Here is a 72,089-nt window from a genome sequence, read left to right as displayed (position 1 = left end):
ATTCTGGGAAATTTTTTTGGAAAGCTCTTGCACTTGCAAGTGTGGAGCAGGGACTTGAAATTCAGCCAGGTGATGGCCTTTGTGTTAGGGATGTGTTTGGCATCTCCATGAAAATCCACCCAAACCTGGGCAAGGTCTGAGCTTTGACATCACAATTTGTGCACGCTCTCTAGAGATTTGCAAGAGCTCAACAGCTAATATCTCAGAAGACTGCATGGGATTCTCCTAGCACCTACTGCTGACCAGACAGCATATGCACCATCCTCACAGAGCAACTGAATGTGCTGCATACCCACGGAGCACGTGAGCATGCCAACCTTCCCTCACAGCTCCTAAGACTGACTGGACTTTGCATTTGCCTGTCCCTCAGAACAACTGAGAACTGCCCTTCCAGCCTCGGCAAAAAGGGCAAAGCCAGACCTCTCCTGTAATGGCTTCTCTTGGGTAGAACTGGAACTGAGAGCAGAGAGCCTCTTTCCAGCACTCTCAGTGACCTCCTGCCGACATGGATATCGGATTCAAATGCAAAAGGGACAAAAGCTGAAACAAGGGTGTTGGGGGAGGCGGTGGCTGGAGGAGCAGACCAGGACACAGAACCTAGTGGGCAGAGTCAGAGGCTGCCAGCTGGCAGGGGAAGAGATGAGGACTGGCTGGGCAAAAAGATGAGGTGTGGGAATGGAGAGAACTGAGAACACAGGAGGATCCTGGGAGACACTGGGAATCATGGGGCTGTGGAGGAAGAAGAGGGGAAGGAAACAGGTCTGACAAGCTGCTGGGGCATGGGGGAGAACTAGTACTGGCTGAGCAAAGAGAGGCCCACAAGGAGCTAGAGGAAGCGAGGGAACTAAATGAGAAGGTCAGGGAGGGAGACTGGGACAGAGTGAGGACAAGGAACATGGTCTGGGGACGGGCAAGTAGAGGCCAAAAGGAGAAAAGGGTCAGGGAATGGGGGCAGGGCTGGGACTGGCTGGGCAAAGCAACTCCAGACAAGGAACAGGGGGTATGAAAGTCCTGGCAGCAGCTGAGCAAGCAGACTGGGAGCAGGAGTGGGGAAGGGGGAAGAGCAGGAGGTTTGCAAACTCAAACATTCAAAAGTTTGGAAATGCCAGCACGATTGTTATTTTTGCAACCTTAATTTAGGCCACTGGCATGTATGGAATACGGAAGAATTCTTCATTACATAATCATACTATTTAATGCTCGATTCACACACACAAAAATCAGACCCCAGGTGTCTCAAATGGGGCCCTCAACATTAGCGGATGTTTTTAGCGCCGTGCTTCAATTTGCAGTGTGTAAAATGAAGCCCATAACCTCTCATCTCACAGTGACGGTGTCCACTTCATTAATGTTTGTGAAACACTCTGACTATAACGATAAGCAACACAGAAAAGCCCAGAAGGAAATGAATAACTTTTTTCAGAGCAGGATTTGAATAGTGTGCAATAAATAAGATGTGGGGGAGGGATGCACTGAACAACAGGGGGACAACAAAACAGAATAACTGCTCATTAAGAGCACAGAGGGAGGGCTCTGTGGAAATACATAAAATGGGACCATGGAAAAGAAAGAGCATTCCTTCAGGTCAGAAATCCCAGCTACAGACTGTAGCATAATATATTCAGGGACGTCCTTGGGATTTATGGGGCCCTATGCAGTACTATTAAACTATTATCCCTAATGACAAACTGGAGTTTAGGGGATGACAATTTTTTAAGAGATGTGATTTTATAATCTTCTGAAAAGCACTGATGAAATAGTTTTAAAGCATATTTTAAATTAAGGTCTTGTAGATTCACACAGTAAATTCAAGTCTCAGACTTTTTTATGGTGTTTCTTAATTTTGGAGTACATGACTTTGCAACCTTAATGATGCTCTTTTAGTGTAGGTTGAAGTGCTGCCTTCCCCTACCCTCCTCTGCATCCTTCCAGCCTCCTGCCCCGAGTCCTGCACCTCCCATCCCTTGCTCTCAAACCTGCACCCTCACCCTTGCCTTAAGCCCCACACCCTGCCCTGAGTCCCCCAAACTTCCCAGCCCCCTGCCCACACTCCTTCACCCTCATGCTCTACTCTGACGCCACCCCACACACTGAACCCTGCACCCTGAAGCCCCCATCCCATGCCCTTAATGCAGCACTCTCCATCCCTGCCCTGGGCTCCCCAACCCTCCCAACTCACGACCTTACTCCTAAAAGCAGGCACATTTTTCATTTGTTTAAAAAAAACCCAAAACCTATTGCTTCACTTAAAGACCTGAGCAACACAGGGTAAACGCACTAGTATTCTAGACTACACACATGCAGACACACGTCGCTCTTAGAGAGGATGTGGTTTAGAGCCTAAAGAGTCTGGCCATGAGCAAATACTATCTTTATTTCTGGCTTGGCAGTCTTGATCACATCACATGAACCAAAAGCAAAATGACTTGTGTTATTAAATTCAGAGGGGGCTGTGAGGATTAGTACGTGTAAAGCACCAAGATGCTTGCACAAAAGGCAGCATATGGGATATGAGTGTACAGTATTATTATGAGAATAGCAGCCATACCCCTATTCCATAAGGCAATTCTGGGCAGTTGACCCCGTGTTTTGAGGGACCTCGTGGTTCACGGGGACCTGAGCAGCATGGGGAATAACAGCAGCGCATCTGGCCCTGCCCCAGTTCAAGGGCACATTGGGCCAAGGCAACTCAGGAGCCAGTGCAGTGTGACTGGCCCCATTCTACTTTGCCTCACCTTGCCAGCTGCTGTTGTTGCACTGGAAAGGAGGGGGCAAGGGTTTGGGGGAGGGGTCAGAATGGAGAAGGATGGGAGCAGGGGAGGGAAATGAATAGGTGGGGTGAGGGGTTGCGGGGGGGGGAATAGTTGTAGTGGTGGTGGGGCCTGAGGCAAAGGAGAGGATGCCCTGCACCCCACAACACCCTAAGGATAGTCCCAGAAGTACTGCACGAAGTAGTCAGGATTTACTGGTGTGGTGTTGACAAGTCTCTGTCAATGATAACCAGTCAGCTGCTGGCATGTGCGCTCAGTCACATGTTCTGTGTGGACTTGTGCAAGTAGTCAACCCAGCAGACCTCCAGAGAGCCTCCAAAGATCACAAATCAGATATGGAGCGAAGGTGCCCAGCCAGGTTTACTGTCAACCGAAGTTCAGTAATAGTTGTTAGTAGACTCTACTGAACCACTTCACGAATGTACCCCCTAACTATGGACACAACACAGTCTGTGGGAGGTGCCACTGCCCCCCTAGACCAGACAAAGGCTGTCCCTCCTAGATAGCACTTTATATTCCGTACAAACATGTTACACGTCATTCCTGATGTGTCAAGTTGGTGTCAGGTTACCACTTTCTCACACTACTTAGATACCACCCATCACCCTGCACCTCGTGGTTCGATTAGAACATCTCTATTCAGTATCTCCGGAGAGTATAGGTACCAAGGTTCTTTTTTAAAAAGCTGATGGTACCATCCTTCTGGAATGTGCTGTCAACTTATGACCAGTATCAATTACTGGTTTACACCTACTACCTTGTACCAATTACTGTTCTACACCTGGGCCTATTACCAATTAGTGCTTTTCACAGTCAGCCCTGTTCATGCCAAGTTCTGTGAGCAGCTTAGTTTTATGTTAGCCAAGTTTTGTTTATTGTTTTCTAGGTCTCAGGCCTCAAACCAGGCCTGTGCTACATGGACTTTTCTTTCAGGCCCTCATCTTACTACACCGCAACCCAGAGTGCATTGAGAAATGCAACCCGGTAAACTATTAACAGGACTATGTAGAACTTTAAAGACTAACAAGATAGTTTATTAGGTGATGAGCTTTCGTGGGCCAGACCCACTTCCTCAGATCAAATAGTGGAAGAAAATTGTCACAACCATATATACCAAAGGATACAATTTAAAAAAAAATGAGCAGATATGAAAAGGACAAATCAAATTTCAGAATAGAAGGGGGATGGGAGTGGGGGGGGGAGAAGGTAAATGTCTGTGAGCTAATGATATTAAAGGTGATAATTGGGGAAGCTATCTTTGTAATGGGTAAGATAATTAATGTCTGTTTAAACTTAGGTGCAAAGTGTCGAATTTAAGCATGACAGTTCAGAGGATTCTCTTTCAAGTGTAGTCTTAAAAGTTCTTTGAAGCAGGATGCAGGTAATCAAGTCGTTGAGACAATGTCCTTTCTGGTTGAAATGGCAAGAAACTTTTTTCTTTGTGATCCTGTCTAATATCTGTTTTGTGGGCATTGATTCTTTGGCGAAGTGTCCGAGACATCTGTCCAATGTACATAGCAGACGGACACTTTCGGCATATGATAGCATAAATTATATTTCTGGATGCGCAGGAATGTGTGTTCTTGATCTTATAACTCCTAGGTTATGTCCAATAATGGTATCAGAAGAGTGAATATGTGGACAAAACTGGCAACGGGGTTTGTTGCAAGGGAAGGTACCAGGGTTGGTATTAGTGTGGTATGTCCTGTGGTTGTTGGTAAGAATCATCTTGAGGTTAGGTGGTTGTCTATAGGAGACTATGGGTCTGTCTCCCAGAGACTCTTCGAGTTTAGTATCTTGTTCCAGTATAGGCTGTAGTTTATTGATAATGTGTTGGACAGGTTTAAATTGGGGGCTGTAGGTGATGACAAGTGGTGTTCTATTGTTGGTTTTCTTGGGTCTGTCTTGAAGTAGATGGTTTCTAGGTATTCGTCTGGCTCTTTCAATTTGCTTTTTTATTTCTCCGGGTGGGTAGTTGAGGTTTATAAATGCTTGGTAGAGATCCTGAAGTTTCTGGTCTCTGTCAGTGGGATTAGAGAAGATGTGATTGTATCGAAGGGCTTGGCTTGGATCGTATGGTGTGTTCTGAATGGGAGCTGGGGGCATGTAGGTAACTGTATGAGTCAGTGGGTTTCCTGTAGAGAGTAGTGTCTAATTTTCCATTGCTGATTTGTACTGTGGTGTCCAGGAAATGGATCTCTCGTGTAGAATGGTCCAGGCTGAGATTGATGGTGGGGTACAGGTTGTTAAAATCTCTGTGGAATGTCTCCAGTGTTTCTTGGCCATGCGTCCAGATCATAAAGATGTCATCGATGTAGCGTAAGTAGAGAAGGGGTAAAAGGGGATGGGAGTTGAGGAAATGTTGTTCTAAGTCAGCCATAAAGATATTAGCGTAATGTGGGGCCATGCGTGTACCCATGGCTGTGCCGCTGATCCGGAGGTATAAGTTGTTCTCAAACTGGAAATAATTGTGGGTGAGAACAAAGTTACATAGGTCTGCTATCAGGTTGGCAGTGGTGTCCTCTGGGATAGTGTTTCTAATTGCTTGTAATCAGTCTTCATGTGGGATGTTGGTGTATAGCGCTTCTACGTCCATGGTGGTAAGGATGGTGTTATCAGGGAGGTTATTGATGTTTTGTAGTTTCCTTAGGAAGTCAGTATCTCGGAAATAGCTGGGGGTGTTGGTTGCATAGGGTTTGAGAAAAGAGTCTACATAGCTGGATAAACCAGTAGTGAACGTGCCGATACCCGAGATGGGACGTCCAGGGTGTCCAGGTTTATGGATTTTGGGAAGCAGGTAGAACAATCCTGGTCAGGGGTCAGAAGGTGTGTCTGTGTGGATTTGTTCCCGAGTGGAAATGGGTCTGGCCCACAAAAGCTCATCACCTAATAAACCATCTTGTTAGTCCTGTTTTTTGTTTCAGCTACACCAGACTAACATGGCTACATTTCTATCACGGTAAACTATTGTTACTTTGTTAGAAAGTCAGTTTTCTGATTCATACAAAACTAAGACAGGTATATGATAACTTTCCTGTCATTATTAACTAGGGCTTTTTTTTTTAAACACCATTGCTTGAAATTAAGACTTCTAAATAAAAACAGCAACAAATAAGCCATCAGGATAATATTCATGTTAAGCATGTGAGGTTCCCTCTGCACAGAGCATCTGTATTGCAGTTTTGTTACCAGCAGGTATGTGTGCCCCTGAACTGGTGCATCACAATCTCAAATAAAAGTAAAAACAAAAACACATCTACTAGGCATCGTGCCTAATTCCATTAAAATGCCTCACAAGTGACTGAATATTGAGATAACTTGGCTCACAAACTTGTGCTCAAATAAAAATCAATAACTGGATCTCCTGTAACCCACAGTCCTAATCCCCTATATTCAGCTTTCCATCTTCAAGAGGCAGGAAATTCTATTCCTAAATTCATGGGCACAAGAACAAACCTTACCTTGCTCTGGGATGAAGTCGTACACATTCGATTGTGGGATTCATTTATTGTGCCCTACTAACTAACCTGAGATTCCAAGAGCTTTCTGCCCATCATCACCAGTCATAAAAGTTTTTCCGGATCAAAATTAGCCCTTCAATGACCTCTGAGGAAGCCCAATGTCCTCATGGGTTTGAACAGTTTTAAGGGACTGGAATTTAGAAAATAATTCTACTGAAGAGAAGAAAAGTAGCATCCAACGCCGCTGGCGCTAGAAAATTCCTTTTTGTCTGTGCAGCACTTGCCATCTTTTAATTTCAATGAATCTTTAGAATGGCTTTTGTTAAGGCAAACTTTATCTGCCTTATGAATTAGAACCTCCGAATGGAGTTTTATTTTGCTTATTTTATGGCCTCTTTATTATGTATCTTTTAAACTACATGGATTCCTGAGTGTCAGCAAGACAGCTATGCTGTAAAGAAAATGATGCCTCACAACTCTGAAACAAAACACTCTGCCTCTAACAACAGAGGCTCCACTTACCTTTTCATCTGAAATCCTTGCTACTAGAAAAGACAATTCACTGAAAACAAGGAAGTGGGACAGATTATTTCAAGATCCTAGATGACTGATCAAACATCTGTCTACCCTCAATATTTGTATAGCTCCAGTCTGTGATTGCAACAATTTTCAACCCATCATTATTACTTAAGTTCTGTAGCATTTGGTGGCCAAGGTTCACTGAAATAATTAGCTTGCTTTCTGATTCATCATGCTTTCCATTCTTTAAAGTCACATAAGTAATTTTCATTACAATTTCATAAACTAATGTCTTAATTACTTCTCAAAAGTAAAAAGGAACATTGCTTGCAAACAAAGTTACATTAGCTTGTAACAGAAGATAAATGCATACTAATAACATCAAATTGATTCAGTGTATAGTCTAGATCCAATCTATGAACGGTTTTTGCTACTTCCAGCAACAACACGTTTACAGTGTTTCATATACAAGTTCTCTGGCAAATCATGCTCAAGTGAGAGTCCCAAGAGATCCTGAGTTAAATTTATCAGAATAATTGCAAAATCCAAATGAGAGACCATCAATAAACACAGTTTTATGCCCTTTTATGTCTTCTCTTACAAAGGGATATATGTTCATACTGTATTTCTCAGGAAATAATCGATCCATCTTCTTCAGCAAAGAAGGTTTATATTCTCTTTACATGTGTTGGGATATGTTTGTCCTCTTTGAAACACTAAAACATAGAATTTCAGTGACACCAGCTAGTGCCTTAAGACTCTTAAGTAAAATAAGTTGTCATGGGATAAGAGGGTAGGTCCTCTCATGGATTGATAACTGGTTAAATAGGAAACAAAGGATGGGAATAAATGGTCAGTTTTCAAAATGGAGAGCGGTAACTAGTGGTGTCCCCCAGGGATCCCTACTGGGACCAATCCTATTCAACATATTGATAAATGATCCTGAGAAAGGGGTAATCACTGAGATGGCAAAAATTGCAGATGATACCAAACTGCTCAAGATAGTTAAGTCCAAAGCAGACTGTGAAGAGATTCAAAGGATCTCACAAAAGTAGATGAGTGGGCAGCAAGAAGGCTGATGAAATTCAGTGTTGATAAATGAAAAGTAATGCACACTAGAAAACAATCCCACTTATACATGTAAAATGATGGGGACTAAATTAGCTGTTACCACTCAAGAGCAAGATCTTGGAGTCATTGTGGATAGTTCTCTGAAAACATCCACTCAGTGAGTAGCGGCAGTCAAAAAAAGCAAACAATGTCGGGAATCATGAAGGGTACGTCTACACTACACCATTATTTTGAAATATCTAGTTTTGAAATAAGGTATTTTGAAATAATGCGTCTACACACAAAATGCATTTCGAAATATCATTTGGCTATTTCAAAATAGCATGTCCACACTTAGTGGATGCTGAATTGCATTTAAGGCCGGCCAGAACCAGGTCCAGCGGGGCATCAGGTCAGGAGTTACTTTGTGTGGCTGCTGCCTGAGGCTATCTGAGGCCTGTGCTTAAAGGGACACCCTCTCTCCCCCCCAAGACAGTCAGTTCTCAGGTTTCCCTGCTTGCTTGCCTTCCTTGATGAGGGACAGCAAAGCATTTTCGTCTCTGCGTGCTCTGGTTGCCCTCACTCAGGACACCACAGCACTCTGCAACATAGAGCCAGAGCTGCCCCTGGGCACTCTGGTGCTTCTCGTGGATACGTTGCTGCGAGCCTGGCTGCACTTTCTGAAGGCTGTCATCCAAGGAGCCCATCGGGGGGCTGTCAGTATCCAGGAGACCCTGCGGGAGAGCTTCCACCCTGAGGAGCACTAAGAGCCTCCCTGGTCTGCCCCACTGGCGGCTTGTGCCTCATTCCTCCCTCAAATCCTTCCACCTAACCCACCCTAACCCCCCTTCCTGATGTAAAATAAGATGCATGTATTTTCATGAACACAACTCAATTTAACAAAACTGGGGGTGGAATGAAACTCTGGTGAGACTGGAGAAAGGAGGTGGGAGGGGAAGGAGACAGGGTGGGAGAGGGGAGGGGGAAACCTGGGAGGAGGGAGCTGGAAGGGGGAAGCAAGGGAAGAAGGGGGAGGGGAAGCTCAGGGTCTCACTAGATCAACTTGATTTTCATGCGAACCTCCTCCTGGGTTCGCATGTAGCCTTTGGTGGCCAGGCTGGCAGCTATCCTGCCATAGACAGTCACATTCCCCCATCTAGTGTGGAGATCATGGACGTGGGGACATCTCCCCAAACCTGAATAAGGTTCGTGGTCTCCACCCTGGACCAGGAAGGTGCGCACCTTCTCCAGGCCCTGGCAGGCTCCTGGGAGCTGGAAGACTGCTCCTGGGGAGGGGTGGAGGGCTGGCTGCCAGTGGCTTGCTGGTTCATGTTTTGGGGCCATTGGGTCGGGGCAGTAACTGCTGCCTCTGGGCTGGCAGGCTTGGAGCTGGCACAGGCACTGTGGCCAGAGTCTACCCCTTTAAGGGCTCCAGGGAGGGGGAGAGGGAGATGAGTGTTCTTGGTTGAAGCCAGAGTGGCCACCAGGGCACCCTGGGAAGGGCTGGAGGCCCCCTATATCTAAATAAGTGTCTACACAGCACTTATTTCAAAATTGGCGTTATTCCTTGTGGAATGAGGTTTACCAATTTCAAAATAAGCCCTCCGCTATTTTGATTTAATTTTGAAATAGTGGTTGTGTTGTGTAGACACTAGGAAAGTTATTTCAAAATAACAGCTGTTACTTCGAATTAACTTTGATGTGTAGACATACCCTAAGAAAGGAATAGAGAAGAACAGAGAGAATATCTTATTGCTTCTATACCAATCTATAGAACACCCACATCTTGAATACTGAATGTAGATGTGGTTGCCTCACCTCAAAAAAAAGGTATCTTGGCATTGTAAAAAATTCAGGAAAGGGCACCAAAAATGATTATGGGGATGAAATGGCCAACGCTTTACCTCAGGGATCATCTATGTTCAGGCCCAGCAGCCAGCCAAAAACTCTCTCTCACTCTCTTGGTCCCTGCCAGCACTGAGCTGTCTCTGGTGCTGCAACTCCCTTCCGCCAGCCAAGAACACCATCTGTAGAGCCCTGCGTGGACACAAAATTTTAATCCGGATCTGCTCTGTGAACCACATAAATAGTCCATGGATATCTGCAGATTTGTAGGGCACTATCTGCACTCCTCTGGCTCCAGTAAAGTATTGACTCTGGTCTGCATTGCTGTTCTTTTGATATTAGCCTGCAACCCTCTGATTGGCTAGTCCCTTGCAGCCTTCCCTGATTGGTTGCTTCCTCTACAGTTTTTTTAGGGCACTTGGGATGACCCCCCTGCTTCTTTCTAGAGATGTGCGTGACAGGATCCTGGAGGCCGCCAGAAGTGGTTTTCATGGACTAGTCCATCCAGTCATAGATGTGTATTAATAATCAGGACCAGAATGAAAAGGAGATGTTGCATTATATATAAAAAATAAAGGGGAAAAGGAAAAAAAAACCAAGGGTGACATCATAGTAACGGTTTACTATACATCAACAAATCAAGGGGAACAAGTCAACAAGCAACAGAAAGGTCCAAAAACACTTAGCAGCAATGAGGAACTTTAACTACCCAGACATCTGCTGGGCAAGTAATATGGCAAAACACAAAATGTGCAATAAGTACATTGGAATGTATTGGCCACAACTACTTGTTTCAGAAAGAAATTGGAGGGCAGTCATTTTAGGCTTAATATCACGAACAGGGATGAATTGGTTACAAAACTGAAGATGGAAGGCAATGTGGCTGAAAGAGACCATGGAAGGATAGATTTCTTGAGTCTAAAAAGAAAGAGAAAGCAGCAGAAAAAGAACACTGGATTTCAAAGAAGCAGACTTTAACACCTGCTAGGTAAGGGCCTATCAGTTAGAACTCCATGTAAGCGTGAAGGCTTGTCTCTTTCACCAAAAGATGACCCAATAAAAGATTACCTCACCCACCTTGTGTCTTATATCCCATGACCAAAATGGCCACAGTGGCAGGATCATCCAGGCTCAGAAAAACGTTGCCTCTTGGCTGAGCCAGCAGGAAGCAGTTCTGTATCTGTGCATCAGGCAACTGCATTCTGTATTGTAATGTGCCACATAGCTATGGATGCATGGCTATTAACTGATGGTCTATTAAAAAATATGCATATATCTCTTTAAACAAAGGAATAAGTTACTAGAGAAACACTTTGCATACCACAAGTTTTTGCAGAATACATCTGCCCTTTTAAAAAAAAGAAAAAAAGAAAAGAAAAAGGGGGGTTAGCTTGCTCTTGGAAATTCTGCCTAAAGGAAAACTGCTCTAATAATTTATTACTTGTTATCTGGAAGGAGGAGGTTACTCACCTTTAGCAGTAACTAACGTTCTTCAAGATGAGCGTCCCTGTGGGTGCTCCACAGCAGGTGTTGATGCATCCTAGCACTGCAGTCCAGAATCTTCAAAGCAGTGCCTTGGGGGGCTGCACATGGGTGGCAGCAGGCCACGCGAGTGCCAGGTGGTGCAACCATGCATGTACAGACACCCTCCCCCTCAGTTCTTCCTCCACATGGAAACCTGGCCGGTGGGGGGAAAAAACCCGTTCCAAAGTATAGGGGAGGAAGGATAGAGGAGAACCCACAGGTTTCTCTTGTTTCATCTTGAAGAATGTCAGTTACTGCTAAAGGTGAGTAACATCCTCTGAGAGAGAGATGTTCCCCCTGTGGGTGCTCCACAGCAAGTGACTGCAAAGCAATATGTCCTAAGGAAGCAGGGACTTTGGATCTGGCAGGTAAGCTGTAGACAGCACCGCCTTGGAGGCCCTCGTTGAAGAGAGAGGTTCATGAGAAAGTGCCTAGTGCTTCACAAACATTTGGTCAGAAGCCCATGTAACTGCAGGACATATGTCCTCAAGAGGGACCTTGTGGATGGAGGTAGGTGTAATGAGAGGATTGTGATGGTAGTATATGGCTATGCAGTCAGAAATCCAGTGAGATAGTCTTGGAGGATATCTGTTGCCCTTCTTTGCATTCTACAATGGATATGAAAAGTCTGGGCAAAGCCCTAAAAGGTCTTGTTCTGTGAATGCAAAATGAGAGAGCCGTGGGACATCTAGTATTTACTTCCTTGCTTTGAAAGTACTGGCATGAGGTTCAGGGGAAAATACAGGTAGGCAAATCTGATTTATGTGGCAGGAAGAGCGTACCTTGAAGAGAAATTTGGGGCGGGTACATAGTGTGACTTTGTCTTTCAAGAAGATGGTGTACGGAGGATCCACCATCGGGGCTGCCATTTCTCCCATCCACCTGGCGGATGTAATTGCAACCAAAAATGTGGTCTTCATAGAGAGATGAAGAAGGGAACAAGTGGCCATTGGCTCAAATAGAGGATTGGTGAGCATGTTGAGAATAAGATGAAGGTTCCATGGCTCCCTTGGTGGAGTTACATCAGGGTATGATGACTGTAAGCCCTTCGTGAAGCATTTTGTCATTGAATGGGCAAAAATTGTACTATCATCTATGTTTGAATGGAACATGGTTATAGCAGGTAGGTGCACCCTAACAGAAGTGATGGAAAGGTTGGACTGCGTTAAGTGCTGGAGGTAGTCAAGTATAACAGGTAATGGAGCAATCTCAGGAGAGAGGATACGTGGGATGGCCCAATAAACCAAGTGTGTCCACATGTCAGAATACGTTTTCCTAGTTGAGGCAACAAGACTGTGTAAGAGTACATTGCATATTTGTTTGGAACATTGTAATTCTATGCCCAAAAGCCATTCAGGTACCAAGCCTTTAGGTGGAGTCTGAGGAAACACTGGTGTTGTGTCTGAATGCCTAGTTGATATAACCGCCTGGGGTTGCGTGGCAGGGAAATTGGCAGAAACAGTGCCATTCAGCTGAGGAAAGGGAACCAGGATTGTCTGGGCCTGCATGGAGCTATTAGAATGACTCTGGCCCTGTCCCTCCTTATCTTGAGTATCCTGCAGAGGAGGGAAATGAGAGGGAAGGTGCAGAACATGCAACTGTTTCATTTAATGATAAGAACATTTAGAGTGAGCTTTTGCTTATGCCCACGCTGGAGCAGTACAGGAGACATTTTCTGTTGGCGCTTGTTGCAAAAAGGTCTACCATAGGGCGACCCCAGTGCATAAAAATCACATCCAGTGTCTGCTGATCTACCTGCCACTCATGCTGTTGAGGTAGCAATCTGCTTAATGCATCAGCTGTGGTATTCAATGTGCCTGGTAGATAATACGCACTGACAGTGATGGCATAGGAAAGGCAGAGTCCCTGGGAACAGGCTCCTCCCTGTCTGTTTATATAAAACATGCTGGCGACATTGTTGGTATATATATATTGACATGCTTGTATGCTATTACCAGAAGGAAGTGTTGGCAGGCTAGTCTCACAGCTCTTAATTCTAATACATTTATGTGGAGAGCCCCTTCCTCTGGTGTCCAGAGACCTTGTGTTGTTAGCTTTCCCATGTGCAGCCCCCAGCCCACGAGGGAGGCATCTGTTGTGATGATAGAGGGCTCTGGTGGTTGAAACAGAATTCCTGTGCATAGGTTCTGTGTCTTTGTGCACCACAGTAGTGTTTTTTTTACTGTAGGCCAGAAAGACTTGGTAAGGGGATGATAGTTTGCTCTGTAAACCAGGCTAAGCCAACCCTGTAGACACCTCGTGAACAGACATGTATTGGAGATCACTGGACTGCATGCTGCCATGTGGCCAAGCAACTGAAGGCAACTATGTGCCATTATCTGCGGCATCATGTGCAGCTTTTGGACCAGGTCCCTGATCTTCTCAAATCTTTCGGTGGGCAAGGAAGCTAGTCGAGTTGATCCTCTAAAGATTGTACGGACTGCACCAGTGTGAGTGTGACTGTTTCGTTTATCATCAGTAGGCCCAAAGAGTGGAAGCAAGTTGTAACTAACTGAGTCTCATGATGGGAGCGTGCCTGTGAGCTGGACTTGATAAGGCGGTGTAACGTTTCGCCCCATCCAAAGGGGAATATGTCACATTTCGCCCTGTCCAACGGGCCCTATCTCTGCACCTTGCTCTGTCTGTCCAAATTGGCTCTCCGGTTACCAACCGGGGCAGAGGGGACCTGGGCCCACCCCCTCTCCAGATCCCAGCCCAGGACCCTAAGGGTAGGCATTCAAAACGCACCGCCCGACCGGGGGTAGGGGGAGGCCTACGCCCGCAACTCACCGGTTCCCGGGGATTTCCGACCCTGTCCTGGGCTGCTTCCTCCAACCCCTTTGGTTCCGACCTGCCTTGCTCAGTTCAGTAGGGTGCCAGGCGAGACTCACCCTCTCTAGTCGAGGGGGTCTTCTGCTGCCAGTCCCGCAGAGTTCCTGGCCGGCTGCACCTGCCGCCGCACCGCTCAGCAAGGTCTCCGCCTCTCCTCCCCGAGCTCACGGCCGCCTGGCTTTTGAACCCAGCGCTCCTGGCCTGGGACGCCAGCGCCTGTGCCCTGGGATGCCGGGTCCTCCCCAGAGTCGGGCGCGGTGGAGGCTCCCGTGCCTGCACCGGCCGCCGCCACCAAGCAGGCTCGGTAGAGCTGCTCGGGCTTCCTGGCGGCTGCGCCCCATGGCACCCAAGTGCAGGGTGTGGGGTTAGGGCATGTGATCCCCACCGCCCCGTCACAGGCGGTCATTGAGATAATGAAAAATAATGACATTGAGTTTCCTTTGGTAGGTGATGACTATTGCAAGTATTTTGGAAAAGATCCTAGGTGCCATGAAGAGTCCAAATGGCAGGATAGCATTGGTAGTGGCATTTACCTAGCACAAAACAGAGAATACACCTATGAGCAGGATGAATGTGCACACAAAAACAGGCATCCTGTAAGTCAAGAGATGAAAACTAGTCATCAGGCTACAGAACAGGACTGATTGTATTGAGCATTACCATCTTGAACTTTTGCCTTTTTACAAATTTGTTAAGGGCTCTAAGGTCTAAAATGGGTCACCATCCACCATTCTTCTTTTGAGGGAGGAAGCAGTGTGAGTAGAATCCAGTCCCCTCGTATCCCTGTGGGACTAGCTCTATAGTGCCAAGTCTAAGAAGATGGTCAACTTCATGTTATGGGATATTGTCATGAGATTGGTCCCAGAAGAGGATGGGGAAGGGGAACAGAGATAAATGGGATGGTATATCCTGAACTGATTGATTGAAGAACTCATTTGTCTGCCATGCTGTGTAAAAAGGGCAGAAAATGATGGTTGAATGGTTTCTTAGAAGTTAGTAGCTCTGAAGCAAGTGAAAGTGTTTTCCGTACCTCAGCTGAGGCCTCAAATTTGTTTATTTTGCTGAGACGGCTGATTTGCAGTGCTAGTCTGATTGTACCTACACTGCTGCCTGCCCCAACCCCGTTGTTGATGAGGCTAGTGTTCCTGTCTCTGCTGGTGGTAAGTATATGAGGGATACCTGGGTCTTGGGAAGGGTTGGTATCTAAATCGTCACCTTCTATTTGCAGATATGTGAATTCCCAAGGAATATACTGTGGCTCGAGTCCTTCATGGAATGGAGGACTTTGTTGAAAAGAGCTTCTTGCCCTCAAAGGGAAGGTCCTGCACTGCAGACTATATATCCCTTAGGAAAGCTGAGGAGTTAAACCAGGAGGCTCAGCTTATAAAAACTGCCCTGGCTGTCGCCCCAGTGGCCATGTCAGCAGCATCTAGGGTAGCTTGTAATGCTGTACGTGAAATTGCATGTCCTTTGGAGATCACCGCTTTAAATTGCTGTTTCTTTGACTCCAGTATATCGTCAATAAAAATATTGAACTTCAACTAGTTGTTGAAATCGTATTTGCTAAGCAACGTGGCATAGTTAGCAACTCACAACTGAAGTGTGGAAGACCTAAAGATCTTTCTCCCAAAGAAGACTAGTCACTTGCTATCCCTGTCAGCTGAGGTGGACCGGGGCTGGTGGTGTTTATTTCTCTGGTGTGAAACCTCGACTACCAGCAAATTAGGCAGCAGAAAATCGGATCCCTTAGGGGGAACCTAATATTTTCTATCAGCCCATTTGCAGGTGGGCAGTATAGTTGTGGGAGTCTGCCAGATCATATTTGCAGGGTCCCTAAACACAGGATTTATAGGGAGTACGACCTTGGCTGTAGGAATGGCCTGTAGAATGTTGGTACGCTTGAGTTGGGTTTCAGAGACCTCCTCCATTGCAACATTGAGATCCGCTGCCATCCTTTTGGAGATCTTATGAAAGGATGTGAAGTCGTCCGCCGCAGTCAGAGGTGATGGCATTACTGCTTTGTCCAGTGAAGGTGATGAATTGCTGTCAGCAGAATTATCTGGCCCTGATTAATGGTTTTGCAGATCTGGTGCATCCTCTGAGGAGATGGAGACTGGAATCAAGGGGAATCATAGAATCCTAGAACTGGAAGGGACCTCGAGAGATCATGAAGTCCAGTACTCTGTCCTCACGAAGGACCAAGCATGGTCTATAACATCCCTGATAGATGTCTGTCTAACCTGCTCTTGAATATTTTCAGGGAAGGCATGGGCTGTTTATCTGTCTTTTTACTATGTTTCCTTTTATACACATATTCCCAAGGGCTCCAGTACAGCCACTGTGCACCATATGGCATGAGTGCTGGCATCCAGGGATGCGGGCCCTGGGCAGGAATTGCTGCCCCCATTCAGTGCCTAAAGGTAGGATGTGAGGAAGGTACCACGGTCCTGTTGTCAGGTGAGAGCTGGGGTGAGAAAGACAATTCCTCTGCATCCGCCTCTTCTCTAGTTGATAGCATAGGGAAAGAGATATGTCTTAGTGCCGCTGTGGCTGATAGTGTATCAGTGCTGAGAAACAGATATTTCAATTAAAATATATATTTTAAATGGGCCTAAATACTTGAACATTGAACAGATCTTGTATATCATGTTTTGCCTTTTTCAGGTGCTGAAAAATAACCACCTACCACCATTCAAAGTTGAAAAATTAACTAAGTTCTAGTCACCACAGTCAAAACATATCTAGTAACAATGAAAAAAAGCACAGAGATTGAACTGATACGGATTGTGCAAAGTTTTTTCACAACTGACAAAGCATGCGGACTACAGTTTAAGCCCACATTAAAGCATCTTGTAGAGCTGATAAATGGAAATTCTCAAAGGACGCTATTGATTGCTTTCATAACACTTTCATTCTATTAAGTTCACATTTTCATATTCTTACATCGTAACAGTGTGAAGTCTTGATGAACTAACAGTTGATGCACAACAAACCTTTTAGGAAATAGTGCTTTAAAAATACTTTAGTGAAATACTGTCCACATATACATATTGAACTTTCCCCAAATCGTTTCATAGTTCAGTAACATTGAATGGAATTAAGATAGCTATTTGTTCAATATAACATGTTGGTCCCCTTATAGTTAAAATGAAAATAAGCTATCTGTAAAAAAAAATTTACATTAGTAATTTTTCAAGTAAACAACTTGATTGATAAAGAAATAGAAAAACATGGACTAAAAACGTATTGCTGTTTAAAAGGTTAGTTTGTTCCAAGTTACAAGGTTAATATTATTGCTGTTTCACAAATGAACACGTGATTTCGGATTATTCACTTTAGGGGATGAGGGTGCTCAGAAAAGATAAGGCTCATAACCACTATCTTCAATGTTATATTTTGTGAAGTGGCATTGTTTTATTCTCTCTCCACGACTATAGCCAATGCAACTATTGCATTCATGCATTTGACCTCTTCATGGCAAGTATGAATACTACATTTCATCCCCACATCCTATATTCTTGATGCAATTTAATCTAATCCTAATTTACATTAGGCATATTTTTAATCTTGCCATAAGATAAAGCAACTAGTAAGAGTTTGTGACCTGAAAGTCAAAGGGACTCCTGTAATTCATGTAACTATTTCATCTATTCACTTCTATCAACTTTCTGATAAGATTTCTTATTCAAATAAAGCATTTTTCATTCACTCTGAATAATGGAGCAGCACTCAAAAGTAATTAGTAGTCCAATAACCACCACTTTGTTCTTTACAAATTTGAATAGTTCAGACTTACTCACAAGTCTGCAGTTCCACTTCCTTTGCATTGCATTGACTCCCAGTCATTAGAAAATACATTTATACAGGAACTTTTAAAAAGCAATCTATACTTAGACATTATACAGTGTTAGTAAAGCACACTAATTCCTTAAAGGCAACTTCTTCTTAAGTTATTTGTGCACACACAGTTGCCTGTGTTAGGTGGTGCGCAAATCAAACAATTTCACTCTTTCCCTCCCGGTTAAGCAAACACCATATTCGCAAGGGCCACTAGCAACTTAAACTGTATTTTAGTCTGAATTTTTATTTTACATACTATTGTTGCAAGTTAATACCTACTGTACTGTGAAGGAGATTAAATAAAATACTTCAGCTTTTATTTTGTCTGTAGTCACTTTCACTGTGATTACTATATAGTGAGCTTCCATTTCGTTTGTGGGTCCTTTCAAACAGCAGCACAGAGTAAAACATTTTTATAAATTAGCAAAAGAGCACGCTCTACTTTTTAACTTCCTCCTTAAAAAGGACTGGAATTCATGTTGATGCTGTTCCTTTAACAGTGATGCTTAAACTTTTTTTTCTGACCTAGCCATATTATAAACCACTGTTCAGGAGGCAGAAAGGGGAAAGAGAAAAGTTTAGTCTTAGATAGATGTAGCCTATAGGAAATGTCTATTTATAATATGGTTAGACTCAAACGTGTCAAGTGGTTAAGCAGCCAGAATTCTTATCCTAAAGCATTTACACTGGTCAATGATTTAAATACCAGGCATGATTAGATGTGGCCTTAATGAATGCACTGTTCAGATCCATTGCCACATCAGTTTTGTTCTTTCCTGCCCTTTGCCCCCCAGCCCTGCCCTAAAGTAGGTATCAGTACAGAAAGGGAGTAGCTTAAGTATCTGTAGACTGTTACACAAGTGAATGATCTTCCACAAACAATTGCGAAGCTGCAAGCAACGAAGCAAAATCAGGTGGAAAAACCCACTTCGTTTTTCTTTGTATATACAAAGAGGAATCACATACTGACAAATGGACCCACAAATGCAACACCTCTTCAGTGGGAAAAATGTTCTTCTCCCTGGATTAGGTAACACACCTAGGACCATGAGTGACCTACACATATAAAACTTTTAAATTTTCAGGTTTCTTCAGACAGCTTAAAACAATACTTTAAATAAATTTTCCAAATTCAAAACTGTATTGTTAATTATCCACAACAGTGTGCAAGGTAAAAACCTGGCCTCAAAATAAATAAAAACAAAACAAAAACAAATACAACTGACTTTAAAAAGCAACAGAAATACAAACAGGGATTCTTCAGTCTTTGTAGGATGAGAGCACTGAAAGGGCCATTGCTGGAAAGGCTGCGGGAACCTCTAATCCAGTCCGTGCTCTCAGTTCCAGTCATTAGCTTGGTTTTTTGCAGAATTCACACTGTATTCCTCCACTGAGGTCTTTCACAACCCCTTCTTCTATCAGTTTTTGTAGGAATTTTGTTTCAGTTGTCACATTATGCATAGTTTGTCCATTCATTTCAGCCATGCAGACACTGTCATAGTAATGCAAAGGTGTGTTGGGTTGACTGAGGTCATATCCAAATCCTGCTAAACTCACTTCATCACATAAATGTGTGGCCAGAACAACAGCAGTGACCCCAATTGTGGGGACATTCTAAAAAGAAAAACAAATATTTACAATATAACATCTCCCTCCTTTATTAGTTTTTACAGAATCTGAAATGTAGGAGTGGAAGAGAGCTCCAGAAGTCACTCTGAGGCAAGACAAAAAACAATTAGACGACCTCTGTCATGTTTGACTAATCTCATCTTAGAAACCACCCATGACAGGGGTACTAAAACCTCCCTTGGAATCCTCTATAAGTATTTACTCATCCTTATAGTTAGGAAAAAAAATCTAAAAGCTAGCATAAATCTCCCTTGCTGCAGTTTAAGTAAATTACTTTGTGTGCACATGGAAAACAACTGATCACTGTCCTCTTTATAACAGCTCTTTATACTGCACTTGAAGACTTCTCTCAGGATGAAGAATGCCCTTAAAAAAACAAAAACAAAAAAAAACACACCCTTCTCCTCAAATCAGATTTTCCAAATATTTTATTGGTTTTCTTGCTCCATTTTTATCTACCTCTTTCTTACAGTACAGTGACAGAAATTGAACATAGCACTTGAGTTCTCACCAGTGCTAAATAGAGTAGAACAATTACCTCCCATGTCCCAACATACTATGATCCTATTAAGATAACCCAGACCAATATAGCCGTTAGCATAGCATCACATTTGTAACAGACTGTTGAGTCATATTCAACTTGTGATGTACCTTATCCTCAGAGCTTTTTTATGCAACACCACCACCTAACCAGTTATTTTCTATTTTGTAGTTGTGCCTGTCTTTTTTTTTTTTTTTCATCCTAGGAATGGTAATTTGCAGTTGTTTATTGACCACTTTGGCATCATCCACGAGTTTTAGAGTATGTTCTCCACTCCATTATCCAAGTCATGAGTGAAAATACTGAAGAGTACTAAACGCAGTATAGACTTCTCGTCATCAATGAAAGCAAACAAAGGCAAACAGAACTGAATAATGAATGAAGCAAGAATGCCCAAGGGGGCTTATAAATAGTATGTGCTGAAAAGCCATGGATGGACTGAAGTCTAAGGTGAATAGTAATAGGTAATAAGCTTGCAGCTGCAGCTTTGTTCATTAGCACACTTGCAGCACATGGTTTCCTTACAATCGATACAGGGATTGGCTCACAAAATTAGTATGCTAATTGTAAAGTATGTGTTTCAATGTAGAATGTAATGCACATGTGTCAGTTAGGGATGTGACAGGTGATATGTTTGCCCTTCTCTAGTTCTGAGACCTCATCCATCCTCAATGACTTCTCAAAGACAATCATTAACAATTCCAAAATTACTGTAGGTAGTGTCTTAGGAAGCATACAGTGAATTGCATTAGACTCTGACAAGTTGTTACCCAACAGCTTAAAACATGACTTTAAATGAATCGCCCAAATTCAAAACTGTATTGATAATTAATGGGGAGCAAGTTTAAAACTAATAAAAGAAAGTTCTTCTTCACACAGCATGTAGTCAACCTGTGGAACTCCTTGCCAGAGGAGGCTGTGAAGGCTAGGACTATAATAGAGTTTAAAGAGAAACTAGATAATTTCATGGAGGTTAGGTCCATAAAAGGCTATTAGCCAGGGGATAAAATGGTGTCCTTGGCCTCTGTCTGTCAGAGGCTGGAGAGAGATGGCAGGAGACAAATCGCTTGATCATTGTCTTCGGTCCACCATCTCTGGGGCACCTAGTGCTGGCCACTGTCGGTAGACAGGATACTGGGTTAGATGGACCTTTGGTCTGACCCAGTACGGCCATTCTTATGTTATGTTCTTACTATCCACAGAAGTGTGCAAGGTAAAAAACTTGCCTCAAAATAAATTTTAAAATATAATGAATATACCTGCCATTAATAAGTAACAAATACAAACAGGAACCATACTGTGTTTTTACTATTCTTCCTATCTTTCATTCCCATCTGGATAGTTTGTTGTTGCAACTTTAAACTGCCAGGTATCTTGAACTATTTTTTCCTTCTATTTTCTTACCATGGGACCTTCCCTAGTTCTCAGAGTTGGTCAAGTCTGATGACATACTTCAAAGAAGCATTCTACCATTCTCACTCCTTCCTTTCCTTAAAAGGAAACTGGCGTTCTTCAAGATGTGTTGTTCACATTCATTCTAGTCAGGTGTACGCATGCATGAGTGTCAGAAACTTTTCCCCTAGCAGCTCTTGTAGGGTCAGCCATGAAGACCTCTAGAGTGGCACCACTATATCAGCACATATATACCACAACTGACCCTATCCTCCCTCAGTTCCTTCTTGCTAACTATTCCAACAGTGGGGAAGGAGGGTGGTCCCATACGTTTATTATGTACCAGGTTCATATCCCAAGCAGGTAGAGGTGGACAACAATATCGATATAACTGTCCAAGCCCTTCCTAAAACAAGTCACCATGAGGCGGCCAAACAAAGAACAGGTGGAACCCAGGTGGAAGACAGAGCACAGATCTGGTTGTCTGAGACGTCCCTTATGCTGCATCAGGAGGTCCGGGTACAAGGGAAGGGTTATCGGGGCCTCCACTGACAACTTGAGCAGGGGCCTCCACTGACAACTTGAGCAGGATGGAGAACCAATATTGGCACAGGATTATATGGGCCTGTCCCTACGGACTTTTAGGACCCAACATACTAGCAGAATCAGGGGAAATGCATACAGGAGAGTCCCTCTCTCCAAGTGGATAGCAAATGAGTCTCCCATGTAACCTGACAGTGATTCTGGAATGAGCTAAAGTCTATACACATTTTGTTCTCTGGAGTGGCCAACAGATCTAGATGGGGAGTCCCCCACCTGTGGAAGATTGACTGTATCACATATTCCCTGACTGACCACTTGCGGACAATAAAGGACCTGCTGAGGACATCTGCCAGTGTATGCTGTAGCCCAGGTAGATAATGGGCTTCCAAGTGGATTTTGTGCTTTATGCAATAATGCCACAGTCTCTGCACCTTGCTGAAGAGTCAAGACGACTGCATGCCCCTCTGCTTGTTTATGTAGAACCGTGGTCACCAACCCGTCGATCACGATCGACTGGTCGATCGCGAGGCCTCGAGCAGTCGATCGCGAGGCGTTTGGGCAACCCTGACCCCCATTTTCCCCCCCACCCCTGAGAAGCCCCACTACCTATCTCTAGTGTAGTGCCGGCTTCCCACGGGGTGGACGGAAGTCCTCTCTGAAGTCCGTGTCACTTCCGGGGGTTCCGGAAGTGTGCGGGCTGCTCCCTCTCCCACAGCTCTGTTGCGTGCTGGAGGACGGGGCGTTGGCCCTAGAGGAGGAGTGCGGAGGCTTCTCTGTGCCGCCAGCGCTGGAGGGGTGAGTTGGGCACAGGGGTTTCCCGTCCCCACTCCCCAAACTCTGTCCCCACTAGCACCCTGTCCCCTGCTGCAGAACCCTGTCCTCTGCCCTCCCAGCACCCTGTTCCCTCTCCCCTGCCCCCAGCCTCAGAACTCTGTCCCCACAAAATGTATAATTATAAATGCTTCATTTTAGATTTAAATAGCATGAATAAAAAAACAGACCATTTATTTCATAACTATAAACACATTATTTTAATTTTATATATCGCATAATTTAAAAATAAAGTGTTTATCAGAGTGTGTAAGGAAGGGCTGGGGATAGCAAGTGATGGACAGGAGGAGAATAGAGAGGGCGGGGCTTCAAGGAAGGGGCGGGGTGGTAGATCTCTGCCTGTTCTGAGATTTAAAAAGTGATCTTTGGTGTAAAAAGGTTGGAGACCACCGATGTAGAACATCGCTGTCATATTGTCCAAACACACATTTGACCCTGCATCTGGGATTGGAATATCCGGCAGGCCAGTCTGATTGCTCTTAGTTCTTTTACACTCATGTGAAGTCTCGTGTCCACGGGCAACCACAGTCCTTCGATTCTCAAGTCAACAGGGTGGGTTCCCCCACCCCAGGTCTGGGGCATCAGTCATCAATGTTAGGGTGGGATCAAGGGGGCAAACTGCACCCCTTATGACAGGTTTAGACGGTCTAACCACCACCTGAGAGATTATCACTTGGTAGGGAATAGACACCACCATGTCCAGACTGTAGATACAGGTACACAGACTGAAGAGAGCCAGCCCCGAAGGGATCTGAGGAGTAGACATGCATATCTGATCATGTGACAACTCGACACCATGTGGCGTAGAAGTCTGAGACATGCCCTTGCCATTGTGACCAGGTACTGGGTGAGGGTGCATATCAGATCCCAAATGGCCTGGGCCTGAGACTATGGCAAAGATGTTTTCCCTTCACACTGAGTCTAGGATTGCCCCAATAAATTCTATTCTCTGCACCCGATTCAGGACTGACTTCTCCCTGTTGAAGAGGATGGCCAGAGTTCTGGAGAGCTCTAACAGGAAGTCTACATGTGTGTGAACCTGGTCTCCGGAGGTCGTTTTCAGCAACCAATCGTCCAGGTATAGGAAAACCTGGACCCCCACCCTTGCACAGGAAGGCCGCTGCCACTGCCGTACATTTAGTAAACACTCATGGGATAGATCAAAGGTCAAACGGTAGCACCACAAACTGGTAGTGCCTCTGCTACTGTAAATCTGAGGTAATGCCTGTGACATAGAAGGATTGACATGTGGAAATATGCATCCTTCATGTCATGGGCTTATTGTGACTAGCATGACCATCCTGAACTTTAGCTTCCGCGTGTAGCAGCTGAGATTCCTTAAGACTAGGACTGGTCTGAGACCACCTTTTGCCTTTGGTATGAGGACGTAACAGGAATGGAAACCCCTACCCCTGACTTCCACGGGGATCTCTTGTATCATACCTGCATCGAGGAGTGATCAGACTTCCTGTTTCAGGAGATGCTCGTGAGAGGCAACTCTCTGAAGAGGGATGGGGGAAGGGGAATGGTGATGCTGCGTGAATGCAAACTGCAGGGAGTACCCCACTCCAATTGTGCTAAACGGGTTGGTCTTTTTGGTCCCCTTGGCCTTGGGAGCCGGGGCCTGCCTCTCTCCCTCATTGACAGCTGAGACCATGATTGAAGAGGGATGGGGGTGAGAGTACAACTACTCATACCCTTTGGAGGGGACAAAGTACCTCCTCTCGACACCCTTGGCCGTTGGGGGAACGGAGGTCAGGATCATCCATAGGTTTGTATAATTTGACTGTCAACTTTTTGACAGAGCTACACTAGAGGGTCCATCCTGTGACAATGTCAACCATGGGGTCCTTTGGTTCCTGTATCTCCTCTAAGAGGGAATTCATGTTTTGGGCAACCTGGCGCAGTAGTTCCAGGTATGCCTTATGGCAGCGGTCTCCAACCTTAAGCATGAGATCACTTTTTTAAATTTAAGTGCAATCCAAGATCTACCTCACATATAAAGACCCTTGCCCCACCTCCTTCCTGCTCCTTCTCCGAGGCCTCATCTCTGCTCACTCTATCCTCCCTCTCTTGCCCATCTGCACTCACTTTCATTAGGCTGGGGCAGAGGTTTGGAATGCAGGCTCTGGTATTGGATTATGGGATCTGGAGTGTGGGAGGGGCTCTGAGCTGCTCTTGGGGTGGCCAGTTGGGATGTAGGAGAGGGTTCGAGGTGCAGGCTCTGGGAGGGTCTTTGGGTGCAGAGGTGCTCAGGGCTGGGGCAGAGGCTTAGGGTGCGGGGGGGGGGGGGGTCATGACTGGGGTAGGGCTTCAGGATGTGGGCTCTGACTGGGCACTGCTTACTTCAGGTGGCTCCTGGCTAGTGGGACTAACTCACCCCTGTGCTGGCCCTGGACCACTCCTAAAGCAGCCAAAAACTGCATCCCAAGTCCTGTTGTGCCCCCTCTCTGCTTTGTGGAGAAAGGATACAGAGTGAGAGGGGGCATCTTGACATCAGCACTCCTCTTCTAGCTCTCCTGCCCTGCACAGCAAGCAGGAGGTTTCGCAGGGGGAGGGGCAGCTCCAAGGCAAAAGGCAGGAGATGAGCAGCAGTGGAGGGGAGAGGCAGCTGAAGTGCTGGCACTTGATAGCCTCATGGCAAAACCAGTCAGGATCACCTGACAGAGGCTCCAAGATCTACCAGTAGATCCCGGTCTACCGGTTAGCGACCACTGCCCTACGGTCAACTTGCAGGAGACCAGATATGGAAGTGCCTGTCCCAGCCTCGTCCAGAGAGGACAACAAATAACGTGTGCAGGCAGGGTATTGTCAGCTGGCTGGGTCCAGGGTCCCTTTTCTGGTTCCACTGTATGTCCTTGCCCAGCTGGCCTCAGGGGCGGGGGGTAGGCTGTCACCTCTCAGTGGTTAGGATTCCATTGGTGATGGTGCCCTCAAATGGCGCCTGTCCGAAGGGGATTGGGACATGTGCCACAGGTCCACCATCAATGTGGGTGCACCCTGAGACTGATGGTATGCCCAGGACATCCAGAAAGGCCACTGCATAGGCAGTAGCCACCGTTGTTGCAACTGCACCCGAGGGGCCTGGTGGCATGACCGCAGCAGCTGTGTTTAGAGCAAGTCGACACAACATCCAATTCCATGTGGGACAACCATGGCGGAGTCAACGATTTCGATGCTGGGAGCCAAGACCCTCTAGGGGATCTTGAATGGTACTGAGAGGGTCTGGAATGGGAACAGCATGTGGTGTTCCTGGACCTCAACCTGGAGATCGATCTCCGCGCCAGTATAGTGCTCAGGGCCAAGCCCTCCATCTGTACCAGTGGTAGGGCATGCTGCCCTGGTGGAAGTGGACCTTCCTAGGAGGATGACCTGTCCTGGGACCATTCTGTGGACGGTGGTCAATGCAGCATCTCCGGTTTCCCCCCTCAAGAGGTGTAGTTCCGACAGTGCCAGAGGTTTTTCCCACACTCTGGATGCCTTGGCCTCCAAAATCTCTGTAAGGTCTCTGGCCGCAATTCAACACCTGCACTGGACTTAAGTCTCTCCATGATAGGTCACATGCCAGATATGACAGCACTGGTCCCTGGCTAGAGTCAATGACACACCTTGGACCTCTTGCGCTGGGGACTTCCACTGTACTTGGTTCCATCTCTCCTGGGACTTATTAGGGGATCTGCCCCAGCCCCCCTTCTGCCTCGCAATGCCAGCAAGGTGGACCTGTGTCTTGACCCTGCAGTTTTCAGTGCCGGAGAACCCTGGTACCAAGAGTCTTAGCGCTTACCAGGAGTCTTAGAGGGGGTTTTAGCGCTGCTTTCATGAGGAGCTGGTGGAGTCTATACTCCCGGTCCTTTCTGGTAAAGGGGCTTAAAGCTTCCACAAATCTTACACTTCTCAGGGTGCTGTTCTTCACCCAGACAGCAGATATACACGTCGTGTGGATCGCTTTTGGGCTTAAGGCATTTACAGACTGCATTAAAACTTGGAGCGTTAGGTATGTCCCAGCACCCCAAAGAAGCTAAAGATCTTGGGCACTTGCCACCTATCTGCTGACTCTGAAGACTCTACTTTTACGCTAATGAAGATGACAACAAAGAGCTATAAGGTAGGGACTAGACACTTGCCAGAGCAAGAGCTAGGAAGTTCCAACAGTCACAGATGGTAAGAAGGAACTGAGGGAGGGTAGGGTCAGCTGTGGTATATATGCACTGATATGGTGGCACCATTCTAGGGGTCTTCACGGCTGATGCTACGGGAGCTGCTAGGGGAACAGTTTCCGGTGCTCATGCATGCAGCACGTGTACATCTGATTGGAATCAACGTGAACAAGCACTCGAAGAAGAATCACATGTATCAGGTCATGATCATTTTCATCTAAACTGCCTTTGTAGCATTTTATCTTTTCAATATTTTACTAGAATACCATAAACTTGTGCTACTATCATGAAGAAACTATGCCCTGGTTCTGTTACATTTATTTATTGTACTTGCTTTCATCACGTGACTCTACAAACTGATGTCTCTACTAGAAATAGGAACACCACTTTGAAGGCTATGTTTAAATTATATTCAAACTAAGTATTTTCAGAATCCAACATTTGCCCATTACTTTTTTTTTTCCTCTGAATTTAAGTTAGTCAAAATTCCTGCTATGCCATGGCAAAGAACTAGGGTTTATTAACATAATTAAACTCCTTTGTTCAAATATCTGGAACCCATGAACTGCTGATACGTTAAACACCACTCGTCCCCCTAAACTTGACTTTGCAATCAGTGTGTAACACCATATTTGCTAGCAACAAGGTTGTGTTTTAACACAACTAGATTTCAGATAAGACTAGCCCTTGGTGGAGAAGGTAATAATTCAACTGACTGTTTCAGATTTTGAATTCGTTTGCTTCTCATCTTTGCCATGTTTATGCATTTTCCAATGACTACTTTTGCCTGACAGCATGCTGCCTGAGCCTTAGTAATTACACTGCAAAAGAGTGTTTTTTTTCTTGGGTTAACCAATCAGCATTAGTTAACTCAAGTATAATAGCAGAGAAGACACAGCAACCAGGCTTTTAACTCAGGGTAAGAACTCGAGTTCAATTCCAAGTTCCCCTATAAGCTTTAAATCAAGCTGACCATCCAAGGTAAAGCAGAATTGCCATGGCCTCACTTCTATTTTAAGGCAAGTGACCTACCCGAAGCAAAGAACTCACCTGTTTTTGCACTGTACATATATTTTTAAGTGAAATCCTCCTCAGCCAAAAAGGGGGACAAAAACAATTTAAAGAGCCTTAAGCTCTTAAAGTTTAAAGGCAGCTATGGCCTGCCACATATACATGGTTTTAAAAGGCCCTCAACCTTAATGGATTTCTCAGAAGTATTTTCCTTTTTTAAACTTTGGCGCCTTTTAAAAAAAAAAATCATACGTGGGTTACCTTACATGAACATAAACAAGCCAACCCCCTAACTAAAATGGCCCTAGATTTGTACTTTCTGACTGACGAGAATGCTGACCCCAACTATTTTATAAATATTTAATAGAGAATATTAAAAAAATACAAATAATACTTGAAAAAGATTTTGGGCAAATTCTCAGTCATTATAAAACACCAAAGAAACTACCCCAAATGAAGAGTCCAAACTGTTTTTATTTGATTATATCTTAAGACTTTTAAAGAGTAAAATACATCTATCCAGGACCTTTCTCCATTCCCCACCCAAAAGATCTCTTACCTTATCCCAGCCCCAAAATTTAGATCGAGGTTCAGGGTATTGTAGTATATCCAAGGCAGTCTCTTTAACAATGATCGGATTCAAAATACGAAACTGTTTTGATGTTACAGGAATTTTCTCAGCCACCCGCTTCCAAAAAAAGAGTCGTACCCACAGTGGCTAAAAATAAAAATAAAAAAAACCAATTAAACAGGGAAAAAATACATTGGACATGGAAAACTGGTACAGGGCATAGCATGACACTCCTTGCTGGCAAATCAAAAGATTGTCCACATAACATCACATATGATTTATTGGCAAAGACTCACTAGGACATTGATGTATAATTCATAAATACCTGAATTATTTTATGTAAACAATGCTTAAGATATGAGAGAGACAAAAAGCAATTCATCATCTGTTTAGTTCAGGGGTGGGAAACCTCTGGCTGGCGGGCTAGATGTGGGTTGTCAGAGTTAGCTGCTGGCGGGCCAAACGGTCCGTTCATCTTAGCGTCCACAGGCATGGAGTCCTGCAGCACTCAGTGGCTGTGGTTTGCCATTCCCTGCCAACAGGAGCAACGGGAGGCGGTGGCCCAGTTCAGGATCTGAAACTATTTTACTTGCATTTTCAAACGTACTGTATTTCTAGTTGACAGTGTATGTTTAAAGACAAGTGTAGTAGGCTAGAAGGAGAGAATAGCAATGAGACTCAATAATAGGATTTAATGCCAAAATGTGTCAGAAATTTAAAGTCGTCAATGGAAATGCAATGGTGCTAAACCAGTAAAAGATCAGAATAAGGCTCATTTTATGTTTCCCTCCATAAATTGTGTCATGGTGAGCAAATGAAAAAAAAGGCTTTTTCTGTACATTGGATACATTATTCCTAAAAAAAAAATCCCTTTTAAAATATTTGTTATATCTATTATTGTAGCATGACTTCTCTTCCAATCAGAACTGGGTTTTGTTCCCAGCTTTGCCACCTTAACAACCAAATCACTTAACTCCAAAAAATTAATTTAGACTTTACTGAGCACATAAGAAATTGTGTCTAGCATGCATAAATGATCAAGATGAATATTGGTCTGAGCGTATAATATTAAATCTACATGACATAACAGCTAGAAATACTGCAACAAAGTGAATGTTTGGAAGGTGGATAACAATTCAATATCTTCTTTTTAAAAGTAATTTGAAATTATGCTAAGATCTGCATTTATTAATATTTACAACTGTTTAAATATTATTTTGATATTTAAATTATATCAGTTTGTTGCCAGGAAAGTAATACCAGTGAACTAAGTAATTAGCTGTGCACCTAGAACAGGGGTGGGCAATAATTTTTTTTTTTGGGGGGGGGGGGGTACATTCCAAGATTTTGGCAAGTGGTCAAGAGCTACATTTCTACTGGGGGGGGTGGGGGGCTGGGACAGAGGTTGGGTGCAGAAGGAAGCTTGGGTTAGGGGGCTGGGGTGCAGGAGGAACTGTGGGGTCTGAGAGGGAGTTTGGGTGAAGGAGGGGGTTGTGATCTGGGGAAGAGCCTTGGGGTGCAGAGTCCAGAAGGAGATATGGGTGCAGGAGAGGATTCTGGCTTGGGGGAAGGGTTGTAGGAGGTGACGCAGGGTCTGGGAGGGAATTGTGGCCTAGATGTAAGGGGGGTGCAGAGGGCTTGGGTAGTGACCTAGGGCGGGAAAATAGAGTGCAGGATCAGGGAGGGAGTGTGGGTACTAGAGAGGATTCTGGGAGAGGGATGTAAGAGGGGGTACAGGGTCTGGGACAGAGTTGTGACCTGGGGGAAAGAGGTACAGAGAGTTTGGGTGGCAGCCTGGGGCAAGTAGTTGGTGGGAGGGGGAAGAGGGTTAGTGCCAGAGGCAGGCTGTGGCTATGAGGTACTTACCTAGGTGGCTCCCAGCCAGCAGCCCTGCAGGAACCTGAAAGCTGTAGTTGCAAGCTGCTCCATAAGGCTCTTCTCCAGGCAGGAGGCGTCATTGGCTGCCCATGCTGCCAGCAAAATTTCTCATCCCGTATTGGCCAGAAACTGGCCAATGGGAGCAGAGAGATTCTGCTGGAAGGTGGGACAGAGCACAAAGCATTTAAAGTGGTGGCAGCTACACTGTGATTAAGGGTCCGAGCAAGGCAGCTGTGGGCTGGATCTTGTGGCTTCGCAGGCCAGAACCAGCCCACTAGCCGCCTCTTGTCCACCTAACCTAGAACTAGGGTTTGTTGAAGTGTTACACCAGCTTTTGACAGACAGGTGCAGAGAGAATATTTTATTCATTTCAGTTGTTAGTATGACTAATTCATACAAAGTTAAGAAACCAGCTGGAAGTTGAAAGCAAAACGTTTGTTTTTCTTTTGTAATTCATCAATAAGTATAAGGGGCCAGGGGGAGATCTACTAATTATAAAATCTTGGACATGGTAACAACCAGAAAGAATTCAGTTCAATTAACTATAGGTAATGCTTTCATTGATAAATCATTAAATGCAAAAATTGTTTATACATTTTGTCTTGTATATCCAGCATATTTTAAGGTAGTTTTAACAAAAAAAACTTTACATTTTTATTATGTTTTTAATTAAATTCCAATTTCCATCCAATTAATACCACTAATAATATAACAAACACTTGGTCCTTATATAGCACTTATCTTCTATATCTGAAAACACTTTACATAAAGGTCACAGTATCACTATCCCCATTTTATAGATGAGGAAACAGGGACACAGAAAAGTGTCTCGCCCATGGTCACACAGACCTGTGGAAGAACCAACAATCAAACTCATTTCCTAGGCCCCCCCATCTAGTTATCTAACCACTGAGCTATATACAAGGCAAGTCACTACCCCCCCCAAAAAAAAACAACCCCAATCAATCTAAATGTTTCATTAATCATTCCCTAACAAAAATAGAAAAAAATAAAAACCTGATTAAATGTATGCTAAGCTACATAACTGCTTAAATAAAATAATGTAAATCAAATAGAAGAATGAAGAAACCTCAAGAAGTCATCTAATCCCCTGTATTCAAGGCACAATTATGACCTAGTCTACACTAGATGTCGAAGGTCAGGCTAAGATGCACAACTCCAACTACATCATCATCATCCCCCTCCTGAGCTGGAGTGGGCTTATCTTAAGCTGAACTTAGTGACATCTTTATAGCAGGAGGCTAATGGGAATAAATGCTCCCATTGGCTTCCCTTACTCCTCACAGGAGGAATACTGGTGCCAACCAAAGCCACCCTCAGCTTCCAATTCAACAGATCTTCTAATTTCAACGCCAGAAGATTAATCTTTGGCATGGCAAGTAAAGATGTGGCCTAAGTATGGTCTTCTAGACCATTCCTGACAGATGTTTTTCTAACTTGTTCTTAAGGTCTCCAAAGATGGCAATTCCACAGCCTCCCAGGGCAACTTACTGCAAAGCTAACCACCCTAATATTTTGGAAAATTTTCATTAATGCATAATCTAAACTGCCTTTGTTGCAATTTAAGCCCACTGCTTCTTGTCCTATCCTCAGAGATTTTAAGAGCAAAAATTTCCACCCACCACTTCAATATTCTCTTCTCCAGACTAAAGAAACCCAATTTCTTCAATCTTCCCACATAGGTCATGTTTTCTAGATCTTTAATCATTTTTATTGCTCTCCTCTGGACTTTCTCCAACTTGTCCACATCTTTCCTGAAATGTGGCACCCAGAACTGGTCACAATACTCCACTTGAGGCTTACTCAGCATGGAACAGAGCAGATGAATTACAGGTTGAACCTCTCTAGTCCAGCATTCTCTAATCCAGCAACATTCACAGTCCAGCATAGTTCCTCCCAAGTGAAGTATTTTGCATTTGTCCTTGTTGAATATCATCTTATTATCTCAGGACTATTTCTCCAACTTTTCTCAATCATTTTGAATTTTAATCCTACCCTCCACTGGCAACTCTCCCAGTTTGCTATCCCCTGCAAACTAATAAGTGTACTCACTGTGCCATTAAATATCATGTATCTTCCTGGTTAGTGAAAAGCGATACCACATTATACCAACCAATGAGAATCGACCTTCCTTTAGAAAAATCATGTAAAAGTACAAATGCAAAACAAGATTAAAACTGTTTCTTACTTGCCAATTTTAAAAAGTCCACCCTGACTGCTTATGAAGAATTCACAACAAGTAAAAGAGTGATAGGACTGGAAAAATCAGTTGTGTGTGTGCATCAGAAAACTAAGACAAACATGTGATAAGTCAACTGTTTACCTACCAATGCTTCATTTTTTACCATTGCTTGAAGCCAATTGAAATCAACACTTTTAAATAAGACAACAACGAACAAGCTGTCAGGGTAATATTCATTTTCAGAAAGTGGGGCTCCTTCTGGATAGGTCATCCTTATGGTAGTTTTGTTACCAACATGATCTGTGTAGCCCTGAACTGGTGCATTATTTAATCTAAAATAATAAGAAAAGAAATAAAGTTAAAAGAAACACATTAAATTAAGCCTAGTTAGTGTATGATGTCATTCAAATACCACACAAGTGATTTTTAATACCCAAAGTAACAAGCTGCAGTTGATTCACCAAATTTTATTTGAACATAACACATCAATAAATTACTCTCTTGGTAACAAGAACAGACCTCAGTGCGTGACCATAATCTGAGAAGCAACCATACAAATACAATTGGAGTCTTCATGATTCTTGTTGCCTATAACTCAATTAGAGCTCTGAGGGGCAAATGCCAAGCTTCCTTCACATCACTACAAGAAATATCAGGCTCTTCAAGTCAAAATTATGCTTTCAATGGAATCCCAAAGGTTTGCAGCATTCTAACTGACTGGAATTTAGAAGACAAGGTGAATGAGGTATTACCTTCTCTTGGATCAACTTCTGTTGGTGACAGACAAGTTTTCAAGCTTACAAAGAGCTTTTCTTTAGGTCTGGGAGATTAACTCCAACCATGCGTATACTACAAAATTAAATTGACCTAACTTACACCTGCATCCAGGTGCTGCAGTAATTACACCACTTGTGTGTATCTATTTGCTCCTTGTGTCAGCAGTGTGCCTCCTCACAAGGAGTGCTTGTATTGATTGTACTGTTAATGTGGGGTACTGAGGGATGGCTCCTAAAAGTCAGAACAGTCAATATAAGCAGCACCCAGTGTCTGCATTGACACTGCACTGAGCTCTCCACATGGACCTTGACTCTACATTGCTCTCTAGAGATAGAGTTAAGTCAATGCAGTGGGACAATTACATCCACAGGAGAAACAGAAGCGTCAACATTTCAGTAGTTACATTGACTTAAACTGCCTTGTGTTGACCTCTCTGTAAACCTCAGAGTGCCACTGCTAAATGCAAGATGGAAGAGACTGTTTAGCATAAGTTGTTAACTCATATTTCAAGAGACTAGTCAAGACAAATGGAGGGAGGAAAGGGCAGGGGAAGCAACTGAGAGGAGGGGCTGTTAGTGGTTTATAAATGGTCAAAATAAGCCATAATGCAATGCCTTGAATCAGTCCATGGTTTTTAGTATCTTGCAATTCTACTGGTAACAATTAAAGTAGTATCTCTCCAGCACTAACAAAGATAAAAAAAAAAAAGCACTAAAGACTTTAAAATGAGCAGACAATATATATTTTACATAGCACTTGTCATGTTTTAATTTCAATGAGTATTTAACATGAACTCTAGAAAGTCTATATTATTCTTTGCCCATTCCATCACTCCTAAACCTTTTTTCTTTTTTTCAGGGAGAGAGGGGGAAAATTGGAACCTCAGAATTAGTTTTTATATAAAGGAGGCCCTGGTTCATATCATTTTAATTGACTGTTTATTATGTTTCTGTTTTATGATGGGTCTTCTAGAGTGCCAGCAAGACAGGTGCATTGAACACAAAACTATGCATCACAACTCTGAAACAGAATGCTTTTTAACACTAACAGATCCACTTACCCTTTCATTTGAAACACTTAATTCCAGAAAAGCAAGATAGCTGATAAATTCCCCAAAAACCAGAAGGTTGGACAGGTTATTTCAAGAGCCTACATTAGAATGATCAGACATCTATTTACTTTAGGAATGTATGTAGTACTAACCTCATGTGTATATTGTGCTTTGTAGGTGACTGCAATAATTTCCAACTCACTATTTTCATTACCTATGTTTTCTGGTATCTCATGTCTCAGGCAGTGTTTTTCAAATTGTAGGGCACTACCTAAAAGTGGGTTGCAAGAATGCAGCAAAGGGTCACAGCCACCCAATTCTCACTGCCCAGCGCTAACAGCCCAAAACCCTGCCACCAAGGGCTGAAGTCATGCAAGTCACACAAAAACCACAGAATCGGTGATCTCCATAACCCACTGTATGGCCTTACAAATTAGCCAATTGAATGCAAGGTGGGAAGAGTTATGGGAATAGTGCTATACAGAGTTTCAAGTCAAGAGTGTCTATATTAATCATAAAGTGAATCTTTAATTAAATGGATATTTTTTGAAACTCTTCTGTTTCAGCTGCAAGTACCAATGATAGTAAGATTCATCAAAATCTGAGAAGAAAAAGTAATCATAAGTACAACTCTTCTTTCTTAAAGTTTGGGTTTTCATTTACTGAGGGGAACATAGGCTACAGTGTGTCATCTGCAGTAAACCCTTAAGCAAATGAAAAACTAAAACCAAACATATGGTAGGCATTTGGAGACAAAACACTAACTATAACAAGACATTTGATTTTTTTTAAATGAAAAAAGAAGAAATTTAAAAATATCACCAAAAATCTGACCATGTATTTACTCTCTTAACAAACATTGCATTCCCCTCAGCTTGTTACACACCACACTGTCACAAGATAGTTAAACTTTAGTTTCTGCTATTGATATGTGCACTAATTGTTCCACAAGTCATTGGACGAAAAAAACAAAAAAAGAAGCAGCAATCCTTCTCTCCAACAATACAATATGGAGAAGAATCTGAGATCTCAGACTATACAACTATAGACTTTCATTACACAACTGTTTTGCTTTACAATTCAATTAATCTAAAGATGTATCTAACTGCTGGTTTATGTAAGGCGTGTATTGAAAAGTGATTTGAAATAACACCTGTTTAATGTGGATTTGCCTATTTCTTCTACTGCTGCTGCTGATGTATTGGTTGCACTGGATAATTACTTGGAGTTGGAGAGATTAAGCTGGTTGAAGTATGTTGGTGTTTCAACTGATGGAGCCATTTCAATAACAGGAAAATATTCAGGAGTTGCTCAAAGAATCCTTTTGAAAGCCCACATTGCAACATGGAACTTTCCTAAACAGGGAGGCATTGGCAGATAGAGACAAAGCATCTTAGCTTCTCAAAAAACTCTTAAAAATGCTGTCAAAATTGTGAAGTACGTCAAATAAAATGCCAAGAATACATGATGCTTTCAAGTTTTGTCAGAAAATGGGCAGTGCACATGTACATCTGCTTTACCATGCTGATGTTTGCTGGCTGTCCCATAGCAAAGTGTTCTCATATATACAAACTTAAAGATGAGTTAGCAACTTTTCTTGAAGAAAAAAGCCTCACCTGACAGAGCACTTCAGTGGCTTGTTCATGTTGCAGATCTGGCAGATATAGTCAACCATCTGAATAATGTGAATCTGTCTTTACAAGGCAGAAGGCACAATCGCTTTGAACTGACAAAACTGCTATTTCAAATGATAGGATGGGCATGTTCTATGACGTGTCTAGAAACAAAATATCTGAAAGATTCCACCACCAAGGAAGAATTACTTTCCAGACGAACAATTTAAAGGCAAGAATGGATAAGGGATCTGTTTGGAATTGTGTTAGAAAACATGGCTCTACCTAGGAAGAATCTCAGCTGGTTGAGAAAATACACTGAAATGCGCTTTCCCCAGTTTTGGTGCAGTGCTGCTACTGGACAATGTCCTGCTCTGCTTGCCATGCTATTAGTGTTTACTTGCCTTTCATTACCACATACACGACCTTCAGATCGTACTGACTAGAATTGCAACAAACTTTGATAACTTTAAGAGAAACAACCTTGGGTTTCTCATTAGGTGGAAACTAGGATTTAATGTGTTCCTGTTGATGTTGATTTCTGCCCATAATTTTCTGACTATTACGCTGCTTTAACTTATAACTTTTATTATTTTTGTTATTGTTACATGCAGCAGGTAATGGGTATTCAGGGAGCAAAATATGTTTGTTTTATACTTACCAGGAATGCTATGGATTGGGACTGGCTATCAATGTTTACAAATGGATCCTGGCCCAAAAAAGATTGAGAACCACTAGTCCAGAGCCCAATGAAATAATTATATATACACCTGGGCCTGCAGAGTCTGAATTTTAGTTTATCTGAACCACCATACTTTGAATATTATAAAGGCAAGTAATTTTAATAAACAGTTTTAATTTCATAAAATAAATTAAGTTTGAGACTCCTATTTCCTAACAAAAATAGAAGCTGTTTGTAACCAATACAAAAGTTAAATTAAATATAGTTAAATTAAAAAGTTAAGCTTAAATATAGTTCAAAGGCAAAGATGCCATTTTATCATTCCTCAATAAAATTAAAAGATTTGTAGTTTTAGAAAGAAGAGAAATATGTACCTTATAACAATATCAAACTGATTCAGCACATGGCCCAGTTCCAATCCATGAAGTAATCCACCACTTCCCACAACAACACAACGCTTACAGTGTTGAGACTTCAAGTTCTCTGGCAAGTCATGTTCAGGTAAGAGTTTTAAGAGGTTCTGAAGTTTATCAGAGTTCTTGTGAAATCCAAATGGGGGCTCATATTTAAATACATCTTCATGTCTCTTTATATCTTCTCTTACAAAGGGAAATACATTTGCGCTGTACTTCTCAGCAAATAATCTCTCCATTTCCTTCTTCACAAAAGAAGGTCGACATTCTCTTTGCCATACGAGTTTGGCATATTTGTGTGCTCTCTGAAACAAGAATGCATATAAAATTTAAGTCATACAAGCTATATATGTCATTATTACAAATATAGCATAACTAGTCTGAAACAAACTTCCATGAGACCAAACGTACATCTGTAAATTAACAGATATAGGTTTTAGATGAGAAAGACAAACCAAGGCGAACTTCCAACTTTGGAAAATTTCAAAGAAGTCAGTTAAAAGAAGGAGCTGCCTGTTTGTGTTGTTATTCTGAGCGAAGATTTCAGAGTAAAACTTATATCCTTCAGGTGGAACATTTCCTTAGGAATAACTCAGAATGTAAGTGTAGTCAGAAAGAATACTATAAAAATGGTACCTTTTACAAAGACTGTCTGCTTCCTGAATACTTTCAAGTAATAATTGGTTATTTTTGTTCATGGACAACACAGCTATGGAAAAGGAAGATTATTTTTGTTCTGTCTCATCCATCAGTAACAAATTTGACAGCTAAACTTTGACAGCAGAACCTGCACTACCAGCGACACAAGCTGGAAAGAAAAACTTTTCCACATCCAAGAAAGAGCTTGAAGCATTTTTACTTGTGAACTGATTTTTATCTAGATCGATTTTGTTTACAGACACTTTTAAAAATCCCCCTATAACCAGACTTAAAATGTTCCCCTGGAAGTAGAGGGTCTCAAGTGCTTCTTAAAATAAAGATGAATCACACACACACAAAAAAAAAACCTATGGTACCAGCCTTCAGCTGAATGTTTCCCTGCCAAACAAATGATGATCTATCTGTCTCTTTGAACAAGATCCTCCTGCACATTTTTAGAGCGTAGAACCAGCAAATTGGGGTCTGGTACACGAAAGAATCTTAACTATAGTTCAAATGCAAAGATGCCATTTTACCACTCCTCAATAAGTTAGAAAATTTATCATAAAAACCAAGAACCAAATGGTGGGAGAACAGAGGCAAATAGAAAACAAAGAGATATTTGTGGGATATGTGGGAGAGTCAGAAACGCAAGTCTGATGTTACAGAAAAGGGGAACAATGGTAAATGGAAAAAAGGGAGGTGATTTTAATTGCTACTGAAAGAACTCCACAGGTGGGCGGAACAGACCCTACAAATACCAAAAAAAAGGTTAACAGGGCCAGATATTTTAGAATTCTAAGCAAATGTTTAGAATACCAAATTCTTCCTTCTTTCCCAATGCAGGGTGAGAGTCAGCATCTTTTATGTTACAGTATAAGAAGTATACTGTTTCAGTTTTTTTGAACAATTCCCAAGCCTTAGCATTCTGCATGAACTCTTTCTTAAAATCTGACTAGTCATCCGATCTATTCTGCAACTTCCTGTGAGGTCAGCAGGCATTCCAGGCATGCAACATGCAAAATGATCAAGCCACAGAATTCTACATAGTTGCATTTTCAAACCACATCTCAGATCCATCATGGAAAATATTGTTTTTATAAACCGTTGTTTTCTTCTTCAGTTTTATTCCCAAAACCCTATAATTTTCTCTCTGTACGTCTTCCTGTCTACACAAGCATCACACACACACACACACACACACAGTCAGTAATATTTGCTAGATACAGATAAAAAATAGCAAACCTTTACACGTTCAGGGTCCACATAATGCATTTTCTTCATGTCACATTCTTCAGGGCCAAAACTTAACTTGAGGATATAAAGGAAGCACACCAGGACAGCAAACAGTATAACATGTCTAAAACAAACACACACCAATTACTTTAGAACAGAAGGCCACTGCCAACAGTGGAATTACTTTTATACTACTCATTTGTGAAGCTGATAAATGTGAACAAGTTGAAAAAAAACCCCAAAACTGTAAAAAGCATATATAAAGTGCAAACTATATTGACATACTGCACAGTCCTACTGCTGTAAGCCACATTCTTCCTGACCCCATCAAAGCTTTTTGCAGTGAAGTATAAAAGTGGATCAATACTGTAATATGGAGACTGATGCTCAAGGATGCTTCTTTGGTTTTGTAGTGTGGTTCTGTATTACTTTAAATTAAATAGCCTTGATGTGTCCTGCATCAAATGTGACTACATCAATAAATAGGCTGTTCTCTCTAAATTTAGGGACAACACAAACGTTACCCATGTCAAGAATGTAGTTGCAAACTGGATGTTCAGTATCAAAAATACAGTACTTAATATTTTGATGCTGAAAGCCCCATTTATAAATTTCAGAGCATTAAACCCACACTCTGGTGTTCAAACCACCACTTTGATGCTGCCAAGTCTATTTTAGGTTACTTAGAAGGCCACAGAACAGCATTTATAATCCCAAATTTAAAGATACCCAGATACCTAAATGTCTGCCACACATTAAAGAGCAGACATTCCTAGAATTATTTTAATATGAGTTTTTCCTCAGTAGTTTGTGCCTGTAAAGGGGTATGTGAACACTGAATATTATTACTGGGAACTTCTACTTTAATAACGTAAGTCATATAGCTACTGATCAGCTGAACACTTATCTTACTTAGATGGAGTGTTAGAATACACTATATATTTGTTTGAAAGTATTTTAAACAGTAGTTTTTATCTTTCCGTTCCACCTTTAATTTGGGGTGTAGGAAAGAGTAAATATAAAGTTTTAATATTAAAACAGTTATTACAGATAATGACTGTTAGCCCTTAAAAAAAAAAAAAAAAAACCAACAACAACAAAAAAAACACACCACCTCTGATTTCTCCACTCTTCCAGTGCTAGCTCCCATAATGGGAACTACATTATTCCCTAATTCTGAAAGGGACTGAAATAAACTATGACGAGCAAATGTTTATAATCCCAAATTTAAAGACACCCAAACATATAATGGCAGTCTAACTGCAGATCATAGATGCAACAGAGCCAGACCTGAAGGCAACACATATGGAGGCAGGCATACAGTGTGACTATGGTTCAGACCACGATATGGTCCAGGATAGGAATGTTAAATATTGGTTAATCGAATAGTCGATTAACCTCATGAAATTCTTATCAATTACTCGACTATTCTATAGTCCCCAGGGATGGGACCAGCAACCAGTGTGCTCCGGCCCCATTTCCAAGTTAAAAAACCAGCTCCCCTTGCAAACCAGCTGCTTGTCACCCTGCCTGTCCGGGAGGAGTGTGGGGGTGAGGGGGCTGAGCTCCCAGACCCAGTGCAAGCTGGAGCGGAGCTGGGCTGCCTGCCTGCCTGGCTACTAATACACTTTAAATGCAGAGTCACAGTGGGGGTAGATCCCAGACCCAGCATGAGCCAGGGATAAACCAGGCTGCTGGCCAGTCTGCTAAGAAATTTACTGGCAATGGGGAAGGGGGAGAATACATAAGAATGGCCATACTGGGTCAGACCAAAGGTCCATCTAGCCCAGTAGCCTCTCTGCCGACAGTGGCCAGCACCAGGTGCCCCAGAGAGGGTGGACCGCCAGCACCAGGTGCCCCAGAGAGGGTGGACCGAAGACAATGATCAAGCGATTTGTCTCCTGCCATCCTTCTCCAGCTTCTGACAGACAGAGGCCAGGGACACCATTTCTATCCCCTGGCTAACAGGCTTTTATGGACCTAACCTCCATGAAATTATCTAGCTTCTCTTTAAACTCTGTTATAGTCCTAGCCTTCACAGCCTCCTTTGGCAAGGAGTTCCACAGGTTGACTACACGCTGTGTGAAGAAGAACTTTCTTTTATTAGTTTTAAACCTGCTACCCATTAATTTCATTTGGTGTCCTCTAGTTCTTCTATTATGGGAACTAATAAATAACTTTTCTTTATTCGCCCTCTCCACATTGCTCATAATTTTATATACCTCTATCACATCCCCCCCTCAGTCTCCTCTTTTCTAAACTGAGAAGTCCCAGTCGCTTTAACCTCTCTTCATATGGGACCCATTCCAAACCCCTAACCATTTTAGTTGCCCTTTTCTGAACCCTTTCCAAGGCCAAAATATATTTTTGAAGTGAGGAGACCACATTTGTATACAGTATTCAAGATGTGGGCGTACCATAGTTTTATACAGGGGCAGTAAGATATTCTGTAGTCTATAGCAGGGGTCAGCAACCTTTCCAAAGTGGTGTGCCAAGATTTAACCCTCCTGCCCTCTGGGGAGAGGTGCAGGGGCTCTCTCCACCATGGCCCCCTGGACCACCTGGGTCAATGCAAAAACTTTCCACGGACTACCAATTGCTAATAGAAACTCATGGTTAATTACATAATTACAGTGAGCCCTCGCTACTTCGTGGTTCGACCATCGCGGATTCACGACTTCGCGGACTTTTTCCGACCAGTAGCATCTTCTCGCGGCCACTTTGTTTGCCGCTCTCTCGCCGGGTAGATGCTGCTACGTTACTGTGTAACTTTAACCTGTGCTGTGCGTGACTGTTTGAAGTTGAACTTTTTGTTGAACTTTCTGTTTAACCCCTGCAATGGCTCCCAAGCGTTCTGCTTCTGCTAAGGCTGGTAGTGAGCCTAAACGCCACCGAAAAATGATGACGATTGCTGAGAAGGTGACACTTCTCGATATGTTGAAAGAAGGCAGAAGTTACGCGGCCGCAGCCCGCCATTTTGGAGTGAACGAATCCACCGTTCGCTACATTAAGAAGGACGAGGCGAACATTAGAAAGACGGCTGCCATCACCTTTAGCAGGTCAGCGAAGCGAGTTGTTACTGCTCGTAATAAAACGATCGTCCGTATGGAAGGTGCTTTAGCAATCTGGATTGCCGACTGCCGGAAGAAGAACATAGCCTTGGATACGAACACCATCCGAACCAAGGCTTTGAGTTTGTATGAGAATTTTGCGGCAAAGGAACCTCAAGACGACGATGGCGACCATGCTGAAGAAGACGAAGATGATGTACTAGATGAACCTCAAGCAGGGACATCCACTGAATCCCAGCCTCAGAAACAACGTTTTTCCGCCAGCAAAGGATGGTTCGCGAAGTTTCAGAAACGCTTCGGCCTGCATGGCGAGGCGTTTCCCTGCATGGCGAGGCTGCTTCCGCTGACACTACCGCTGCTGAAACTTACGCGAATGAGACATTTAAGAATATTATCAATGAAGGTGGATACAAGCCCGAACAAGTGTTTAATATGGATGAGACCGGCTTGTTTTGGAAGAGAATGCCGTCGCGAACTTTCCTGTTCAAAGAAGATGCCAAAGCCTCTGGCTTTAAAGCATTCAAAGATCATGTTACCCTCGTGATGTGTGGCAATGCTGCTGGATTTTTGCTAAAGCCGGGGCTTATTTACAAATCGAAAAACCCTCGCGCTTTGAGAAATAAAAATAAGAATCTACTTCCCGTGTACTGGATGCATAATCCAAAAGCATGGATTACGAAGATGCTGACCTCCGACTGGTTCCACCAGTGTTTTATCCCGCAAGTCAGTAAATATCTCTTAGAGAAGGGCTTGCCATTTAAGATCCTTCTCCTTATGGATAACGCTGGTGGACACGCAACTGATCTGTCGCATGAGGGCATTCAGGTTGAGTTCCTGCCACCCAACACAACGTCATTAATTCAACCGATGGACCAGGGGGTTATCAGGGCGTTCAAGGCACTCTACACGAAGAATACCTTGGCGGATCTCGTTGCGTGTGTGGATGCTGCCCAAGATGATGAGGATGAAACATTCAATTTGAAGGCATACTGGCGGCAGTACACAATAGCCACGTGCATGCAGAACATCCAGAAGGCACTGAAAGAAATGAAATCTGCTACTGTTAATGCGAGCTGGAAGAAGTTGTGGCCCCAGATTGTTTACGATGACGAGGGATTTACACCTGCTGAGATTCAACACTCTGCAGTACGGAAATCTGTGCATTGGCTGCGATAATTGGAGGTGACGGGTTTGGCGACATGACGACTGAAGACGTCGACGAGTTGTTGGACTGCCATTCCCAGCCGCTAACTGACGCAGACCTCGAAGACCTGACGAAATCGGCCAGTGACGAAGACAGTGAAACACAGGAAGAGACCCAAGAAATTGTCGAAGAAACGGGCTTAACATTAGAACGGCTTGCCAAGCTCTGCAACCTTGCGAAGGAGTTGAAAGAATTGTCGCAAGAGTGGGACGAGGATATGGTTCGTTCTCTGCAATTCTGCCACAAAATCGATGAAGACATGACTCCCTACAGGATGCTCTTCGAGCGAAAAAAGAAGCAGCGGCAGCAACTTCCGATCACAATGTTCTTCCAGCCTCGCAAAAAAGAGCCAGTTCCTCCTGCTACTATGCCTTCGGAAGAAATTGAAGAAGTGTCCCAGGAAGAAGTTGAAGAGGTGTCCCAGGAAAAGACACCTCCGTCTGAAGAGACGTAAAATACTATCATTGGCTGCACAGTAGAAGACATCATCAGCTTCATCATCATCATTTCTACTGTGCAGCAAATTCATCGCCATCATCATTCAAGTTTTTCTTCAACTTCTTTCGTGGTGAGTACAGTAACAATCTTTATTTGTTTATACTTTAATATTCTAACATTTTAATATTTGTGCCTGTTTTAGTTTAGGGTACTGTAGTACATGCATTAAGTGTTCTGTACATTAAAGGGTGGTTTGTTAACAGTACTACGTAAAGGGAGGGTTTTAAAAGTCTGAATATACATGTTAAATAAATACATAAATATGGTGTCCCTACTTCGCGGATTTTCAGCTATCGCGGTCGGGTTTGGAACCTATCTACCGCGATAAACGAGGGTTCACTGTATGCCCAAGCCATTTTGCTAGGGCTGCAACTCGGCAGAACGGTTTAATTTAAATTATTAACAGATTGAGCATTTTCATTTTAAATAAACTAAGTAAAATATTATGTCTAACACAAAAGGTTTCAATGTTTTCTTTATTTATGGCAGGGATGAGAATCTTTTTGGGTCAGGGGTCACAGTTACTAAAGTTACAGGCTAAAATGTTTACCCCCTGAGACTAATAGCCTGATTTGTCATGTTAAAACACAGTACCAAAAATAATGGAGGTGTCCTTAGGCACCTTAAAGGCTAACAGATTTATTTGGACATAAGCTTTCATGGGTCAAAACCACTTCAGCAGATGCATGGTCAATGAAGTGCATCTGACAAAATAGATTTACCCACAAAAGCTTATGTCCTAATAAATGTTTTTAAAGTACCCCAAGACTCCTTGTTGTTTTTACAGATACAGATTAATACGGCTACCTCTTTAAGACTTAATACCAAAAAATAGTCAGCAAAAGGCTTTTTGGTCACTGATACCCTAGAAACAGGCAGATGCCAAAGAATAAAAATATTTTAAAATTGACTGTTACAAATGCATATTGTTCTTGTTAGTTAATTTGAATGATTCCTTGTTATGAGGAAATCTGGCTGCTGCTTTTGAGGGTTAGTTGTTCATTTATTCCTATGGAATAATAGCCAACTATAACAATTTATGGATTTTTAAACTCAATAAATCACTATTAATGATCAGTTAGAGTAGCAGAGATACCTTTTAATCAACTATAATGACCTGTATATTTGGTTTCTGCATGTCAGAAGTAAATATACACTAAGTCCAAGATTTTCACAAATAAATGACTTATATTCTTTTGCATCTGCCTGTTTCTAGGGCATCAGTGACCAAAAAGCCTTTTGCTGACTATTTCTGGTATTAAGTCTAGGCTGTGAAGTCTGTATTAGTTACCCTACATAAATAACACCCTCACATTTTTAGAAGTCCCGAGCACCCGCTCCCACTTATTTAACTATCTTTGACAAACTTAGTCTGTGCCAAGCAGACATCTATGTTAATAACTTCTCTCTGAAAAGGTGGATTTGCTAATCCACACTCTAGTAAATCATAACTCTGATAGTTTCACTATATTTCAAAAAGATACAATGGCCCATTCTGTAATGATATATCTTAATACAAAGATATATTTGTATTTTATATAATTTAACATTTATATTAACGTACTACTAGCTATGAAGTATTATCAAATTAGAGCTAACTGCAAGAGAACTTTTATGCAGTTTTGTTAAAATGCAGTTTTGTTTAGCAAATAAATGAACAATGGGAAAAGTCAGTCATCTAACACACATTTTCGTTGTACACTATTTTTATTACACACCACACTATGCAAGTGTCTGGACAAGATGATTCATTGTACTACTAAGTTCTTATGGGGTTGGGAAAGGAGAGAGGATGTGGGCTATGTTCATTATATATAGAGAGACCCCGGTTTCTTCAAAAAGTGACACTGGCAGCCAATGTCCAGTGGATCTCAATGTGATTGAATGCTTAATTCCCTTTGGCAGAGGTGATACTTCAGTATCTGCATCTTCAAATATGTTTGTGTAAACAGCAATTTCAATCTAAGTTACCATGATAGAGACGCACTTACTTGAGAGTACCTTTTAAAAACCAGCCTGGTCTTTTCATCTTCATGTGTGACCAGCTTATACCATTGCACAGAAGGGGAGTGAACACTTTTCAAGTTCATACAATTATCTTCATCACTCAGCATTGCTGAAAAAGAAAAACACACACACACACACACACACACACACTTTAAATAATAATCTTGTTGCTATGCATGCAAAGAAGCTACTGAAGGCATCCAATTACTATGAGCAATTAAAGTGGAACATTTCTTGGAATAGATCTTGGTTTTGTTTACTCTGGTGTCAATGGTGAATCGCAGTTTAAATTTTTGTATTGTGGAGAGCCACTTCTCATCCCAATAGGTTGCAATCGACAAACAAATTAATCACAACCAATATACTGCTAGGACGCAATTCTAGAAATATACCAGTATTACTATTTACATAGTATAGATTTCATGTGAATTTAAATCATAAGTAAATGCAACATTTTGAACTATACAAATTACACAGAAGTTGTATAAAGAAACCACAGAACACAATAACTGACTACACACACACACACACACACACACACACACACACCCCCACCCCCACCACTACCCCAGATGTCCTATCTTCCACATTATAATCACAGCTCAGATTGTAAACCACCCAAGACAATTGTATCTCTAAATTCTATTCAGTATCATAGACACCTATGACAATAAGATATTTCAAGCAGGGAGTCTCTGCAGAGACAAGGCAAGTGTGATTATTAAAAAGACCAAGTTGCAAAAAGAATGTCTAAACAGAGGGTAAACCAAAACACAGGGTTCAATGAATGTATTAGAAAGGTTATCTAAAATACAAGATAAATATTTTCCAAGAGCATACTAACAGTTAACTTGATCAGTCTATATAGGAAGGATATTTGTGATCATTACAGACTCCTTAAATCTAGCAGAAAAGAAGCCCTGGGCCATCCCAAATCTTTACACCAGTGTTTCCCAACCAGGGTTCTGCAGAACCCTTGGGTTCTGCAGACCATCGTCGGGTTCCACGAGAAATCATGGAATAAATAAAAATTTTGAAATATCACAAACAATTCCAAATCTCTTGAAATATCGCGGGAATTTTTGTCCAGCAATTGGCAACACTGGAGTAATCTTCATACGCTACCAACTGCCTCTGGGTTTTTTTTGGTCAGTTCGTATCTAAGATTATATTTAGTTGTATTGTGCCTGTCCTCCTGCTTCCCAGAATTCTCCACGTTTCTACTCTTAGTGCACATTACGGTCATTCACTATTTTGTAGATTTGTAGTCTTTGCACTGTTTTGTAATTAACGTTTTTACTGAAACTGATTGTTTTCATGTATCTAAAATCTCACCTATGTAACAGTATTTTTATATGGCCGTCAAAAATTTTTTTAAAATGTGGAATTATATGAAAAGAAGGCGCGTCAGTGAAGGAGAGGACAGTGAAAATTAATCAAAATTATCAGAGCCAAGTACGAATGAAACAAGAGGAGAAGTGACTGATTTTTAAAAAATTCACCTTTACAATGACACTTACTTGGCCATAGGTTTTACATGGACTGGAGACAAAAATTGCCCTGTTCCATTGTGCATTGTTTGCAGGGAAAAACTAACACACACAGCTATGGCCCTGGCCAAGTTAAATTGACACTTCACTACTAATCACGGCCACTTGTCAAATAAAACAGTTGATAACTTTCAACGACTTTTGGATTCACAAGGAAAACAACGTAAAGTTTTTGAGAAGCAGGTAACGATCAGTGAAAAGACTCAAGAAGCAAGCTATTTAGTAGCTGAGCTAGTTGCACAAAAAATGAAAAGTCACACTATTGCTGAAAGCCTAATAATGCCTGTTTGTAAAATAATAGTGAGTACAATGATTGTCAATTTCACTTTCAGTCTCTTTGCCTAGGTTCCTGTTTCTAATACTACTATTAGTAGGTGTGTGGATGACATTGAAAATGTCTTGTCTAAAATACTAAAAAAAAAAATACTAACTTTGCTCTCCGCGTCGATGAGCCAACAGACATAACAAGTAAAGCTCAGCTGTTAACATGCGTACGATTTGAAAATGAAGGTGAAAAAAATGGAAAATTTTTGTTGTTGTAAAGAGCTTCCAGAAACGACCAAAGGTCAAGACATTTTCAACATCTTGTCTTCTTATCTGGAATCCTGTGGTTTGTCATGGAGCCAGTGTATTGGAATTTGCACTGATGGTGCCCCCTCAATGATCAGCTCAATAAAAGGCTGTGTTACACTCACCAAAGAAAAAAACCCTTATGTCATAATGACCCACTGCTTCCTTAACCGGGAAGTTCTTGTTTCAAAAACTATTGGGGAGGATTTAAAACAAGTCCTTGATGTAGCTGCGAACATGGTCAATTTTATAAAACAGCACCCTCTTAAGTCATGTATGTTTGCAAAGCTGTGCGAAAATATGCAAGAAGATCATGTGACTCTCCTTCTACACACCGATGTTAGATGGCTTTCAAGAGGGAAAGTTTTAACAAGGGTATTTGAGCTGCGAGGGGAACTACTGCTTTTCTTCAAAGATAATAAAGCCAGTTTTTCTGACTTTCTTGAAGATACAAAATGGCTGCTGAAACTAGCCTCCTTAGCAGATATGTATTAGCACTTAAACACCACCATGCAGGGCCCAAAAGAAAACATTCTAACTTCCACAGACAAACTTCTTGCATTCAAGAATAAACTCAAGGTTTGGAAAAGACACCTTTCAAGTGGAAATACTGAAATTATTAAGAGCAACAAGAATGATTAAAGGTCTAGAAAACACAACCTATGAAGGAAGACTGAAAGACTTGGGTTTGTTTAGTTTAGAAAAAAGAGAAGATTGAGAGGGGACATGATAACAGTTTTCAGGTATCTAAAAGGGTGTCCACAAGGACGACACAGAAAATTTGTTCTTCCGGGCCTCTGAGGACAGAGCAAGAAGCAATGGGCTTAAACTGCAGCAAGGGAGGTTTAGGTTGGACATTAGGAAAAAGTTCCTAACTGTCAGGGTAGTCAAACACTGGAATAAATTGCCCAGAGAGGTTGTGGAATCTCCATCTCTGGAGATATTTAAGAGTAGGTTAGTTAAATGTCTATCAGGGATGGTCTAGACAGTATTTGGCCCTGCCATGAGGGCAGGGGGCTGGACTCGATGACCTCTCGAGGTCTCTTCCAGTCCTAATATTCTATGATTCTATGAAATGTTTCCGCTCCTATTTCAGTTTCAGAGTCAGACAGATTATAAAGAAGTCATTCCATTAATTACCAGTCATTTGGAATCACTGACAGAAAATCTTCACCTGTCGTGGAACCTGGGTGGATGCAACTGCTAGAAGCTAAGAGTTTTTAGTGGACTCTAACATGCTATAGGACCACTTGTTTTCTTAAGTTTAACCACCACGGAGTAAATAAACCCAAAACTCAATCTGAACAAAAAACTTTTCTCCTCGAAGTAGCAAATCATAATATTGGGTCCACCAACAGGTGGAAGGAATTGTACAAACTGAAAGACTTACAAATGTGGATTTAAAGTGGAATGAGAGGACAAGACAGTCTCAAAAACATTGATAAGATCACTAAGTGAAAATTTTGTATGAAGAAATGGATTCCAGTCAAAGATGCTACCAGTATAATTTTTTTCTTTCCTTGCTTATAATTCTATACTAGACTTTTTTTTATTATTTTACTATCCAGTACTTACTATTTCTGTGAAGTTTGGTGTTTCTATTATTCTACCAAATCAAAGCATTATTAATAATGCACTCTAGATTCTTGTGTATGTTTTGCTGTTTATTTTAGGAAAAATCCTCCCCCTAAACACAGAGGGATTTCCATTTTTCTTCTCTTTAAATTACCCCAAATTTTCACAAACCTGGAACTTTCTACAGTTCAGATCTGGACTAAATTCTCTGCATGATTTAAGCTATATTTACACAATGTACACTCACCAACAGTCCACTAAAAACTCTTAGCTTCTAGCAGTTGCATCCACCCAGGTTCCATGACAGGTGAAGATTTTTTGGTGGCCTCCAAATAAAAGATCAAAATGTGAAGTTCAAACATGGGGTTCCCCTCATTCTCCTGAGCCTATTTGTACCACCGGAGTTTCTCCTCCTCCTTCAACCTTCCAACTGCCATGGAATCTTCTTAAAGTGTTCTAAAGGGTGAAATGAAAATAACCCATGATGTAAAATTGTATCAGATATCAAGACGCTCTCAAAAAGGCCTTAAAACAAAAGCACCTGATTAAAACAAAATGTGTCAGCTGTTTTCTGATGGAAAGGTCAGTATTTGGATTTGAGATTTCTCCTTCTATTTAGCATCATAGGATTTCATTATTCTAGCTGAGAATTGGCAAGCCAACTATACCAGTTAATATCTGAATGGTATTAAAAACAGTTCCTTTTCTTGGTAATGAATTTATTTTGTTCAATGTTAGAGCCATGTCTGAATTTCGCAAGTTCCATTTTTTTTCCAGCCAAGGAGTGTTCTACATTACACCTGAATTATGCAGTAGAACACCACTGAAAAAGCAGGAAACTGGTAATTATGAAATTGTGTTAATAGTTCAATGGAATTTACACAACCATATCATCTAATGCTCCATGACATGATAGCAAAAGTTACGCTTATACTTAAACAACTGGTGGCTACAAAGAATTTCCTAGACCAAGATGGGCCTAACAGAAATTTGTAATAAGATGGAGGAAACAATTAGAGTTTCAACTTCAGGAGTTCTCTCTTTGAAATTAATGGGATTTAACTTCAAATTCATATTCATATTCATTTGTGAGAGACGTGAAAATGCCGCGAAAAAGTAACACTGAGGAATAGCAATTTTATTAATACTGTTTCTAGACTTATCAATGAAGGGAATATTGTACACTAGGTAAAAATTTTCATATATGAATGCACTCATCTAGGTGCTGTGGGAAAAATTAACAGAAAAAAGCAACACAATGGCTTTCCACATAAGAGCATCCAGAAACACACACAAAAGACAAGGAGAAAAATTGAAGGAGCCAGGCCCTCCCAGAGATAGCGAATCACAGAAATGTAGGGCTGGATGAAACTGAGAAATCATTAAGTCCAACTCCATTTGCTGAGTCGAGACCAAATAAATCTAGACCATCCCTGACAAGTGTTTGTCCAAATTACTAAAAACTTCCAATAATCAGTATTCCATAACCTCCCTTGGAAACCTATTCCAGACCTTAATTGTCCTTGTACTCTGGAAATTTTTCATGATATCTAACTTAAATTTCCCTTGCTGCAGTTCAAGTCCGTTACTTCTTGTCCTATATTCAATGGATAAGTAGAACAATTAATCACAGTCTTCTTTAGACTACTACTTAATGTATCTGATGACTTACCTGGTTCTCTCCTCAATCGTCTTTTCTCAATACCGTGTTTTTAACCTTTCCTCATAGGTCAGGTTTTCTAAACCTTTTCTCCTTTTTGTTAGTCTCCTCTAGACTCCCTCTAATTTGTCCACACTTTAGGGGGAGGGAAAAAAAACACACCCTTTTTCAAAAGAACCGCGTCTAGATTGCTTTTTCCCCTCTCCCCAAAATAACAGTTTCTGAAAAGTGATCGGACGCGACTATGCAAATGAAGCACAAGATTTGTAAATCTGCGCTTCATCTGCATTTTCAATTTCCTTCCTTTACATTCCTCTTTTAAAAGAGGAATGTAGTCTAGACGCACCCATAGAGTCCTGCGAGCCTCTTGCAATGGAACTCTGTTAAGATCACGCTCACTTTATAGAAATGTCATCTAAACTCCATTTTCCTATGTTGTATATGAGAAAGTTATATGGAACTGTATCAAAAGCCTTAGTAAAAATCAAGATACATCCCCTCTAACTACTTCTATGCACTAGACCAATAACCCTAAAAAAGTAGTAAATGAGACTTATTAGGCATATTTTATTCTTGATAAAGCCACACTGGCTATTTTTAACCTCACTAACTTTCAGGTGTTAATTTGTTTAATCATCATTCCAGTATCTTTCCAGACACTTAAATTGGACTGACTGGTCTATTATTCCATAGGTGTTTGTTCCTCTTAAAAGTTAGATACTGTGTTTTCCCATCCCCAGTCCTCTGTAAGGTCAGTGCATGCTTGTATGCTGCCTGGAAAATTGATGACACCCAGCCTTTCCCTGGATTTCATTTACACCAGGTTGGGATAGAGGGTTGTGGTTCAGGGGGAGTATAGGCTCTGGTCTTGGGCCAAGAGGTTCAGAGTGTGGGAGGGCCTCTGAGACAGGCAGAGGGGTTCAGGATGGAACTCAGGATGCAGACTTCGGGAGGGAGTTTGGGTGCGGGGTGGGCTCAGCGTTGGGGCAGTGTATTGGTGTGCAGGAGGGGGTTCAGGACTAGGACTGGGATTCCGAATGAAGGATCCATCCAGGCACCGCTTACCTCAGGCAGCTCCTAGTCAGTGGCACAATAGGGCTACGGCAGGCTCACACCTGCCCTGTGCCACACCCAAAAGTGGCTGGCATGTTCAGCAGCAGCTCCTGAAAGGAGGATCAGGTGGCACATATGCTGCATCCTGTCCACAGCCATCGCCCCCGTAACCCCCCCCCTGGCCGTGGCTCCTATTCCCAGCTAACGGGAGCTTTGGGGGCAGTGCCTGCTAGCAGCGATAGGGTGTGGAGACCCCCTCCCCCTCTCCCAGGGGCCACAGAAACATACTGAATGCTTCCAGGAGTGACAGTGCCAGGGCAGGGGCGGAGCCTGCCTTATCCCCACTGGCTACTAACAGTCCAGCAGCACAATCTCCCACTTTGGCTGCAGGACTCTCCAGGCTTGCAACAGATCCGGGATCTACCTCTGCTGCAGCTCTGCATTTAAAGTGTATTAGGAGCCGGGTGGGCAGGCAGCATGGCTCAATTCCAGATCACGCTGGATCCAGGAGCTCAGATCCACCCCCAGATAGGGGCTGCTGCCATCCCAGGCTGCTGCATCTTTATCAGAAGCAGCAGCACAGGGCGACAGGCAGCTGGTCCGGGAGGGGAGCAGGTTTTTAAATGGGCTCCCCTTGTGGATCAGCTCCCACCTGCCACCCTCTGCTGCAGCATGGAGTGGCAGAGGGCTCCCTCAGGAGTGAGGCTGCCAGCCCTGCCCCTGGTGATTATAGAATAGTCGACTTACCAGTAAGAATTAATGATGTTACTTGACTGTTCAATTAACCGATATTTAACAACCCTACTATATACTATGGTAGGCCGTCTCATCATACTATTCTCTCAAGCTCAGTCTTGAAGCCAGTTAGGATTTTTTTGCCACTACTGCTTTCCATGTGACTCGCTATAGTCTCCACTTTATCCAGGCCATCATCCACCTTTCAATTCTCATATTAATCATTAATCTTCTCCAACTGGACTAATAATTTACCATATGGAATTGTATCAAATGACTTACTGAAATCCAGGTATATTAGATCTAGTACATTTCTTTGGTCTAAAAAAACCAATTGTATTATCTACAAAGCAGATCATGCTGGAGTGGCACAATATACATATTATAAACCTATATTGTATTTTATCCCAATTCTTATTTACAGTAAAACTCCAATTGTCCAGCATCCAGTGGTCCAGCACTCCCAATAGTCTGGCACCAACTGGAACCCGGAAGTGCTCCGGCCAGCCGGACAATTGGAGTTGCTTGCATGCTTTCCCAAGTCCACTGCTGCCGCTGCTGAAACTGACCAGCACTAGGAGTAACGGTAGTTCGAATTAGGAGCTTTAATTCAAACTACCTAGTCTGTGCCACATGTAGCAGCAGGCAGGTAGTTCAAACTACCTGCCATTTTAAAATGGCGGCGCCTGGGAATATGCAAATAAAGCCTGGGATATTTAAATCCCGGGCTTCATTTGCAAGTTCGAATGCCTACATTAGCCACCCTAGTTCAAACTAGGGTGGCAGTTTTGGCCTTCCCTGAAAGAGAGGGAGGGAATAGCTTTCGTCTGGCCCACGAAAGCTCATCACCTATTAAACCATTTTGTTAGTCTCTAAAGTGCTACAGGTCTGCTCATTCTTCGGTACAGGTTATCTGTGTTCCTCCCCCATTTAATCCTATTAAGCTATTTGAGTTTGACTCTCCCTCCCCCAGATGTGGTCATTTTTTACTTCCATATTCTTATTCCACTAGCCACCCTGCCTCTGCTCCTAAACTCTACACTAGCCTTATTAAAAATTGAAACAAAGTATTGATTTAGCTGTTAAGACATGCCTACATTATCTTTCATCTCCATCCCTTTATAAGGGCTATGGGGCCCCACTTCTTTCCATTATTATAAATTTTTTTACTGTTAGTTTTAATTTCCTTTGAAAGGTCCAACTCTGCTTGGCTTCTGGCAGTTCTCACTTTTTCCTCTATACTTTCTGACCTCCAAGAGATAGATTTCCTTGATGATCCTTCCCATCTTCCATTCCTTATAGATTCGTGTTAAGCTTGCAGCGCACTTTGAAATACCAGCATTATCCTATATAATGCTTATCTTATCAAGAGGTTAAATGGATACAAAGTACAATGTCCAGGCTAAAACACCCTCATCCAGCTTCAGCAAAGATCCAATAATGAGCAGTTACATAACTTTTTGTATTATAGTGTATAATAAAAAGCAAGGTTTTCTAGGGGCTTCTTCGACAGAGCTTTTCCCTTATATCACACAGTTCTCCACAGCTGGGAAAATCTTATAAAAATTGAAAAAAAATACTTAACACACATAATTTTGCATGATTTAAATTGATAAAAATAAAAAAATGCTTAAAAATAAACATTGATAATGTCCATCCCAATCACACAAAAAATTTTCCAAGCCTATCTGTCTTGAAAGTTCCCAAAACAAATAGAAAGAAGTCAGTATAAAAGGTGGAATAGACAATGAAATTCAAAGGAAGCAGCTTGATTAGAATCCCAACTTTGAAAGCTGCTCAGAGAGATGATAGCATAATTTATTATTACACCTCCATTTGTCAAAGGGATCAACACCATGGGTGCTCCAGGAAAAAAAAAAATAGTGGATGCTTGGCCCCACCAGCAACCAGCTCTCCCAAAGTGCTGGGTGAAGAGGAAAAAGGAGGGGGCTATGCTTGGGTGAGGGGTGCAACTGGGAAGAAAGAAGCAGGCTAGGTGGTGCTTGGGGCAGAGCAGGCCAGAGGAAGCCAGTACCTTGTGCCTACTGTCCTTTCTCTTTGGTGTGTAAGCACCTCCATTTCCCAGCAACAATCAGACTTTACTGGAGAAACACAGGCTCTGTGTTGTGATAGCCATAAGACAAAAATACAGGAATGAGAACATTTAGTGTAAGGTCTTCCCTTTTTCTAAATGCACTGGTCCACATCCTTTTTCAGAGGCAAGAAAGATTCACTATATAAAAGAAAACAGTATGCTGGTGTATTTGTTATTTTTGGAAAAAATAAAAATTAACAATAAAACAAAAATAATTGCATAAAAGCACCACCTTAAATTACTAGTGGGCTACACCCCCTGCTCGCTAAACTTGCCAATCCCCTCTTTCTGGGGGTAGGCAGTCCTGACTCTTCCCCCAGTTGCCGTGGAGGAGTTGGGGCTGAGGCCATGCCAGCCCCGGTTTCTTGGACCTCCCCCTAGCCAGCAGGAAGGGCTGGGGCCTAGGCTGCACCAGCCCCCATCTCTCAGCCCCCAGACACTGGGGTGGACCAGCCTAAGGCCACAGCAGCTCTCCCCCCTGCTGCTGGGGGAAGGGGGGTAGGTGAGGGCTGCATCGGGGTGCAGCATGACAGCCCCAGCTCTTCACATGGCCAGGCTGAGAGTGCGTAGGCCTTGGCTCCTGTGGATGCCGAGCAATGTGAAGATGTCACTCGCATCCCAGAGGAAATTTTTTTTAAACATATTGTGAAAGATAATTAGGGATGTAATACAATTGTTGAATTTTAAGCAACAGGAAGTGTTGAATCCACAGGACCTTCTCGAAGTTAAAAATGTTCTATGTAAGTTACCAGCGGGTTGTTTTTATTTTTTAAATTATTATTCCCACACCTCAAATTATAATAAAAAACTATTCCTGTGCAGCCAAGATCCAGTGATGTTTGGTTACAGACACTTTTGCCACATGGGAGGATGCTCACTTAATCTGTCTTTTTAAACATGTATAGATAACACCCAAGAAAGGGGATTCTATTTTCTACTGTCTCTACCACATTACACAAAATTATAGAAGAGCCTCTGTACCATTTCCAATTGCTTAAACAGTACTGAATAGGTGTCCTCAAGCATACTTTCAACTAAACAAGATTCTCCTGACATGGCTGCTTATAACATCTGTTATTTCTAGAGTAGACAAAGCCGGGACAAATTTGCTTTCACTTTCAACCTATAGCCACCACTTAAGTCTTCTAAACCCCATGATTATGACAACTTTTCTTATACCTAATTTATTTCACCAATGAACTTTACTCGAAGTAAAGAGTCTTGAGATTGGTGTGAATGCTGTGCTTGAATTACTACTGTGTGCGTTGTTGTGGATAGCTCATTTGTGAACCAAATTTATTCAACTATGCTGAAGACACCATGTGTAATTGGAGACCTAAGTCCCTAGCTAATCTAATTTTAGAGTGTTACTATTAGCATTTAACTGAAAATGTACACATATAAAATAAGTTTTTACACAAGCTAATATGAAGAGAAACATTTCCATTCTCTCTCTTTTTTTAATTTCAACAGAGAGCACTTTAAACAAAAATATTCCCCTGTAGTTAGCTGCACCCTAAACACTAAATCTCAGTATGTAAGAGCCTCAAAGTAAAGCCAATTAGTCCAGAGAAAGACAAAAGAATCCAATGAATAGCTAAAACAAATTGTATGTTAAGGTTTCATTTTTATTAACCTAAATCTCAATTTGCAACACAAATACTTTTCTAGCCTTTACAAATCTCTTTAAATGTGACACAATGAAGAACATGAATATCCTGCTCACCCTTACAACTTTTCAGAACTGAAACAGAAACAATTACCTAGACAGAAAAAGACTGCTTTCCCATTCTCCCCTACCCACACAGTTTTAAGGTCAAAAGAACCAATTTACAAATATAAGTTAGAAAAGAGAAATTCAGAAGATATGAAAAATACCATCCTCACGGAGCATTATTAACAGCCTTAGAAAAAATGGGTGCCTGAGCAAATATAGTTTGGCACTCCCAGAGTTTAAAAACAGCAGTATGGGACTCAGGAAAAGGATGAGCTCCTGGCCCCAGGAGCTTAGCTGGGCTGTACAGAAGAAACTGCTGAGTATGAGACACCTGACCATGCACCCCATGAACACCTAGCAAAGAGAATGACTATGCAGACACTGCCCATACCTACAGAACTGAGGGATCCAGCAGCTGCTCACTGGCTCTGCAGAGGTAAATCCTGCTGCCTGTGTCTCCCCACCAGGCTGACAGCTCTGAGTGGCACTGTCCAGTCCTCAATTCTCCCACACACACCCTTGCCCTTACAGCCCAGGTTTACCCGTTTGCAGAACTCAGACAGCACCCCGCTGACCAGAGCACACTGGGTGGCTGCCCACATCACCTACCCGTAAGGCCAACCCTGGCTATTAACGAAAGCAAGAATAAGGAAATGTGTTTTAGTAGCAGAAAAGGCTATTTCTTTCCATTTTGCCTCTTTACTGCTTCAAATTACAGCAGCAAATATACACACAAACCATGCAGTCAAATGTAAATCTATATATTTCAAGGGAAACCCAAAACAATGCAAGCCAAAAAATACTCTCTTCTCAAAAATAGTGAGAAGAAAAACAACCGACTTCCATTATCGGTTACAGACTCATCCACAATGTTGTGACTTCTCTATCATTTACAGAAAGCCTTCCTCTTTAAAGGCAGTTTTGAAAGTCTCACCATCTGTCATGATAAAAATTCACATCCATTTTGAAACCCATTGTATCTATATTTGATTGCTGTGAATCCAGCAGATCCTCAAACCAATTTAGAGTACCAGACCACATGACAGAGATAAATTATCTAACAGGAAAAACTGTATTTATTTAAGAGCAAAGCATGCACTTGGGGAAACTATATAGTCTAGAATCATGTTCAATTTACTATTCCTAGCTGGCAATAAATCCCCAAATGAAGCTTGCTGTAGATTCCATAATTTAAATGAGCAGCTCCTATTTAGTGGGATATGAATAAATATGAATGAGTACAGGTTGTACCTCTCTTAACCAGGACTCTGGTCTGGCAACATCCGTGTTCTGGCAGGACCAGGGATGTTTCTGGACCACAGAGCCCACGTACAGGGAGGTTGGGCCATGGGACAGGAGCGTGGCAGAAGGGAAAAGAGGGGGCTCCAACTCGACCTCATATGGTGGTGGGGGACACAGAGGAGCAGGCAGCACAGCAGAGGGTTCTGCCCTCTGAGGCCGGGAAGTAGCAGGGTCCAGCAGCAGCCGCGGAGCTCTGGCCCTGAAGCTCCAGCTCTGGCCCTGAAGCTCCAGCTCTGGCCCTGAAGCTCCAGCTCTGGCCCTGAAGCTCCAGCTCTGGCCCTGAAGCTCCAGCTCTGGCCCTGAAGCTCCAGCTCTGGCCCTGAAGCTCGGGTCCAGCAGCTGCTGCTCTGCTCCAGCCATGAAGCTTGGTGTCCAGCAGCAGCACCTAAGGAGCTCCAGCTTGGAGAGTTACGGCCAGGCAGGCCTCCCCTGATCAGTCAGGTCCCAAGGGTGCCAGATAAGGGAGGTCCAATCTATGCCACTACTGGTATTTTGGATTTCTTTCTGTAGCTGGCAACTATGGAAATCCCCTACCAAACCATCCCTATTCAATTACATGTAGCTTGATCACTTACAATAGCAAAGTTGGGATTTAGAAGACCCCACAGGCAGTTCCAGGTTTTGTGATTGAATATAGACAGTATCCAAGATGATACAACTGAGAACTTGATTTAAAGATGTAAACATGCCCCATAAATAGTATTTTCCCTTCTTCTGAAAGGGGAAAGGGAAACTGTCACAAACTGCTCTCTCTAAACCAAATCCCCCACAACCTATCCCTTCTAAAGACACTCTTCTCCTCTCTCTCACACCAAGTACCCCAACCCCACCCTATTTCCAAAATCTCAATACTTTCACTAGCCACTGACATAAAAAACTTCATTAACCCTTTATAGCCCTCTCCTAACCCAACAAACCCCACCCAACACTTCCCTAGCCCCATACCAACCCAATAACATCCTATATAAACTCTCCCACCACCTCAGAGCATCAAAACCTTTCACAGCTGAAGGAAGGGGACGGGGTGCCCCCTTGATAAAGTTTAATCCAATGGTATGTGTACTCACCTGGGACCATAGGACAGGGTGCCCTACCCACTGGGCTGGATATTCTGGTATGGAGGATCTAAATATTTCCTGTTGAAACTGTTGCACTTTGTGTAAATCAGTGGTCACCAACCAGGAGATCAGGATCTACTGGTAAATCTTGGAGTCTCTGAGAGGTGATCCTAACTGGTTTGGCTGGGAGGCCATCAAGTGCTGACACTTCAGCTGCCTCTCCCCACACTGCTCTGCTGCTCCTGCCCAGAGCCTCAGAGGTGCCCCTTGGGAGCCTCCTGCTTGGTGTGCAGTGTGGGGGAAACTGAAGCAGAGAGGCACTGATGTCACTCTGTGCCCCTCTCCTGTACCCCATCTTCACAGAGGAGGGTGGGGCCTCAGCAAAGAGTGGGGGGAAGCAAGGGTATATGGGTTTGAGGTAGATCCTGGATGGACTTACATTAAAAAAAGTGATCTTGTGCTTAAAAAATGTGGAGACCACTTGTATAAATAATAAATCACTCATTGGAGCAAAGGCTGAATTTGTGTCTTCCACATCCCAGGTGAATGCCCTAACTCCCCTGGAGCCATAGAGTAATTCCTTTTCCCTGGTCTACTGTAATTATAAATAACTATGAATTGATAATGTGAAAGACAATGAGCAATCACTGCACCAGAGAACGAGAATCTCTCTATAGCTAGAGGTCTAGGGCACCCACACAGCATATGGGATATCCAAGATCAATCCCTGGTTTAAGAATTGATTATTTACACAATATAAAACAGTTTCAACAAGGGAGAGATAGAGACTAAAACATTCATCCCAATTATTAGAGCACTCTCTGCAAGGTACCAAACCCAAGTTCAAATCCCTTCTCCATATCAGAGAGAGAGCAGAATAGAACTTGGGTCTCCCACACCTTAAGTAACTTAAAAGGAAAGCACCGCAAGCCAACTCCTCAATCTCCCCCTCTCGGGTTTTTTTAAAAAGAATGCCTGAAATAGAAATAAAAAATGTGAATTGGCTTGAAGAAAATGTTTCATTTGGTCCTACTAGAAACGATTACTGATTTTTTTAAATATGTATTTTACACACACACACACACACACACACACACACACACACACACACACACCACGAAAACTAGTTTTCATTTCAACCCAAAACAAAAACAAAAAACCTTAAGATTTTTTTAGAATTACTAAAACTGAAGAAAAAAAACTAACTCCGCCCATGGCATTCCAATCACCACCATCATATTCAAGCCTCCCATAACACCTCATAACATCCCCTTCTAACCAAAAGCCACCACCCCAAAACTAACATATCCACAGCCCCCTACAACACGTAATAAATACTCCGTCCCCAACAGTCCTAAAACCTCTTACAAAACTACCACAATATCACCAACAATCCCCATAACTTCCTTCAGACTCCAAAATATGCCCTACAGAACCACCCCACGACCAATGTTCTATTTTTTCCATCTGTATGTGGAATACATTTTATGTGTACCGAGGCACATGCCGATGTGCACCCCCATTAGAAACACCAGTTGTCCGATGTGCACCCCCATTAGAAACACCAGTTGTCCGCTGTGCATGCTCTGCTAAGCAGCTGGGCAGCATTTGAATTTCTCCTGAGTGGCTGCCTAAGCACTCAGCTTACAGGAAACACTGCCCATAACCTTAAGGCAATCAATACCATACCTCTGCCCAGGACAAGCTCATGATACTGTCTACATATTTTGTTAGTCTTTAAGATGCTGCTAGACTATTTGTGGTTTTTTACGTTTTTTCCAGTTTCAGACTAACTGGGCTACCCCTCTGAAGCTTTTATAACCATCTGCAAACACACACACCCTAACATGCCCTAAAGATACAATTTCACTCCAATCCCTTACCTTCTTCATAACCTCCCTACAAAAATTGGCCCCATGAACACCCAACTGACAACCACTACCCCCTCCCAACCCCAGCATCTTCAAAATGCAACCCTGTCAAGGCCCCACTGCAGCCTGCAGACCCCCAATAGTCTCAAAACACAGCACCAGCACCCAGTCTTGTAACCCCCGAACAAACAAACACCCAGCGCCCTATCCTCCCCCCCCCCCCCGACAGACAACCAATACCCATTCCCCGCATCTCAACTGCCCCATAACCCCTATCAGGCAACCAATACCCAGACTCCCAACAGGCAACGAACCCACAGCCCTCCCCATACCCCATAACCCCCGACAGGCAACCCACCCCCAGCCTTCCCCCATGCCTCATAACCCCCGACAGGCAACCCACCCCCAGCCTTCCCCCATGCCTCATAACCCCCAACAGGCAACCCACCCCCAGCCCCCCAACCGGTCTCCATAACCCGCGACAGGCAACCCACACGCAGCCCCCCAACCGGCCTCCATAACCACCGACAGGCAACCCACCCCCAGCCTTCCCCCATGCCTCATAACCCGCGACAGGCAACCCACACGCAGCCCCCCCGACAGGCAACCAATACCCATTCCCCGCATCTCGTTCGCCCCATAGGCCCCGTCAGGCAACCAACACCCAGACCCCCAACCCCGAAAGGAAACGAACCCACAGCCCTTCCCATACCCCATAACCCCCGACAGGCAACCCACCTCCAGCCTTCCCCCATGCCTCATAACCCCCGACAGGCAACCCACCCCCAGCCCCCCAACCGGTCTCCATAACCCGCGACAGGCAACCCACACACAGCCCCCCCGACAGGCACCCAATACCCATTCCCCGCATCTCGTTCGCCCCGTAGGCCCCGTCAGGCAACCGACCCCCAGCCCCCCAACCCCGAAAGGAAACCAACCCACAGTCCTTCCCATACCCCATAACCCCCGACAGGCAACCCACCCCCAGCCTTCCCCCATGCCTCATAACCCCAGACAGGCAACCCACCCCCAGCCCCCCAACCGGTCTCCATAACCCGCGACAGGCAACCCACACACAGCCCCCCCGACAGGCACCCAATACCCATTCCCCGCATCTCGTTCGCCCCGTAGGCCCCGTCAGGCAACCGACCCCCAGCCCCCCAACCCCGAAAGGAAACCAACCCACAGCCCTTCCCATACCCCATAACCCCCGACAGGCAACCCACCCCCAGCCTTCCCCCATGCCTCATAACCCCAGACAGGCAACCCACCCCCAGCCCCCCAACCCCGAAAGGAAACCAACCCACAGCCCTCCCCGTGCCCCACAACCCCCGAGAGGCAGCCCCCAACCGGGCTCCATAGCCCCCTGCAGGGCCTGCGAGGAGCCCGCTACCCACTCACCTCCCCCGACCCTCCAGCTCCAGCTCCACCCGCCCCCGCGGGCCGCTCCCCAGCCCCTACCTGCGCTGGGCTGCGCGCCGGCCCCGCCGCCTTTCCTCCGCATGGGGCGGGGGGGGGGCGCCAGGCCAGCGGCTCCCTCTGTCCGGCCGCGGCTGAGCCGGGCTCCGCGGGAAAGGGGGGGGGAGTCGAAGGAAGAGGAGGGGGCGCGACACGTGGAGCGGCGCAGCCAATCGCACCGCGCCGGGCTCTGCAGCAGAACGGGGTGGGGGGGGAGACGCGGGGGGAGCGGGCTGAGGGGAGGGGACTGCTCCAAGGCTGCGGGGGGGGGGGCACCAGGCAGTAGGTCGCTGAGGCGGCTCACCGCGCTCCTGCCTCAGGGGCCCTCCCCCTGCGAGGTGCCTCTCTTGGGCCCGCCGGAGACGCCCCTTTGGATGTGCCGGGGTAGCAAGGCTGCCTCCGAACGATGCCAGTCTAGCGGCAGCTGGCGGGGCAGCCAGAGCCCTGCCTGCGTGCCCGTGCTCCTGCCCGCTGGCGGGGCTCGCGAGGCAACAGCTGTATCTGCCTCCCTTTCTTGCAAACGCGGAGCCGGCAGGTCTCCACCGCCGCGGCTGCCCCAGGCTTGCAGGGCTCCGCAGATGATACGCGGGTGCAATTAGCAGCCCCGTCCTCAGTATTCATCAGTGCAGTGCGCGGCTCCTCCCAGCAGAGAACCACGAGGCGCTGCCAGAGTTTGAATCATATCAGAGAACACTAGGACTGGAAAGGGACCTCGATAGGTCATCGAGTCCAGTCCTCTGCCCCCATGGCAGGACCCAGTACTGTCTAGACCATCCCTGATAGACATTTATCTAACCTACTCTTAAATATCTCCACAGATGGGGGATTCCACAACCTCCCTGGGCAATTTATTCCAGTGTTTAAGCACCCTGAGAGTTAGGAACTTTTTCCTAATGTCCAACCTAAACCTCTCTTGCTGCAGTTTAAGCCCGTTGCTTCTTGTTCTATCTTCAGAGGCCCGGAAGAACAAGTTTTCTCTCTCCTCCTTGTGACACTCTTTTAGATATCTGAAAAAGTCCTACAGTACTCATGTCTGCCTGTGCATGTAGTCTTGTTAGCCCCAAGTGTCCAAAAATCATGTCAGGTGGAGGGGGGGGGGAGCGTGGCTTAAAAATCATTAAAAAAATTATGAATAATATATTTTGGGTTCTTTCTCTCTCCAGTTTCTGAATCTTTATGTTTGCTTCATGTTTCTAAGAGACAGGGAAGTGTTACTACCATTCGATAAGACACTAGTTTAAAACAGATTTCACGGGCAAGCAACATGCTTAAAACAAACAAAAGGAGGAATTTCTTCACACAGGGCACAGTCAACCTGTGGAACTCCTTGCCAGAGGATGTTGTGAAGGGCAAGAATATTATGAGGTGCAAAAAAGAGCTAGATAAATTCATGGAGGATAGGTCCAGCCATAGCTGTCAGCTAGGATGGGTAAGGATGGTGTCTCTAGTCCTCGTTTGCCAGAAGCTGGGAATGGGTGACAGGGAATGGATCACTTGATGATTACTTGTTCTGTTCATTCTTTTGAAGTATTTGTCATTGGCCATTGTCAGAAGATAGGATACTAGGTTAGATGGACCTTTAGTATGACCCTGTATGGCCGCTCTTATGTTCTTATGAAACTTCCTCTGGAGTATGCAGTTGCTCTGGGGCTCAAGCACTCCCCATGGATAAAACAGGAGGGGCTCAGCACCCGCCATGTTCCTATCCAGCTGGCCACCAATCAGCTGTTCAGCAAGTGGGAGGCACTTGGGGGACCTACGGCAGGAGTGGAATGGGAACAAGCAAAGGAAGGATGAGGGGAGGGATGGAGTGAGAGTGGGAAGACAGAGGGTGGAGCCTCAGGGAAATAGGCAGAGTAGAAGTGGGGCCTCAGGATGGACCAAGGGTGGAGCACCCACTGGAGAAAACACAAGTCAACACCTTTGAATGTGTGCAGGCATTTTTCCTTACTGTGTTTAAATTTAAAGATGACACCCAGGCCATGCCCAGGTTAAAAGGCCAGGAGGTATCAACTTTTCATTGTTTTACTTGTACAAGAGGAGATAACAGCACAGCAGACGTAGAACTGACCCATGTTTTTCATTTCTCTGTTGGGCTAGGCAGAGAGAAGGGGACAGCATGCAGAGCAGTTTGCTTGTACACTCAGGGGTGTCCCTTGCATCTTTCTTAGAGAGCTCAACGTGACATTCATGGAGATACTTGACAATCCTCTCCTGAATGTTTCCTGAGATGGCTGTCTTATGTCCTCTTCTGCGGTCAGGCACTTTTCCACATTACTCCACAATGAGTTCAGTTGGCAACACTGCAGTCAACAGGGAAGCAGCATTTATATGCAGGTGACTTCGGGGTCTGTGCACCTTTGTAACCCTCAGGAGTAAGATATCAGCTAAAACCATCACCACCTGTAGAAAATAGTGGCAATATTGAGTGCCATTGCCCTGTACTTGTGTTCATGAATATGGAATAAATTATTATTGTTTCACACAACCAAAATTCTTCCCACACTCTTTGTGGGGCACACTCATTCATGGCTGGGTTTGGGGAGCAGTGCTCTGCAGAAGTGCTTCAGAGCTGGAGTATCAACAAGCATGTCTTATTAAAAGTTTTTATGGCAATAATGGAAGGCAGTTTTAAAACTTATCTTTTCCTTTCTGTTGTGACTGTAAACCCAATGATACGTCTGTCTGTTTTTATCAGCATTTGCTGCCGATTTGGCCTTGAGGGTTGTCTCATCCTCCCCAGCAGAACACCTGACCCTGATGTGAAAGAAAAAGAAAAGGACTAGGGAAGAAATGTCAGCAAGATCCTACAAGCAAGTGCTGCATAGGACTGCAAACAAAGAGTCTTGAGGGCCAATTTGGCAGGTGGCATGAATGAAGAAAGAGTGGACAGGAGAAAGGCCCAAGAATTCCCGCAGGAAAAGGAGAGCAAGATGCACCAGAATATAATGGGTCTTCTCAGGCAGCAAACCCAAATACTGCAGACCTTGGTTGACCTAAAGGTCCAAAAATCCCAGACTCCCTATCCTTTTCAGTACTTGGAACAGTCCATAGCAGCAATACCTATGACCTCTGTGACGGACCCAGCAGGGTCCTCACTAGGAGCGGGGGAGGCCCACCCTCCCCCGCGGGAAGCGGCGGCCAGGGACGGCCAAAAGCCGCTCGGCGCGGCGCCGCCATCCCCGCCGCGGCAAAAAGCAGAGGCGGGCGCGCGCTGGGGGAAACGGGGGAAGCCCCGGGCACCCGGGAGACGTTCGGCTAGGGCGCCCCGGTTTGCGCCCAGGGGCGGAGCCACGGGCACGCTCCGGCGGGGGCCGGGTTGGAACACCCCGGAGGGGGTGGGGCTTACGCCCCTGACGTCACCCGCCCGCGCCCATAACAGGGCCGCCGAGACGCCCAGGAAAGGGGGAGCGAGCGGGCAGCCACCCTGGCTTCCCGGCACCCCAAGCACCCGGCCTTCCGGGCAACGAAGGGAGACGACCCCGGCAGCTGGCGACTCGCCCTGGGAGTCTGCGACGGGGTAAGCGACTTAACTCTGCGCCGGCCCGAGGGACCGGCGCAGCGGGAGTGGAAGGAGTCCGAGGCGGGACCGTTTTGGCGCCCGTGGGCAGGCGAGTTTCGGGCGGCTGCCCCGCCTGCCGTGGGGGGATCGCTTTAAGGCACCCACCCCACTTAGGGCCTCGGGCTGGGACCCGGTGGTGAGGGCGGGCCCGGGTCCCCCACTCCCCCACGCCCCGACCTCAGCATAGGTCCACAAGGCGGCAACAGCCGCACACTCCACCCCTCCCCTTCCCGCTGAGAGGGACCGGGAGAAAGGGGGCAGGACTAGAGGGACGGCTCAAGAGCCCCGGTCGGGCCCCCGGCCGGGGGCCGCCCGGGAAGTTGCCGACCCGGGTCCGCCGAGCCCCCCCGTCCCTACTCAGGACGAGGGGTGATCGCACCCGGGACCGGACTCACCCGTGGACCCCGGAGGGCAGGGTAACTGGACATTCTAAGGCGGTGGGTTCGCGGAGCCCCACCCCACCCCGTCCGTGCCCCGGGGTGTGGAGCTCGCACCCGTAAAACCCGCCACAACCTCCAACATTCTTTGGGGCATTATGGACCATATCCTTGCCCCTACCCACTCTGCACTAGGGGACAGCCAGGAAAACTACAGCTTCACATACACAGACTAATGAGAACCACTGTAGGTATATGCAGAGACAATGGACTAGTGACTGACTACACTGAACCACTGCACTGAACTGGACAATAACGACTGCTGCCTTTCCTATCTTACAGCTCTACTCTGTTAATCTAAGTTAAAGTTTGTATTGGATAGCTTTTTTATTTCTGCATATTTTTTGCACTGCTTTTGACATTAAAATAATTTTTTGAGAAAAAAGTATTAGTTTACAACACATACTGCAGAATGCACAGTGGTACTTAAAGTGCACAGTACTTGTAAATGTACAGCAAGCACTGCATAACTCATAGGTTCAGGAAAATACACAGTCATTTTATAAATGTGCATCAAGCACCATATGACTCATAGGTTCTGGTAATATACTTTTGTGTCAAATGTGCAACACTAGCAAGCACTACACTACTCCTAGCAGCTCCCAAATCTCCAAGCACAAAGAACAATTCACCAAGGAACACTACGGTGACTAAGCATTAAAGCACCCCTTCAAAGCCTCCCTTAACATAGTTCTTTGTTGAGCTCATGTAATGTCCATTGTATGTGGCTGTTCAAAGTCAGGAAACAAAGTCTCCACCTTAACAACTTTTTCCCCTTTGACTCACAGATATGATGCAGGACACAAGAGACAGCTATAATCATTGGGATATTTTTATCATTCAGAACTAATCTACTGAGTAAACACCACTAGTGTCTTTTCAATCTACCAAAAGCACATTCATCCACAGGAATTGGCTTCCTCTGGGCACTCGGGGTACATCTAGACTACATGCCTCCGTCGACGGAGGCATGTAGATTAGCCAGATCGGCAGAGGGAAATGAAGCCGCGATTAAAATAATCACGGCTTCATTTAAATTTAAATGGCTGCCCCGCTCTGCCGATCAGCTGTTTGTCGGCAGATCGGGGTAGTCTGGACGCGACGCGCCGACAAAGAAGCCTTTCTTGATCGGCACAGGTAAACCTGGTTTCACAAGGCATACCTGTGCCGATCAAGAAAGGCTTCTTTGTCGGCCCGTCGCGTCCAGACTGCCCCGATCTGCCGACAAACAGCTGATTGGCAGAGCGGGGCAGCCATTTAAATTTAAATGAAGCCGCGATTATTTTAATCGCGGCTTCATTTCCCTCTGCCGATCTGGCTAATCTACATGCCTCCGTCGACGGAGGCATGTAGTCTAGACACACCCCCAGAGTGCTTAACCCCTCACTCCATCTCAGACCTAGACCCCACCTTAACCCTCCCCCCAAGTTCCCACACTATCTCTTCCCACCCCTGCTGTGCCCCATATAGCCCACTTTCATCCCTTTCTCCAATTCCTCACCCCACCCTGCCTCTTCCTGTCCAGGTCCACTCCCTCACCTGAGCACAATCCGTTCCCACTTCTCCCCCTCCATCCTAGTGGTGGGCAGGCTGTGCTGGGGGGGAGAGGGGGGAGTTGATCAGCAGGGCTTCCAGGAGGTACGAGGCACTGGAGGGGAAGGGGCAAGTTGGCTGTAGGTGAGCACTAAGTACCTTCTATTTTTTTCCATGTATGCTCCAGCCCTAGAGCACACATTGAGACAGCATTTATCCATTCAACAATCAATCTGCACTTAATGAGCTGGTAGCTGGATCTTTTCTTGTTGCTGATGAGGTAACCAGTGTATAATAACATCAGCTGGGGGGCAAGGAAGAGGCATGGTCCCCCCCAAAGTCACTATTGGCATTTATATATCACCAATGGTATAGGAATATACTGGTCTGGTAAGAATGGTTCTGCTCACATATTCTGAACTGTCCCATATTAATAAAGATGTGAGAATCATACAACTTACCTGATCAGCCCACAATAATATTTGTGAAGTATATCTGCCAGTGATCCATCAATTCTTGCATAAACATAGAAAAGTAGACCTATATACTGATGTATTCTGTGACAAGGTGGGCTAGTGGCAAACAAGAGATCTATGTGCCCTCTGTTGTCCCACCAGAGGGGCACTGGGGAGCAATTACTTTGAATGATTCTGGGGAGTCGTTATTTCAAAATAGCAGCGGTGGAGCATCCACACTACCACTATTTCCAAATATTTTGAAATAAGCATTATTCCTTATGAAAAGCAGGAGTTATTATTTTGAAAAAACGGGTTTGGTAGTGTTGACACCCTGCTTGTTATTTCAAAATAGACCTAGTGTAGACCAGAGCAATGTGAAAAGACCAGGAGCAGGTGTTTTCACAGCAATGCAGTGTGAAAGGCTGAAAAGCAATCCCAGTTGAAGAGGACACAACTGTTCAATTGTCTAGATTGTACTATAGAGGGTGCGTCTACACTGCACCCTTACCTCAAAATAAAGTGCTATTCCGACAAGTCCCTTAACCCTTGTGGAACGAGGCTTACAGAGATGCCGGAATAGCGCGCCCATTATTTTGAAATAACAGGTGCACTTAAAGACATGGAATTGCTATTTCAGGATACTTCCAGTATCCCAAAATAGCACCGCTATCTAGATGTAGCCTAGGGAATGTAATGCTGACTCACTTGGATGACAACGCTCCCCTCCCCACTGTGGATTTTCCAACTCCCAAATGATTTCCCACTGACCAGTAGCAATCCAGTGTTGCAAGCTTCCAGAATATAATTGCCGCTTCCTGTTCCACTATTAATTCTGCTTTCATTCTGGTGTCCCTCCACTGACGGGCTGGGGTGAGCTCTGTAGACAGACCCAGAAAGATGAGTTTTCACATCCAAAGTTCTGCCGTCAATGCTCATCAATCCAAACCTGCAGTTTAATGTACCTCCACCAGGCAGTGTTCATTTCTCAAACTGGGAATGGTCTTGACCATCTGCAGGTGCTCTATGAATGTCACCAACAACTTGAATTGTTTTCCCCTATGTTCCTCAGCAAATTGTCCTCAAAAAAATCACCATGTTACCCATTGCTGCAGTACTTCCTGCAGCTCTGCTAATACAGGAAGATCATGCATCCTAACTTTCGTAAGAATAGTGATAGAGATGCAGCCGTGTTAGTCTGGTCTAGCTGAAACAAAAGACAGAACTATGTAGCACTTTAAGACTAGCAAGATGGTTTATTAGGACGATTCACATAGTGAAAGAACGTTGGCAACTGCTGCAGACATCCACAGAATAGAGCTGCAGTTCTGGGCCTGTATGAAGCAAGCACCGAGTGGTGGACTCAGAACACATGCAGCTCTGAGAAGATCAGCAGTGGCTTCAGAACTTGGGGGCATGGAAGGCCACATTTCGGCAGTTGTTTTAATAATTTGCCCCAGCCTTCCAGTGCAGAAACACAAAAAGGAGAGCTGGTCTCACAGCACAGAAACAGGGAAGCTTGCAATCCCATATTGCCGTTGGCTGGTGGACAATTAGTTCAGTGTGCAGTAAGGGTTGCCACCAGGTATTCAGTTTTTGACTGGAACATGTAGTCAAAAAGGGACCCTGGTGGCTCTGGTCAGGGCTAGATCATTAAAAGTCGGATTGGCGTGGGGCTGGGAGGCTCCCTACCCAGCTGTGCATAGCTCATGAGAGGTGGCTGGCATGTCACTCTGGTTCCTAGATGCAGGAGTTAACACGGGGGAAGGAGGACTCTGTGCACTGTCCCTGCCTTGAGCACTGGCTCCGCAGCTCCTATTGACTGGGAACTGCAGCCAATGGGAGCTGCGGTTGCAGCCCTGCAGGCAGCACGAGGGACAGTATGCAGAGTCCTTGGGCCATGCCTCTGTTTAGGAGTTGCTGAAGGGACATGCTGGCTGCTTCCTGGGAGTTGCCTGAGCTGAGCCATAGTAGGTGCCACCCAAGGAATCTGGACCACTGTGTGCAGCTCTGGATCCTCCATCAGCTCTGAACAGCATTCCCTGTGGGCAGGGGCGGCCCGTGACTATAGGCCGACTCAGCCGTCGCCTAGGGCGCCGCCTTCAACAGGGTGCCCGGGGCAACATTACAAGCAGGATGAAGTGGGAAGTGGAAAAATTATTGGCTGATTTTGATCAGCCTGACACAAGGGAACTGCATATCTGAGGGAGGCCTGAGAAGCACACTTCCAATGTGCCATAACCAGCCATTGGGCTGCAGCTGATTCTTGGTGAATAAACAGTGCATGTGTAACTGCCACTGGTCAGATTTGAACCGGACCTCTCAAGCATAGTATAGGAGCCTCTAATCTTTGAGCTAAAAGCCAGCTGGCTTTCAGCCCATGCTGTAGAAGTCTCTTGGTTTTATCTATTGCTGTGGTGTAGGTACCACTGCATAGGACAGTGAACCACACTGAGGGTATGTCTAGACCACACCCCTCTGACGGCAGAGGGATGCAGATTAGGCAGGTCGACATTGCAAATGAGGCAGGGATTTAAATATCCCGTGCCTAATTTGCATAAAAATGGCCACTGCATTTTGCCGATTCAGCACTTTGTGCAAGAACCCGCCAGTGGAGACATAGCCTAGGTGTGTGGGTTACACATGACCAGAGTGTGAATTCATATTGTCTGTGTCTAGACTGGCAAGTTTTTCCGCAAAATCATCTGATTTTGCGGAAAAACTTGCCAGCTGTCTACACTGGCCGCTTGAATTTCCGGAAAAGCACTGACGAGCTCATGTAAGATTGTCAGTACTTTTCCAGAAATACTATGCTGCTCCCGTTTGGGCAAAAGTCTTTTTCCGAAAGACTTTTGCGCAAACGGGCCAGTGTAAACAGCACAGTAGTGTTTTCCGCAAAAAAGCCCCGATCGCCATTTTTGCGATCGGGGCTTTTTTGCGGAAAACCGCGTCTAGATTGGCCACAAATGCTTTTCCGCAAAAAGTGCTTTTGCGGAAAAGCATCTTGCCAATCTAGACATGCTTTTCCGAAAATGCTTTTAACGGATATTTAACGGGATATTTAACCCTTGATTTATACAAAGAAAACCAGTAGCAAATCTTCCCAGCTCCCAGCCTTGCACCCCAGAAATGCTCCGGTTCTTCTCATAAACAGTGCAAGCTCATTAATGAGCTTGCCACTTCATCAGAGGAAAGTGAACAAGCACCAGCCTTTGTAATCCTAGCAGATTCCACATGCACTTTAGACAAACTCATTGGTAAGGACAAAACATTACAATAAGTATATTAACTACAGAAAGATAGCTTTTACGTGATTATAAGTGTTAGACATAGAGATCAAAATTGGTTCCTGCAGTCTAAAATCTAACTCTAACAGACTAAACAAAAACAAATAGTCTCTAGAAGCACCTTAAAGACTAAAAAAATGTGTAAATGGTATCATGAACATTTGTGAACACAACTCACTAAGCAAGATTTGAATCAAACAGCATTTCTCACCCTGCCGGATATTACAGGCAATTTACAGTTCTTAACATAGAGGTTGAATTCCTTTTCAGCCTGGGAGCAATCTCCCCAGTTCAAACAAAATACAGGACTATGTAGCACTTTAAAGACTAACAAGATGGTTTATTAGATGATGAGCTTTCGTGGGCCAGACCCACTTCCTCA

At 44.0% G+C, this 72,089-nt stretch overlaps 1 protein-coding gene across 6 annotated transcripts; it reads right to left on the bottom strand.

The window, feature by feature from the left end:
• Window positions 1–16,779: 16,779 nt before the first annotated feature.
• Window positions 16,780–62,987, bottom strand: ST3GAL5 (ST3 beta-galactoside alpha-2,3-sialyltransferase 5). 6 transcript variants are annotated; one of them, XM_075930936.2, is made up of 8 exons: window positions 62,437–62,547; window positions 49,732–49,940; window positions 45,784–45,898; window positions 39,019–39,133; window positions 37,096–37,439; window positions 32,744–32,930; window positions 28,506–28,664; window positions 16,780–19,456 (listed from the first exon to the last, which is right to left on the bottom strand). In XM_075930936.2, exons 3-8 carry the CDS (start codon window positions 45,894–45,896, stop codon window positions 19,193–19,195), a joined length of 1,182 nt encoding a protein of 393 aa, XP_075787051.2. In that variant the 5' UTR covers window positions 45,897–45,898; window positions 49,732–49,940; window positions 62,437–62,547; the 3' UTR covers window positions 16,780–19,192. The 6 variants fall into 6 exon arrangements, with proteins under 6 accessions (XP_075787051.2, XP_075787053.2, XP_075787052.2 ...); XM_075930938.2 differs by having other exon boundaries at window positions 45,774–45,898; window positions 62,437–62,545; XM_075930937.2 differs by lacking the exons at window positions 49,732–49,940; window positions 62,437–62,547 and adding an exon at window positions 62,738–62,987.
• Window positions 62,988–72,089: the final 9,102 nt, after the last annotated feature.

The sequence above is a fragment of the Pelodiscus sinensis genome, chromosome 4 (assembly GCF_052426305.1).
Source record: "Pelodiscus sinensis isolate ZL-2025 chromosome 4, ASM5242630v1, whole genome shotgun sequence".
Taxonomy (NCBI): Eukaryota; Metazoa; Chordata; order Testudines; family Trionychidae; genus Pelodiscus; species Pelodiscus sinensis.
This window is presented reverse-complemented; position numbering and strand designations above follow the sequence as displayed.

Coding starts and splice junctions, on each gene's coding strand:
- ST3GAL5 (XM_075930935.2), bottom strand. CDS start 62,479: ATGCGGAGGAAAGGCGGCGGGGCCGGCGCGCAGCCCAGCGCAG. Junction 28,665..32,743: donor TGGTAAAAAATGAAGCATTG/GTAGGTAAACAG, acceptor TTTTATTTTTAG/CCACTGTGGGTACGACTCTT. Junction 19,457..28,505: donor AATTTTGGGGCTGGGATAAG/GTAAGAGATCTT, acceptor TTTTCTTTTTAG/AATGTCCCCACAATTGGGGT.